This window comes from Elephas maximus, chromosome 7 (genome assembly GCF_024166365.1).
Source record: "Elephas maximus indicus isolate mEleMax1 chromosome 7, mEleMax1 primary haplotype, whole genome shotgun sequence".
Classification (NCBI taxonomy): domain Eukaryota; kingdom Metazoa; phylum Chordata; class Mammalia; order Proboscidea; family Elephantidae; genus Elephas; species Elephas maximus.
Window position 1 is genome coordinate 132,612,067 of NC_064825.1, and position 71,075 is coordinate 132,683,141.

Below are 71,075 nucleotides of genomic sequence, written 5' to 3' on the forward strand. Positions count from 1 at the left end.
CTTCACCCCATTAGGCTGTCACTTCGTGGGACGTGCACTGGTCTGTCTTGTTCCTGTTGTGTCTCCAGTGCCTTCAACAGGGCCCGGCACCCAGTAGGTGCTCAGTAAGTGTTTGCAGAGCAAACGGCTGACTGGCTGCTCAGAGCTGGCCCTCCTCTGTCTGCAGGCCCACCCCCCTTTTGCCTGGAACAGCAAAGGGAACCTGTAAGGCCCTCAGGACCCAGCTCCCAGCTCCACTGTGGGAACCCCTAAACTGTATATATATATATATATATATATATTTCAAACTGTATTTGAAAGGAATAGTTGGGTCAAGATGACCAATTTTCCTAATTCTGCTTCCTTTGAGGACTGCTCAGGTCGTCAGTAGGGGGTCAGGTGAGCTAGAAATAGGAGCCTCATTAGCTCAGGTCCTCAGCCCTTCTTCCGGCACTGCCCTGGGGAGCCCAGGTACCCAGAGCCTGGGGGGCGCAAGGAAGCCTTTTGAGGTTCTGGCTTCTGCCATTATCTGCCTTGGGCTCCACATCCTTGTTCGTTGCATAACCTAAGGCCCTTTCACTTCTGATCATCCTCAGCTTCTCCGTCTGTAAAATGGACGTAAGAGTAACTACCTTCAAGGGTGCTGTCAGCCTTAATGAGACAGTGCCGGCCTGTAGGACGTGGCTGAGCAAAGCTAGCTCTTCAGACAGCAAGCTCCTTGAGGGGTGGTGCGGACAGGGTGTTTGTGAAAGAAACCAGCCATGTTCTCATCCCGGGAGGCAGCTGCACCGTACACCATCAGCTGGTGAGCAGAAGGGTAGATGAAGTGAACGGAGGCCTGTGAGGTCTCGGAAATGAAGGCTGCCGCTCCCCCATCTGGAAACCCTTCCAATATTGACCCTTTTTAACTTACAGAAAAGAATCACAATATCATATCTTTACCAAATGTTCTCTTCCATGAAGGAGTAATGGGGTTTGTCAGCCCAACCAGCTCAGCCTTAAAGAACTTACTTTGCTAAATAGTAACAATAATAAATAATAGCATTATTAATAAAAATTGCTGCATAAAAATCCAAGCCCAAGTGCTCAGGCTGAATGTCAGGTGCTCAACCTAGGGCAAGGTACCTGGGCAGTGTGAACAGCTGTGCTGTTTTTTCAGTTCGGCTTCCTCTTCTTAGCCTCAGACAGCAGCAAGAACACCCTCATCACAGCGGCTTCCACAAAAGTCCAGGATAAGAGCAAAGCCGCTGGTAGAAAGATGTGTCTGCGCCGCTCGAAAGCTCCCAGAAGCCGCGACCCAGTTTTCTTCAGGACCCGCCACGAAAGAGGGCATTTCAGCCAACTTGTTTTATTTTTTAAACCATTTTATTGAGATATAATTCACATACCATACGAATTCACCCGTCTGAAGTTTGCAATTCAGTAATTTTCTGCGTATTCACAGATGTGTACAACCATCACCAAAGTCAATTTTACAACAAAAAGAAACCCTAGGCCCTTCGCTCTCTCCCCTCGCCCAGCCCAACCAGTAACGAGTCAGGCTGACCCTGACTCACGGCAGCCCCACGTACGTCAGCGTAGAACTGGGCCTTGTAGGGTTTTCGATGCCTGATTTTAGGGAAGTAGATTGCCAGGCCTTTCTTTTGAGGCATCTCTGGGTGGAGTCAAACTTCCAGCCTTTCGGTTAGCAGCCGAGCGCTTCACCATTTGTGCTACCCAGGGACTCCCTGCCCAGCCCTAAGCCAAGAAGCGACTGGCTGTCCCACCTCCTTGATGCCTTTAAGAATATCCTTGTTGTTGTTGTTATTGTTAGTTCATCGAGTCGATTCCAACTCATGGCAACTCCGTGTATGCAGAGTAGAACTGTCCCATAGGGTTTTCAAGCCTGGGACCTTTCAGAAGCAGGCTGCCAGGCCTGTCTTCCTGGGCACCGCTGGGTGAGTTCCAACTGCCAACCTTTAGGCTAGTAACTGTTTACGCCACCCAGGGATGCCCTGTTCAGCACAAAGCAACCAGTAATCTACTTTCTGTCTCTATAGATTTCCCTGTTCTGGACATTTCCTAGAGCCCTGGTGCACAGTGGTTAAACCGTTCGGCTGCTAACCAAAATGATCAGCAGTTTGAACCCACCAGCTGTTCCGTGAGAAAAAGATGAGGCAGTCTGCTTCCGTAAGGATTTACAGCCTTGGAAACCCTATGGGGCAGTTCTACTCTGTCCTCGGGGTCACTAGGAGTTGGAATCGACTTCTCGGCAGTGGCTTCAGTTTTGGACGTTTCATGTGAATGGAATCATATGGTATGTGGTCTTCTGTCAGGCTTCTTTCATTCAGCATAATATTTTCAAGATTCATCCAAGTTGTAGCAGGTATTCCGACCTCAGTCTTTTTTTAAGGCTGAATAATATGCCTCTGTATGTCCATTCCACATTTTGTTATCCATTCATCTGCCGATGGACACTGGCTGTCTCCACCTTTTGGCTATTGTGAATGGTGCTGCAGTGAACATTTGTGTCCTGGTACTTGTTTGAGTCCCTGGTTTCAAGGCTTTTGAGTCCATACCTAGAAGTGGAATTGCTGGGTCACATGGTAGTTCTGGAGCCCTGGTGGCAAAGTGGCTAAAAGCTCAGCTGCTAATCAAAAGGTTGGCAGTTTGAATCCACCAGCTGCCCTTTGGAAACCCTATAGGGCAATTCTATTCTGTCCTATAGGGTTGCTATGAGTCAGAATCGATTCCACGGCAACAGGTTTGGTTTGGTTTTTTTATGAGTCAGAATCGACTCAACGGCAACAGGTTTGTGTTTTTGGTTTACGGTAGTTCTATGTTCAATCATTTGAGGAACTGCCGGGCTGCTTTCTACTTTGGTGGCACCATCTTACATTCCCATCAACAACGTACAAGGGATGCTCTTTCCCTCTGTCCTTGCCGACACTTGTTACTCCTTGACTTTTTTGATTCTACCCCTGTGAACGAATGTGAAGTGCGTATACAGATACATATTTTTTAAGAATTTATTCTTAAAGACAGAAGTCCCTGGGTGGTACAAACGGTTAAACGCTTGACTACTAGCCTAAAGGTTGGCAATTTGAACTCACTCAGAGGCACCTCAGAAGATTGCCAGTGTCTGGCAATCTGCTTCCGAATGGTCACAGCCCTAAAAACCCTGTCAAGCAGCTCTCCTCTGCAGACATGAGTCAGAATCGGCTCGACGGCAACAACAGCAGTGTTCTCAAAGGCGTCCAGGAGACTGGAGAGCCAGTCACTTCTTGGCTCACGGAGGCATGTTGGGTAGACAAGAGCTTGCCCAGAGGCGGTGGTCCCCAGTGGAGCCATCTCCCCTTCTCTGCTTATACAGTGGTCATCTGGCTTGTTTCTCCTGTATCCTGAAGCTGACCCAACCAGGTCTGTATGACCTGGGGCAGGGACAGTTTTAATAAGCTGCAATAAATAAGGAGCCTTGGTGGCGCAGTGGTTAAGAGCTGTGGCCAGCTACTGCTGCTAACCAAAAGGTCGGCAGTTCAAATCTACCAAACGCTCCTTGAAAACCCTATGGGGCAGTTCTATTGTGTCCTATAGGGTCACTATGAGTCGAAATCGATTTGACAGCAATGGGTTTGAATCAATGGAGTGGTCCTCCATCCAGGTGCACACCTCTGCACATATGAGACGCTCAACCCTGGGAGAGCTGTAGAGAAACGTGCCCTCACCTCAGAGGCTGGCTTAGCAATACAAGCCCAGCCACACGGTCTTAGCAATGTGAGTGTGTGGCCAAGGCGGACTGGAACCCAGGGGCTGGGCATATGCTAGCCCACCTCACTGACTGCTTGCCTGTGGGCTGCTTGCTAAGCCTCTCAGCTTCTCCCTCCTTGCTGTGGTTGAGAGAATTAAAAAGAATTAGACACCTCAAGTGCGGGGCGTGCCATCCAGTGGCCGGGAATCCTCAGGGATTGATGAATTGATCCCAACACCTCGGACGACAAAAGCCTGTAATACCAACACTTATCACGCACTGCGGGAGGACAGGCCTGGTACTGTGTCGACTCTGCCTGCTGGTGGTCTTTCCCTCACTGCTCTCAATGCAGGGCCGTGCTTGTTGACACCATTTTACGGAAGAATTAACCGAAGCTCAGCCTTGAACAGCAGAATAGTGAAGGTCAACGCCAGGACTCAAATCCCGGACACCCATGCCCACCACTTGGCTGCTCCATTCTCTGCCTTCTGCCTCAGTCTCTTCTCCTGCAACACAGAGCTCCGGATCTGGACCTTGCCTGTCTGGGGATTCCAGTCGTGCTCCAGAGTGCAGATCAACTCCAGCCACTGACAGTGTGACCTCAGCATTTGGAAAATTATGAAACAGTTGAGTCTCCTTAATATTTCATATCTAAGACAGTCAGAGACAGAAGGGATCCCGAGCGCTGAATCGGAATCTCGTTTCAGAGAGGACCCTGGGAGGCCAGAGAGGGAAAGCGCTTCCCCCAAGGTTACCCCAGGGGCCCTGATCTCCTGGCCCTCTGCTTGGGAAGCCATCCCCCCGTTAACTGGAGGAGTGATTGTGGAGCACCCACTGCAGCGTTCTGGGCCTCCCTGCCTGGGTCAGACCATGGCTGACCTCACAGAGCTCCTATCCTGGGGAGTGGGGACCCGAAATCAGCAAAGGAGCAAGGGGCTGTGGCTGGGAGGTTGTGGGGAACACCCTAGAGGACATCCACAGGGCTCAGTGGAGAGTTCTCAGGTGGTGGCAACAGGGACACGGGAGCCAGACTACAGGAAGAGAAGGAGCCAGCCAAGGGGAGATGGTGGGGGGAGGAGGGCCCAGGCAGAGGGTACAGCAAGGGCAGAGGTCCCTGGGGAAGATAGGAAGATGCCTGGCACGTCCAGGGGAGGGCGCAGAGCAGCTGGCAGGCCTGTGGACCAAGGAAGGGTGTGCACGTCCTGGGAGGGGGGTTCCAGCCAGGCCCGCATTGGTCTTAGCACAGCTGAGGAATGGCGGAACCCCTCTGGCCCATGTCCTAGTCCAGCAGCCTCCTGCCCGCCCCTGCAGAAGGCAGGGGGAGCCCATGAGTCTGGTGGGCTGACCACTAGGAAGGCAATGGGTGGGGACACCATAGGTGTGATAGGGAGAGTGGCCCCTCCCTCCCTGTCTTTCCCCATTCCCTATCCCCACTCAGGGTCTCCCAGTGACACTGGCATTGAGGCCAGCTCCTTTCCTGGCACCTCCCAGGGGTCTGCTCGCTGCAGTGGGCTTGGGTTTCAGCCCGTCCCCACGTGAGAAGATAGGAAATAGCAGTGGGGGTTGGGAGCTAGCCCACCCCTGTCGATCCCAGCCCACCTCACCCTCAGACGAGTGGTCATGGAGTGGGGTGGGGGTGGAAGAAAAAGAAGACAGTTGCCTTCGAGTTGACTCCCATTCTACCCATGGCGACCCCATGTGTCAGGGTTTCAGGGCTATGTTGTTATCGGTACAGAGCCAGTTAGTTCACTAGTTATTGTCCAGTCAGCTCTGACACACGGTGACCCCATGTGTGTCACAGCAGGTCTGTGCTCCAGAGGTTCTCAATGGCTGTGGCCTTTCAACAGCAGCTGGTTCGGTTTTTGGTTTCTTGCATTTCTACTCCCCCTGTATTTCCCCACCAGCTGTGCCCACGATTTAATGCAACTCATCTTGGAAGTCTCTTATTTGTCACCCTGTCAGAATTCCAAGCCCTGGTGGCGAAATGGTTAAGAACTCGGCTGCTAACCAAAAGGTCAGCAGTTTGAATCCACCAGCCGCTCCTTGGAAACTCTATGGGGCGGCTCCACTCTGTCTGTCCTCTAGGAGTCAACTTGATGGCAACAAGTAAAATGGGTATTCATGTTAAACGTTCTTCTTCTGGATTATGTTATCAGTACATAACCAGTTAACCAGTTGCCAACAAGGCAACTCCAATTCATGGTGACCCTGTATGTGTCAGAGTAGAACTGGGCTCCACGGGGATTTCAATGGCTGATTTTTTGGAAGCAGATTGTCACGGTTTTCTTCCAAGGCATATCTGGGTGGACTCAAACCTCCAACCTTTCAGTTAGCAGCCGAGCACATTTACCGTTTGTACCACTCAGGGACTCCATTAGTGATACATTTGTTGTTAGGTGCCATTGAGTCAGTTCTGACTCTTAGTGACCCCCTACAACAGAAAGAAACACTGCTCAGTCCTGTGCCATCCTCACAATCATTGTTATGCTTGAGCCCTTTGATGCAGCCACTGTGTCAATCCATCTCACTGAGGGTCTTCCTCTTTTCCGCTGACCGTGTACTCTGCCAAGCATGATGTCCTTCTCCAGGGACTGATCCCTCCTGACAACATGTCCAAAGCATGTGAGACAAAGTCTCACCCTCCTTGCTTCTAAGGAGCATTCTGGCGTACTTCTTCTAAGACAGATTTGTTTGCTCTTCTGGCAGTCCATGGTGTATTCAGTAGTCTTCTCCAACACCATAATTCAAAGGCATCAATTCTTCTTTGATCTTCCTTATTCATTACCCGGCTTTCACATGCGTATAAGGCGATTGAAAACACCATGGCTTAAGTCAGGCTCACCTTAGTCTTCAAGGCGACTTCTTTGCTTTTCAACATTTTTAAGACATCTTTTGCAGCAGATTTGCTCAATGCAATTCATCTTTTGATTTCTTGTCTGCTGCTTCCATGGCTGTTGATTGTGGATCCAAGTAAAATGAAATCCTTGACAACTTCAATCTTTTCTCAGTTTATCATGACGTTGCTTTTTGGTCCAGTTGTCAGGATTTTTTTTTTTTCTGTTGAGATGTAATCCATACTGAAGGCTGTGGTCTTTATTCTTCATCAGTAAGTGCTTCCAGTCCTCTTCACTTACGGCAAGCAAGGTTATGTCATCTGCCATATCGCAGGTTGTTAATGAGTCTTCCTTCAATGCTCTAGCTTCTTGGACTATTTGCTCAGCATACAGATTTTACCAACTTCTGCAGTCTGAAATTGATCAAACATGCAATCAGGATGCATTGATAATGACTGGTGATTGGAATGTGAAAGCTGGAAACAAAATAGAAGGCTCGGTAGTTGGAAAATATGGCCTTGGTGGTAGAAATGAGCTGGAGATCACATGACAGAATTCTGCAAGACCAATGACTTCTTCATTGCAAATACCTTTTTTCAACAACGTAAACGGCGACTATCCACATGGTCCTCACCTGATGGAATACACAGGAATCAAACCCGCTACATCTACGGAAAGAGACGGTGGAAAAGCTCAGTATCATCAGTCGTTATTGATACACAGTTGATCAAAATACCATGACTGTAATATCAAATCATTGATAAGTAAAAATTAAACGCAAATAATATTCTATTCGAAATGAGACATTTGAGGATAGATAAGCTGTTTTTTATTTTTCCTAATTATTTCTCATGAACATTGCTTATGACTGCCTCACTTTGGTTCTTATTTTCCATGTCTAGTGATATAAAGGAAGCCCTGGTGGCATAGTGGTGAAGAGCTATGACTGCGAACCAAGAGGTCAGCAGTTCGAATCTAACAGCCACTCCTTGGAAACCCTATGTGCCAGCTCTACTCTGTCCTGTAGGGTCGATGTGAGTCGGAACCGACTCAACGGCCGTGAGTTAGTGATGTAACAGCTGAGAAGGCTTGCTGACATCAATAAGGGGATGAGGTGGAAGCTTTGTTACGGTGGTATCGTTCAAGAAGGTGACCATCAGCCAAGTGTGTGTTCAAACCCACACAGCGGGCCTTTCTATGAAGAACTGAAATATCCATTCATTATGCCAATTACTCGTTTCCTTGGGGAAACAAAACAAAACAAAACAGACACATTGCCGTTGAGCTGATTCCAACTCCTAGCGACCCCATGTGACAGAGTAGAACTGCTCCGTAGGGTTTTCTTGGCTGTAATCTTTATAGAAGCAGATTGCCAGGCCTTTGTTTCATGGCATTGCTGGGTGGGTTTGAACCATCAACCTTTAGGTTTGTAGATGAGCGCAAACCACTTACACCACCCAGGGTCACAGAGGGATGAGACATGGACAAACAGATACACAAGGAGAAAGAAAGGGCAGAGCCCAGCCTTGAGGGACAGGGACATGGATACCCAGATGAGGTATCTCTCTCACCTGAGAGAGCTTTGGAAGGACAAGGTCACTGAGCAAGAACTGCCCTGACCCGGCCCCCACCACAGTACAGCTGCCTGGAGGCACCCTTCACTCCACCCCAGGCAGGCCAAGCAGGCCAGATGACCCGTTCCGCAGGCCCCCTTCACCCACAGGGCTGCTTCCAGGCCCGGCAGAGGGACTGAGTGTCACCACCCGGCACTTCACCTTGTCCCTTTGTTGGGTGCCCCGAGGCCTTTGCCCCTGAGGACACTCCCCGGGAAGTGTGGGCAGGGCTCTGGCTCGGCCTTTCTTTTGTAAAGTGGGAGAAAAGTGGCTGTGAAACTGGAGGGAAAAGGGGCACCGCAGGCCCAGCGCGTTCTCAGGTGTGTTCTCAGGTGCTTTCTCTGTTTGAGGACAGCCCGCCTCTGGCAGCGGGCAGTCTGTTCATCTTATTCCCCAGGCAAGAGGCCACGGGGGCTCTGCAGAAGTTTTGGAGAGGTGGTCCTTCCCTTCTTGCCTGTTAGCCCCGTCTCCTTCAGACCTCCGCTCCACCCTGACCTCCTGGGGAAGCCTTTCCAGACCTCCTCAGCCTCAGTCCAATGCTCCCTGACTGCAAATCTCTAGCTGTGCCTTTGGAGGGAGAAAGGAGGTGCTCTTAAGAATTAAGCCACCAGTTGTCACTGAGTCCAACGCGTGGCGACCCCACGTCTGTTAGAGTAGAACTGCGCTCCGTAGGGTTTTCAGTGGCTGACTTTATGGAGGCAGATGGCCAGAACTTTCTCTGGAGGGACCTCTGGGTGGTCTCAAATCTCCAACCTTTTCAGTTATCAGCCGAGGGTGTTAACCGTTTGCACAACCCATGGGCTCCCTCTTAAGAATTACAATGGGACAAAAGGCACACGGACTTGTGGTCACCTCAGCTGATAGGGCTCTCACAAACCAAGCCCTCTGGTCAGTGTCTGGCTTGTGTGGGGAGCCAGTGCTCTGGGGAGGGCTCTGTGCGTGGCAGAGCACCGTTGGCATCACCTGGAGCCTCAGCTCACCTGGGAGCAGTGCTGCTTGCCCGGCTGAGGTTCTGCTCGCGAGCTGCAGTTGGCTCTGTGAGAGGAACCCCAGGACAGCCCCAAATCCGGGCACGATGGTGCCACGCAGGGCCTCACTGCTGCCAGGTACTCACCGACGGGAAGCCCGTGTTCTCAATCCCTCCTCGACAACCATGAGAGCTGTCGCCGCCGTTGTTTTTGTTGGGTGCCATCGAGTCAATTTCAACTCGTAGCCACCCCATATGACAGAGTAGAGCTGCCCCATAGGATATTCCAGGCTATAAATCTTTACAGGAGCAGATCACCAGTTCTTCCTCCAGCAGAGCCAATGAGTGGATTCAAGCTTCCAGCTTTTTGGTTAGCAAATGAGCGCTTAACCATTGTGCCACCAAATCAAACCCAAACTCATTGCCATTGAGTCAATTCTGACTCATAGCAATCCTATAGTACAGGGTAGAACTACCCCATAGGATTGTCAAGCAGCAGCTGGTGGATTTGAATTGCTGACCTTTTGTTTAGCAGCCGAGCTCTTAACTACTGCGCCACCAGGGCTCCATTGCACCACCAGGGCTCCTTAACCCTGAGAGACAGTGAGTATTAACCCTATTTTAGAAAGCAGGAAATCAAGGCCCTAAGGGGAGGCGACATCCCCACCATCTCAGGGCTACTGGGGTGTGTCTTGCATGTTGTTAGCGGCCTTCCAGGCGGCTCTGATTCATAACGACCCATGTACCACAGAATGAAATGTTGCGAGGTCCTGCACCATCTTTGTGATTGTTGGTTTGTTTGAGTCCATTGTTGTGGCCACCGTGTCAATCCATCTCATTGAGGGTCTCCCTCATTTTCACTGACCCTCTGCTTTACCAGTCATGATGTCCTTTTCTAGCAACTGGTCTTTCCTGATGACGTGTTCAAGGTAAGCAGGTCCAAGTCTCTCCATCCTTAGTTCTAGGGAGCATTCTGGTTGTATTCCTTCTAAGACTGATTTGTTCATTCTGGCTGTCCAGAGTGTACTCAATATTCTTTGCCAACACCACAGTTCAAATGCTTCAATCCTCCTGTCTTCCTTTTTCATTGTCTAGGTTTCACATGCATATGAGGCGATTGAAAAGACCATGGCGTGGGTCAGGTGTACCTTAATCATCAAAGTGCCTGTTACGGATTGAATTGTGTCCCCCAAAAATATCTGTCAAAGGGATTGGTCTGGACAATGGGTTGGAGAGTGATGCTGGTGAGGAGTGAGCTTCTTGGATCAGGTGTACACTTGAGACTATGTTGGTATCCCCTCCCTGGAGGGGAGATGAGAGGGTGGAGGGGGTTAGAAGCTGGCGAAATGGACACAAAAAGAGAGAGTGGAGGGAGGGAGCAAATGGGCTGTCTCATTAGGGGGAGAGCAATTGGGAGTATGTAGCAAGGCGTGTATAAGTTTTTGTGTGAGAAACTGACTTGATTTGTAAACTTTCACTTACAGCACAATAAAAAAAAAAAAATCTGTCATTTTAGCTGGGCCATGATTCCCAGTATTGTGTGTTTGTCCACCATTTTGTCATCTGATGTGATTTTCTTGTGTGTTGTAAATCCCGTCTGTATGGTGTTGATGAGGCAGGATTAGAGGCAGTTCTGTTAATGAGGCAGGACTCAGTCTACAAGGTTGGGTTGTGTCCTGAGCCAACTTTTAAGATGTAAAAGAGAGAAGCGAGCAAAGAAATAGGGGGACCTCATACCACCAAGAAACAAGAGCTAGGAGAATATCTCATACTTTGGACCCAGGATCCCTGTGCTGAGAATCTCCTAGTCCAGGGAAGGACTGATGACAAGGACTTTCCCCCAGAGCCAACAGAGAGAGAAAGCCTTCCCCTGGAGCTGACGAGCTGAATTTGGACTTCTAGCCTCCTAGGCTGTGAGAGAATAAATTTCTCTTTATTAAAGCCACCCACTGGTAGTATTTCTACTACAGCAGCACTAGATGACTAAGACAGTGTCTTACATGAGGAGATTCTAAAACCAGTGTGGGCAAAGCAAGATCTTACTGAATCAAAAGCACCCGGGGAAAAGTCCCCCCAAAAGGCAGAATGGAGATGCCGTGGCAGCCCTCCTTCACCCAGCTCCCCAGAGGCAGTTCTGATGAAGCGCTGGGCGGCTTTTAGGGGTATCGTGGGATGAAAACTCCTCTCTGCGCTCAAACACACCAAGCTCATTCGGGGGTAGGACAGCCAAACTACGAGTTGGAATCGACTCCACAGCGATGGTTTGGTTTTTGGTTTGTTTCACTGGCAGTAATAATAACGTCAATGATGGTGGTGTTGTGGGTAGTTGCCATCAAGTTGACTTCAATTCGTGTATAACAGAACGAAAGGTTGCCCGGTTCTATGCCATCTTCATAATCTCTTAACTCCTGTCCTGCTGCCTTTGGGGCTCACTGGAACAGGAGGGGCCCCACAGTCGCTAAATGATTCTTTTTCCCTCTTACCATCATTTCCACCCCCGTCTGTCAGTCTGTCCAGCTGTGGTGGCTTGCAGGTTGCTGTAATGCTGGAAGCTATGCCACTGGAATTTTAAATGCCAGCAGGGTCACCCCATGGTGGACAGATTTCCGCAGAGCTTCCAGACTAGGAAGAAAGGTCTGGTTCTCCTTCCGCCAATCAGCCAGTGAAAACCTTATGCACCACAATAGAATATTGTCCGAGACTTCAACTTGCTTACTTTGAACATGTCATCAAGAGGGACCGATCGCTGGAGAAGGACACCATGGTTGGTAATGAGACGGATTGACACAGTGGCTGCACTGATGGACTCAAACATACCAAGGATCATGAAGTTGGGGTAGGACCAGGCAAACTTCCGTTCTGTTATACACGAATCGAAGCGGACTTGACGGCAACTAACCACAACAACACCGTCGTTAATGTTATTATTACCGTGAATGAAACAAACCACAAAACCAAACCCATTGCAGTGGAGTCAGTCCCAACTCATAGCAGCCCTATGTTCTTGTCATCGTTGTTGGGTGCCATTGAGTTGATTCTGACTTATAGCAACCCTATAGGGCAGAGTAGAACTGCCCTATAGGGTTTCCAAGGAGCTGTTGGTAGATTCGAACTGCTGATCTTTTGTTAGCAGCCTGAGCTCTTAACCATAGTGCCACCAGGGCTCCTTGCTGCCAACAGAACAGTTAATCATGTGAGTTCAATGCATTAGGGCCTGACCCTACTTCCTGGGCTTATGCCTTAGTCTGCTCTGAGGCCCTCAGTCTTCTTACCTGTAAAATGGGGTCACAGTGGTGCGTGCTTTCTGGGGGATGGCGTCATGCAGCAATGCCTAAAGGATCAGGCCCTGCACTGGTGGCTGCTCCCCCAAGGTTGGTCTTGCCTCCCTGACAGCACACAGGAGTCCTTCCTGCTGCTTTGAGGAGGGCAGGGATGCTGGCCCACCAGCAGCCAGAAGTCGTTCCTGGGCTTTGGCCTTGGGGCGGTGTCTGCATCTGCTTGCTGTCTTCCATGCGGATGGCTGCCTCTAAACCCAAGACACAGCTCCTAAGCTGGGCCAGACCCAGCCTGCTATTCTGGGGTCTTCTTTTAACTATTTTGGCAAAGACCAAATGGCAGACTCCTCTAAAATAGACCCACCAAGCCCGGCCTTGCTCCCTGTGGGCCAGGTCACACCAGGCCCGGCCGCTCACTGCGTCGCAGTCCAGTTAAATACAGACCTGGCATCTGGACGTGGACGAGGGCTCGACCGAAATACCACGGCAAACGTGACACCGAAATAAGACCAGGCCGCCCTTCGAGGTGCCTTGGGCGTCTCGGTTTCACATATGCTTTAACTTTCTCTGTGAAATCGTGGGGGCCAGCTGCTGGGGGGGGCGGGGGGTGGCCACAAGGCCTGGTTTAATTAGAAGCAAAGACGGCTGGACCAGCAGTTTCCAGTGGGGAGAAACTCTCCTGCTGGGAACGGTTTGTGGGAAGCGCCTGTGACACTCAGGGACCCCTTGCCACAGCCCGATTCCTGAAGAATGGTGAGACCGATTTTCCCTTGATTTCCTAGATGAACGATGTGGTCACCTAATTTTTTTTCTTTTTTTTTTTTGTCCTTTAACATAATACCTGCCGTCTGTCAATGGGTCATACTGTCGTGGCTTGTGTGTGGCTCTGATGCTGGCAGCTGAGGCACTAGTATTTCAAATACCAGCAGGGTCACCCTTGGAGGACAGGTTTCAGCGGAGCTTCCAGACTAAGAGAGACTAGGAAGAAAGGCCTGGCAATCGGCTTCTGAAAATTAGCCAATGGCTCACGACAGAACATTGTCTGATATAGTGCCAGAACATGAGCCCCCTATGTTGAAAGGCATCAGAATACACAGCGGCCTCAACAATGGACTTGAGCATATCATCATCGATCATGAAGATGGGGCCAGACCAGGGACCGTTTTGTTCTGTTGTGCATGGGGTCACCATGAGCCGACTCAGTGACAACTACCAACAACTCTTCCCTGAGTCCTTCCAAAGCATACATCGTTTTCATGGGAGCACAGTTCTCTGTCTGCATCTGTGTTCAATCTATTTTTCGTTTCCATCAGTTTACTTCATGGTCCATTTTGTTTCCTGGAGGCTTTAGAAGCACTTCCGGCCCAGGCAGGCTTGGGGACACATCCAGCCACTGTTGCTGCCAGGGTGATGTGAGGGACCCCACCCCAAGCATTCAGTGGCCGAGGGTGTCGGTTGGCATGTCTGCTGAGGACTGGCCGAAGCTGTCCTGTGAACAGTAGAGAACCCTGTCTACAGGTGAGCCATTGTTGTGATGTGTTTAGAGGCAGCCACGTGGCCTCTGGGGCGGAAAGACCCTGTGGGGCTCTGCTAACCCTTGCTGGGTGACCATAGACAAGTCACTTACCCTCTCTGAGCCTTAGGAGCTTGTGGAGAAGGTTAAGGGAGAGTGTAATGAGGAAGGCGCAGAGCCCTGGGAAGGTTGGTTTCAGGTGTCCATCTCTGCCCACTTGGCAGTTGCTGGCTCTTGCTCACGGCCAGGCCCTCTGACAGTGAGGCCCTTTGGGTCTCAGGGGCTTGCTCTAGACCAGGGCGAAACAGACTTCTTTGCCTTCCTCGGGCATGCCCCGAGCCTCTTGTGCATACCTCTGCTTCCTAGAGCCCCCAGCCAGGCTCCTAGGCCCAGGCCATGGAGGGAGGAGCCGAGGCGGCTGTCCCATCAGGACGGATGGCCAGAGCAAGAGGATGTTTGGTTTCTCATGAGCCATTGTGGTCCCAGGGGAGGACAGTGGGCTTGGGGGATGTGGACACGCCAGAGGCAGTGACCGTGGTACTCCCAGGGGCCAGCCTCTGTCCATCTCCATCATCCGGGCTGGAATGTGACCTCAGAAAGGCCCGAGAGATGGAGGCCCTGATAGGGCCCTGCGAAGAGGGGCTGCTTCCACCCTTGTTCCCTGCACAAAGGGCATGGGTCACGGTGAGCCAGCCTGCCACAATGCAGGAGGCAATTTGATCTCCTCACTCCTCCTTTGCCCTTCATGGCTCCCCGGTGCCACAAGGAGGTCTGCTGGCCTCAGCTGGGCCTCCAGGCTGTGTCTCTGGCCGGGTCCTACACAGCTCCCTACCCCAATGTGACAATCTGGCCACACTCGCTCCCACTGGGAAGTCCACTCCCACCACTCAGTCCTCAGAGAGCTGCCCAGCCCCCAGGGTCCAGCACCGTCACCTTCATCAGCACCCTTACCCCAATGAGTAACCACTGCTGGCTCCGTGGCCCACTTCTTTCACGGTTCTCCGAGCTCATCAGTGCAGGGACCTGCCAGGCACAGCCAAGGCCTCAAGAAGGATTTATTCGCCGAATGAACAGATGAATAAATGAGTCATCACTTAGCAAATACAGCCCGTTGCCGTCGAGTTGATTCCGACTCCTAGCGACCCTACAGGACAGAGTAGAACTGCCCCATAGGGTTTCCAAGGCTGAAACCTTTATGGAAGCAGATTGCCATTATCTTTCTCCCTCAGAGCAGCTGGTGGGTTTCAACTGCCAACCTTTTGGTTAGCAGCTGAGTGCTTAAGCACTGCGCCACCAAAGCTCCTTTTAACAAATACACCCTACCATTTTCCCACACAACTAGACAGTCTTTGTAAACATCATGACTTCTGTCAAGAGGATGCACGTACCATGGTTTATTGAACCACGCTGCTCCGTTTCTACTGTTAGGCGGTTTCCAAGTTCTTTTCTATTATAAACAATGCTGCGATGAACAACTTTGGGCATAATTTTTTTTTTTCCTTACTGTATTTGGGACCTGATCTTCAGAAGTGGAATCCCTGGATCTAGGCTATTTTGGGCTCTAAATTCATGGTCCTTGGAAGCACCAGTTTATGTCAAAAGCATATATAAGACTGTTCGTTTCACTGCATCTTCCCCAGCAGTGGGTAAGTGGATTTCTTTTGGTTGTTGGTTTTTACTTTTGCTAGCCTTTACTAGGAAACCCTGGTGGCATAGTGGTTAAGCGCTACTGCTGCTAAGCAAAAGGTCGGCAGTTCAAATTCGCCAGGCCCTCCTTGGAAACTCTATGGGGCAGTTCTACCCTGTCCTATAGGGTCGCTGTGAGTTGGAATTGACTCGATGGCGGTGGGTTTGGTTTTTTTGGGTTTCGTTTAGTCTTTACTAATTTGACAGGCAAACAATGATACTTATTTTTTACTTTTAATAAGCTTTTTATTTTAGAACAGTTTTAGAGGTACAGAAAAGCCTCAGAGGTACTACAGAGGGTCTGTCATGGATTGAATTGTGTCCCCCCAAGATGTGTGTCAACCTGGCTAGGCCATTATTCCCAGCGTTGTGTGATTGTCCACCATTTTGTCATCTGATATGATTTTCCTATGTGTTGTAAATCCTACCTCTATGATGTCAATGAGGTGGGGTTAGCAGCAGTTACATTAATGAGGCAGAACTCAATCTACCAGATTAAAAAAAAAAAACCAGATTAGGCTGGGTCTTGAACCAATCTCTTTTGAGATGTAAAAGAGAGACATGAGCAGAGAGACCTGGGAACCTCACACCACCAAGAAACAACAGCCAGGAGAATAGCAAGTCCTTTGGACCTGGGGTCCGGGAACTGAGAAGCTCCTAGACCAACGCAAGATTGACGACAAGGACCTTCCCCCAGATCCCACAGAGGGAGAAAACTTCCCCTGGAGCAGGCACACTGAATTCGGACTTCTGGCCTCCTAGACTGTGAGAGAATAAACTTCTCTTTGTTAAAGCCACCCACTTGTGGGATTTCTGTTACAGCAGCGCTGGGTGACTAAGACAGTTCCCATACACCCTACACCCAATTTCCTCTGTTGTTAACATCTTACATTGTAAAAAAAGCAAAACAAAACAGTTGCCGTTGAGTTGATTCAGACTCACGAAGACCCCGTGCGCGTCAGAGAACCGTGCTCCGTGGGGTTGTCAATGGCTGATCTTTCTAAAACAGATTGGCAGGTCTTTCTTCTGAGGTGCCTCTGGGTAGATTCAAACAGCCAACCTTTTGGTTAGTAGTTGAGTGCTTGATCATTTGCACTACCCAAGGAGCTATCACACATTAGCAGGGGACATATATGCGATAGTGTTGTTGTTGTCAAGTGCCGTCGAGTTGGTTCTGGCTCATAGCCACCCTGTGTACAACAGAACCTAACACCGCCTGGTCCTGCGCCATCCTCACAATTGTTTCTATGCTTGAGCCCATTGTGGCAGCCGCTGCGTCAATCCATCTCATTGAGGGTCTTCCCCTTTTTCGCTGACTCTCTACTTTACCAAGCATGATGTCCTTCTCCAGGGACTGGACCCTCCTGACAACATGCCCAAAGTACATGAGATGGAGTCTCACCATCCTTGCTTCTAAGGAGCATTCTGGCTGTACTTCTTCCAAGGCAGATTTGTTCGTTCTTTTGGAAGTCCATGGTATATTTCCTTGTCGTTGCTGTTGGGTGCCGTCGAGTCAGTTCTGACTCATAGCGACCCCATGTGACAGAGTAGAGCTGACCCATGGTGTTTTCTAGGCTGCAATCTTTACGGGAGCAGATCGGCAGGTCTTTCTCTTGTGGAGCAGCTTGTAGGTTTGACCTGCCAACCTTTTGGTTAGCAGCTGAGCGCTTAACTGCTGTGCCACCCACCCACCTGCTGCCATCACATCGAATTCCAACTCACAGAGACCCTACAGGACAGAGTAGAACTGCCCCACAGGGCTTCCAAGACTGTAAATCTTCACGGAAGCAGACTGCCACATCTTTCTCCCGTGGAGTGGCTGGTACATTCGAATCATCAAACTTGCAGTTAGCAGCCGAGCGTTTTAACCACTACACTACCAGGGCACCTTGTTGCTTGCCACCAGGTTTCCTTAATAATTCTTAATAATTATGTTACCATAACATTCAATATGTAGTTGCAGGACTGAAGTTACAGGGTGCGTGTTCTTGTTAGGTGCTGTCGAGTTGATTTCTACTCATATCGACCCCGTGTGACAGAGTAGAACTGCCCCGTAGGGTTTCCAAGCCTGTAATATTTATGAGGGAGCCCTGGGGGTGCAGGGGTAAGAGCTACGCTGCTAACCAAAAGGTTGGCAGTTCCCATTCTTGGAAACCCTTTGGGGCAGTTCTACTCTGTCCCATAGGGCCACTATGAGTCAGAATCAACTCGACAGCAGTGGGTTTGGTTTGGTTTTGGAATCTTTATGTGAGCAGACTGCCAGGCCCTTCTTCCATGGCACTACTGGGTAGGTTCGAACTACCAACCTTTCTGTTAGCAGCCGAGCACTTTACCCATTGCACCACCAGGCCTCCATCATATTTCCTTAGCTTTCCCTTAATGTTCTTGTTCTGTCCCAGGATTCCATTCAGGACCCGCATCATATTTAGTCATCCATCTCCTCCAGTTCCTCTGGGCTCTGAGAGTTTCTCACCTTTCCTGGTTTTGATGACCTTGTCGGTTCTCATAAGTAAAACCTGCGAAAGCCAGAACCTGTGTAACGTGGAAACCTGCCAGAGAAAGAAAACTCAAATCTTTTCCACGAATAGAGAGCGACAGAAAAGTGGAAAGACTGCACCCTGTCAAAGGTGGAAAACTTCCAAGACTCAGAAAACCTGTAGCTCTCACGGGCTTCACGATAACAGATTTTCTCCGGTGCCTTCTGCCGCCACCAGGGCTGAGTACGTCTTCACCCGTCGTTTGCCGTGGGGCTTTTCTCCTTCGTACCCCTTCATCTCTTAGGGTCTTGATTCTCTGCTCAAAATCTCAGTGACTCTAGAGGTGGTAGTATGAGCCCACCCGTTTTATGGGAATCTGTTTTCCTTTTCGCTTGGGTCTGTGATGCTTCGAGGCACTTGTTGATGAGCTTTTGAGTAGATGAAGGCTGGAGGTGTAGGGCTGAGATTTATATTCCTCAGCTCAAGGGTTCCGGGGAGGGTCTGCCCCAAGGGATTGGACTCTGGGGGAATGGGGTGGAAGGCAGCCGCAGAAATGTCACAGGGAGCCACCCCCCCAACACTAAGGGTCTCTCTCCCAGGGTGGGCCAAGGGCAAGGTGTCTGGCCAAGCCCAGAGGGGCCTCAGCATCTGCCCTCTGACCCACGGCCCCAGACGAGACCCCCACTACACTCAGAACAAAATATAGGGGCTGCCCTGGCTGCCTCTCCCCCCTGCCTCCTGCCCCCTGCCCATGCTAGTGGCTGCTCTCAGGGTGAGGGTAGGGGCTGTGCCCAGACCTGGCCTTGCTCTTGCTGGGTCCCCTCTTTGCCCGGTGGTCACCAGTGTGTTGGTTGGATGTCACCTGACCAGAGAGGCCTGCATGGCTAATGCCACCTGCCCCCCACCAAACCACTCTCTAGCTCACGCTGAGGTTTGCTTTCTTAAGGGTCAAGTGCTCACTATCTGAAAGCAGCCACAGTCCATCCTCATTATCCGAAGATCCATATTTTCAAATTCACCTGTTGTGTTGTTGCTAGGTGCTGTCGAGTTGGTTCCAATTCCAACAGAACAAAACACTGCCTGGTCCTGCGACATCCTCACAATCCTTGTTATGCTTGAGCCCATTGTTGCAGCCACTGTGTCAATCCATCTCATCGAGGGTCTTCCTCTTTTTCGCTGACGCTGTACTCTGCCAAGCCTGATGTGCTCCAGGGACTGATCTCTCCTGATAACATGTCCAAATCATGCAAGACTAAATCTCGCCCTCCTTGCTTCCAAGGAGCACTCTGGCTGTACTTTTTCCAAGGCAGAATTCACCTAATCACTAAAATTTATTTGTAACCCCCAGATCAAGACTCACGGCCCTGGCTCGGGCATGCGGGGGGCGGGGGGGTGCGCATGCGCAGATGGAGACTGCGTTGCCCTCCTGGCGTGCACCTTCCCCACTGAGGTCCGAGCAGGCTGGAGGACAGGCGCGATGCCATATTCGCGGGACCCCCTCCCAGCCACCCCATCCAAAAAATATATATCACGGACGGGAATATTGAGAACCAACTGTGTTTGCTTCTCCGGCCTCCTGTGGTGCGCAGACCGCCAAGCACTGCTGTCTCCACCGGGTCGGGAGTGTGGATGGCACCGTGCCCCACCTGACCCGCCCTGGGCAGGAGGTTGGGGAGCAGACTTCCAGTGCCCAGGGCTGGGGCTGGCTGGGCAAAGTGTGTGGCTGAACCCTGTGCCAGCCCTAAGCCACGCTTGGGGTCTGCCAGCCCCCAGGCCCCACCCACTCTCCTGGGGTTGTGGTCTGAGGAAGGTGCTGGCCAGGCTGAGAGCCGTTTAAGTGGCCTAAGGTGGGGATGGCAGGGGAGGGCTCCAGCCCAAAGCCCTACCCCTGCCAGGGAGCGGCCGCTGACGACAGTAGCTCATTGTCACGTGGAAAAGCCTCCGGTGGAGCCCTTTGGGCGCTGTGGGGGGGTGGAGGGGCAGCAGGGGCTCTGACCTCCAGCAGGTGGCCTCTGGCTGGGCTGGCAATAAATCTAACTCCATTCTTGCAGCAGGGCGTTATCGGCATGCCACGCATTCTCCTCCCGTGTCCTTGGTGTTTGAAGAAGCCGCTAGGAAAGGGAAGAAGTGGACTTGATGTCCAGGGAGGCACACGGGTGGAGGAGGGGTGTGGCCATAGAGATCCTAAGTCTTGACTGGCATATAGCTGCCAGGGGCAAAGACTACATAACCCAGCCTTCCTTGCAACTCAGTGTGGTCATGTGACTGATGTATGGCCAATGGGAGGAAAGCAACAGTGTTGGGTGTGGTTTTTGGAAGATGTCCTTTAAGGGGGGTGGGGGGACGAGTGGATGTGATGACAGGAGCCAAAGTAGCCATTTTGTACCATGAGGTCAAAGCCACCTGACGAATATGGAGGAAAAAGATAGCAAGAATCTGAGCCTCTGACCATTGTGAAACCACCTTATTGCCCTGGACTGCTGACCACCAGGCCTCCTTCACATGAGAGAGATAAACTTTCTTGCTGAAAGTACATTTATCTTAAGTTTTCTGACCTTTACAGCTGAATCAAATCCTAACTCGCAGAGGGAACATGGATATTGTGAGCCCGAGACTGTTGACTTCCAAAAGCAAGGCTTTCCCATGCACCTAAAGGTGCAGTTGCAGGTGGGGTGGGCATTGGAAGGGTCTAACCTACTGCTGATGTGGCCAGGGGTGCAGCAGACAAGCCCCTGGTGAGCTTCAGGGGGCTGTGATCCGCTACCCCCACCGCAGTCTGTCTGCCTTCAGCACAGGGCCTCAGGTGGGCCTCCAGGCAATGATGTCTTCATGTCAGTGGCAGTCCCTCCCTGGAGTCCCAAACACCTGGGTGAAGGTAGCACTTCTTGCTCAGCTTCCCCACCTGCCCTTTCACCCACAGAGTACATGTGGGGGATAGGGGAGCTGTGTACTCCCAGGGCCATTGTGGGTCCACAGGACGGCAGGCGCAGTCCCCCCACAGATCCAATTTAAGCTCATCCTTTAGCATTGGGGAATTGGGGCTTTACCTCAAGCCTGTAAAATGAGATTGTAACAGCCAGCGCTGATGGGTCCATGGGAGAATTTGGTGGGACGATAGTGGAAAGCCCAGAGCAAAGAGCTTCCTGTGCTGCCTCATTGGCATGATTGACCCAGAGCGTGTCCCTTTATTGTAGTAGCTCCCAAACTGTAGCTGCCTCAGAGTCTCCTGGGGGGCTTGTTAAAACAGGTTGCTGGGGCCCTCCCCAGGGTTCGGACTGAGCAGGCCTGGGGTGCCCAGGAATGTGCATTGTTAACCAGCTCTCAAGGAGCCCTGGTGGCACAATGGTTAAGCACTGGCTGTTAACCAAAAGGTCAGCAGTTGGAGCCCACCATCCGCTCCAATGGGGAAAAGATCTGGCAATCTGCTCCCATAAAGACTACAGTCTAGGAAACCCTATGGGGTAGTTCTACTCTCTCACATGGGGTCGCTAGGAGTTGGAATTAACTGAATGGCACACAACAACCAATTCCCTGGCCAGGGGACACACTTTGAGAGCCATTGGTTTAAATCAAGGAACTTGCAACAAAATGCTCAAACAAGCCTCTCCTGAAGAACACCTGGGCCCAAGACCAGCAGAACTCTGTAGCCAGGACACTGGGTTTGAATTCCAGCTCCAACCCTTGGATACTGTGTGACCCTGGGGAAGTTGCCTGCCTTCTCTGAGCCTTGGTTCCCTACCTATCAAATGAGGAGAGTTAAAACACTCAACTCAGAGAGGTGAAGGGGATCAGGCAAAGTGGCAGAGTAGGCAAGAGTCCAATAAAAGTCCCTCCTCTTTCTACTCCTCCTCCTTCTCCCCACCTCCACCACCCCCACCACCATCATCATCGTCGTTGTTATGGGTTGAATTATGTCCCCCAGAATATGTGTTGAATTCCTGGCCCTTGTACTGTGGATGTGAACCTGCCTGGAAATACAGTTTTTCTTTTGTTATGTCAATGAGGTCATACCTGTGCAGAATGGGTCCTAAACTTAATCCCTTCTGAGTTCTGAAGACCAGGACAGACACAGAGACACACACACAAAGGGAAGACAGGTGCCTTGTGAGGCTGGCCTACAAGCCAAGGAGCCGAGGAGCTCCCAGGGCTACAAGAAGAAAGGAAACAACATGACCAAGAGCCTGCGTGGGACTCCCAGCCTCCTGACCTGTGAGAAAATACATTTCTGCTCTTTAAAGCCATCCACCTGTGGTGTTTGTGTTACAGCAGCACTAGGTGACTATGATAATCCTTGTCATTTCATCATCAGCATCATCATCTTTGTCACCATCATCATTGTCATCACCATCATCCCCGTCATCATCATCATTGTCACCATCGTCATCATTGTCATCATCATCCTCATCAGCATTGTCATCACCGTCATCATCTTCGTCATCATCACTGTCATCATCACCTCCATCATCGTTATCATTGTCACCATCATCATCATCATTGGCATCATCTTGATCACCATTGCTATCATCTTCATCCTCATCCCCATCATCATTATCATCCTCATTGTCACTGTCATCACCATCATGATCATCTTTGTCATCATTACACCATCATCACCATCATCATCATTGTCACCATCATCATTGCTATCATCATCATTCTCACCATCATCACCATTGTCACCATCATCATCATTGTTATCATCGTCACCATTGTCACCATCATCATTTGTCACCATCATCAGGTTTGTCATCATCACCATTGTCCTCATCACCATTGTCATCATCATCATTGTCACCATCACCATCATTGACATCAGCATCAGCATTGTCACCATCACCATCATTGTCATCATCATCACTGTTGTCACCATCATCATCATTGTCACCATCATCAGCATTGTCACCATCATCACCATTGTCACCATCACCATCATTGTCATCATCATCACCGTTGTCACCATCATCATCATTGTCACCATCATCAGCATTGTCACCATCACCATCATTGTCACCATCATCACCATTGTCACCATCATCATCATTGTCATCATCATCACCATTGTCACCATCACCATCATTGTCACCATCATCACCATTGTCACCATCATCATCATTGTCATCATCATCACCATTGTCACTATCACCATCATTGTCACCATCATCACCATTGTCACCATCATCATCATTGTCATCATCATCACCATTGTCACCATCACCATCATTGTCACCATCATCACCATTGTCACCATCACCATCATTGTCACCATCATCACCATTGTCACCATCATCAGCATTGTCACCATCACCATCATTGTCACCATCACCATCATTGTCACCATCATCATCATTGTCACCATCACCATCATTGTCACCATCATCATCATTGTCATCATCATCACCATTGTCTCCATCATCATCATTGTCACTATCACCATCATTGTCACCATCATCACCATTGTCACCATCACCATCATTGACATCAGCATCAGCATTGTCACCATCACCATCATTGTCACCATCATCACCATTGTCACCATCATCATCATTGTCATCATCATCACCATTGTCTCCATCACCATCATTGTCACCATCACCATTGTCACCATCACCATCATTGTCACCATCACCACCATTGTCACCATCATCATCATTGTCACCATCATCATCATTGTCACCATCACCACCATTGTCACCATCATCACCATTGTCACCATCATCACCATTGTCACCATCACCATCATTGTCACCATCACCATCATTGTCATCATCATCACCATTGTCTCCATCATCATCATTGTCACTATCACCATCATTGTCACATCATCATGATTGTCACCATCATCACCATTGTCACCATCATCATCATCTTGATCATCATTGTCATCATCTTCATCCTCATCCCTGTCATCCTCATCCTCATTGTCATCATCATCATTATCATCATCATCCTCATTTTGTACATTTACCAGCATTCTCTACCTGCTCAGCAAAGGCAGTGGCTCTGTTGCCCATATCCTGTTCAGTCAGCAAGTCTAAGCACCTGCTGCGTACCCTGCCTTGGCTGGCTTGGACGGTGACTCTGTTGGCAGGGTCGTGCCAGGACCCAGGCCACTGCCCCCTCCTTGGCCATGCCTGACCCTGGTGTGCAGCATGAGGGTGGGCCCTCTGCCCTCCCTGGGGCATCCAGGGCACCCCAGGATGGTCAAGTACTGCTCCTGGCCCTCCAGGATTGGTCAGTTGCTCCCAAATCCGAGGATTCCACTCCTTCCTGACTGCCGGATCCGGGGTAGCCCAGCAGCCACTGCGAGTATGCCAGGGGGCAGAGAGGCATGTTATCCACCAGGTCGATCACCTGGGCCAGACCATCTCCCCAGCTTGGCCCCACCTTGGCAACCCCGCCGAGTCCAGGACCACAGGTGTTGAAGTTGTTGCTGAGGGCACTGCCATCTTCTGGCAGGCTGCGGTACTGCAGGCCAAGCATCTTGCCAGGCCACCTCAGCCAACCCCGCCCCCACCTTCTGTCGCCCCAGTTGTCCCCAAGGAGTGAGGAAGGCCTGGCCAGTCCCACCCTCACCAGGATGTGCAGACGTGACTGTGCCATATTCTTTTCATAATTACCTTGTTGCTGTTGTTAGTTGCTGTTGAGTTGTTTCCAACTCATGGCGCCCCCACGTGTGCAGAGTAGAACTCCACAGGGTAACAGCTTTACTGAGATACAGTTCACACGCCCCACAATCCACCCACTGAAGTCAACAACTCAGTGGGTTTAGTATATTCACAGGAGTGCCCTGGTGACGCAGTGGTTATGAGTTACGGCTGTTAACCAAAAGGTCTGCAGTTCGAATCCACCAGCCGCTCCTTGGAAACCCTATGGGGCAGCTCTACTTTGTTCTATAGGATCACTATGAGTCAGAATCAACGGCAATGGGTTTTTTTGCTTTGGTGCAACAATTACCACAATCGATTTTAGAACATGTTTATCAACTCAGAAAAAAACCCCGTACACATTAGCAGTTATTCCCTGTACACCGCCAATCTCCTCAGCCCTGTTGTGTGCTGCTGAGTCAATCTGACTCATAGAGAGCCTATAGGACAGAGCAGTGCTGCCCCATAGGGTTTCCTAGGCTGTTTACAGGAACAGATTGCCACGTCTTTCTCCCACGGAGCCGCTGGTGGATTTGAACAGCTGACCTTTAGGTTAGCAGTCGAGTGCTTAACCATTGCACCATGAGGGCACCTCCCCCCAGCCCTAGGTAACCACTGATCTACTTTCTGTTTCTTTAAATTTCTATAAATTTTCCTGTTCTGTGCCCTTCTTTAAATGGGGCTGCACCACACGTCATCTTTTGTGCCTGTCTTCTTTCACTCAGCACAATGTTTTCAAGTTTCATCCGCATCGTAGCAGGTATCAGAGCTTCGTTTCTTTTTCTTGCTGCATGATGTCCCGTTGTGTGGATATGCCACATTTTCTGTGTTCATCCATCGATGGACATTTGTTTCCACTTTTTGGCGATTGTGAATAGTGCTGCTATGAACATCTGTGCACAGATTTCTGTGTGGTTGTTTCCATCGCGTATATACCTAGGAGTGGAATTGCTGGGCTGTTTGGCACGCCTGTCTGTAATCTCAGGAACTACCAGGCTGTTTTCCACAGCGGTTGCACTCCTATTCCCACTTCTTGATGTCCTGCCCCGCTTCCTTGGACACCATGTGGGGTACAGAATAAATGTTGGGGCCCAAGGGACCTGGTACCAGCCCTGACATGCCCCTCACTGACTGTGTGGCTTGGAGAAAATCACTAACTTCTCTGAGTCTCAGTTTTCCCATCTGCAAAACACAAATTGATGCCTTTGAATTACGGTGTTGGCGAAGAATATTGAATACACCAGTGACTGCCAGAAATACCCACAAATCTGCCTTGGAAGAAGTACAGCCAGAGTGCTCCTTGAAAGCGAGGATGGCGAGACTTAGTCTCGCATACTTTGGACGTGTTATCAGGACGGATCGGTCCCTGGAGAAGGCCACTATGCTTGGTAAATGAAAAGAGGTCATTATTTAGAACAAATCACCAAGGCTTGCTGAGCAATTGCAGGCCCAATCTCCCCTCCTGAGACAAGAGGCTTGTTTTCTCAATGAGGGAGTTCTTAGTGAAAGGTCAGGGAGAAATATCCTATAAAAAATCTATTCTGAATCATGAAATGGGTGGGGCAGTCTTCCCCAATCCATCCCCTCTTCCACAAGTGTCCAGCCAGCATCCTCCATGGACTTGGCACAGGTGAATGGGTTCCCTCCTTGGGGAGCTGGGCAGGTTTGCCCCTGCCTGGGCGGGTGTCCTGGGTCCCTTCCTGACCACTATATCATCTGGTCTGCATTACGTATCCTTCCTGGGAGTCAGGCTCCTCATGGGTCACGTGACGATAGTATCCTGCCTACAGGGTTGTTTGAGGACTCCAGGAGCCCTCACATGGCCTGTGTTCAGACAAAACACAAAGCTCTTGGAATGGCGAGTTAGCCCTCAACGAAGGGGACTTTTGGTTATTCTTACCACAACGGCCTCCTGATAGCGCCAGAGCTGGTGTGGAGACATCAGGCTGACATTCCAGAGACTGCCGAGCCTCAGTCTACCCGTAGGTAGATGTCATTATTGTGTCCATTTCACAGACGTTAGCGGACTTACCGGCCCCAGTCTGCGAAGGGAACCTGGAGATGGAAAGCCAGGGTGGCCCAAGTCCAAAGCCTGCAGCCCTGAACACCCTTGCCATGAAGCCTCCTCTGCTCCCCTTCCCTCTACCCCTGCTTCCAGACCTTCCATCTGGAACTATCCGTGCCTCAGGGCATCTCTGAAGCTTGGTGGGGGTGAGGAGTGCTTCAAGGCGTCTCTGAGGATGTTGTCGGTTGTCATCTTGGTGGCAGTTTGCGGTTGGCTGGGCAAGGCGTTGGCTCCTGAGAGCTGGGTCCTGATGGACTGTGCCCCCAGCCCAGCCTTCCCCAAATTTCTCAGGTCACTGCTCCCAGCCCACTGCTTCAGAGCCATGCCTCTCTCCCGCCACGAGTCTGCAAGCTCCTAGTGGGCGTGATAGGCCGTGCCTCCTCTGTAGCCTCCCTGCCCAGCACCGGGTCTAGTTTTTGGTTAATGCTGACGTATGCTGGATGGATGGTAGATGGGTAGGTAGGTGGATGGATGGATGGATGGATGGATGGATGGATGGATGGATGGATGGATGGATGGATGGATGGATGGATGGATGGATGGATGGATGGATGGATGGATGGATGGATGGATGGATGGATGGATGGATGGATGGATGGATGGATGGATGGATGGATGGATGGATGGATGGATGGATGGATGGATGGATGGATGGATGGATGGATGGATGGGTGGGTGGGTGGGTGGGTGGGTGGGTGGGTGGGTGGATGGGTGGGTGGGTGGCTGGGTGGCTGGGTGGATGGGTGGGTGGATGGGTGGGTGGATGGGTGGGTGGATGGGTGGATGGTGAATGGATGGATGAGTGGGTGGATGGATGGATTGTATAGGTGGATCAGTGAGTGGGTGGATGGATGGTGGATGGATGGATTGACGGATAGGTGGATGGATAGGTGAATAGATGGGTAGGTGGATGGATGGGTGGATGAATGGATGGGGAGGATTGAAAGATGTATATATGTATATAGGATTACAATGCATTTCCTGAACTGCACAAAAGGTTGATTCATCAGCAATAACAAATGAACTCTTGAAATTTCTATCTTGAAATCAGCTTGCCCAAGACTCTGGGTTTCCCAGCTTGCCATCAACATTCCCTTTGGCTTCATGAGACTTTCAGTTCCTTCCTCATTGTGGTGTAGTGAAATACTTAATATGGCCCTTCTAGCAATAGTCTTTGTAACTCCCACCAAATGACTTGGTGGGACTACGTAAATGAGGTGCTTGTGTCCCACCAAGGGAATTAGATAGCTTGCTAATAACGTAAATTAAGTGCATGGGGCCATGCAAATAAGGTGTATGGGACCCTAAGGAGGGGATTAGTCAGTTTTGCTATCCTGTTAGGCTTAAAATGAGCCATCCCAGAGGTGAGAAGTGAGGATCTCACCACCACCAAGAAATAAGAGCCTTTGGACCTAGGATCCCTGCGCTGAGAAACTCCGCAGTCCAGGAGACAGAGAGGGGGCATTGTAACAGGGAAGACAGACAGAGGCAGCAGAATCAGCACAGAGAGGGAGAGCAGAAACACTGGAGACGGTGAGAAGCAGCAGCAGAGAAATGGTGGTAGAAGAACCAGGAGACTGGCAAGAGATACCCCAGTGGTGTGCCAACCCACAGAGCCAGAGCTGAGCACATTTGGGCTGAGACTTCCTGGCCGAGTGGGGTGCCTCTGGGCACTTAGTGGTGGAGCTACTACAGCAGGGCAGAGGCTGAGGGCCAGGGAGAGACCTGCCCACAGGCACGGCTGAGAAGAGGCTGTCCTATTGGAAGAACTGCATCCTGAGCTTTCCTGAACCTGAATTGTAACCTGTTAATCCCCTAATAAACCCCATAACTGTGAGTATGGTCTGTGAGTTCTGTGTGGTCATTGCAACAACTTATCAAACCCAGCAGAGAAGTAGAGTGTTGTGAGAGGGATGGCTGGTGTCAGAATTGGTAAAAAGTTTGGAGAGAGGAGGTATGTCTGATCTCCACCTCATAGCAATCAGCCCTGGGCTGTTGATCTTGGTTCTCCTTCCCCCTTTTGAAACTAGAAGAGGTCAGACACCCCTGCCATGCCATTTTTACATTTACCGTTGAAGCCTGTGTCCCCAGCCCCTGAAATAGGAGTGCTGCAGAATGGAACCTGGGGAAGGCATGTGTTACCCCTGGTGGTCTCCCAGCCCCTATCTGGGAGGACCAGTATGGTCCTGTCCCCCATTCTCTCATGGCTTGTCATCTCAGCACATCCCGAGAACCTCTATAGGAGCCCCATTTGGCAGGTAGGGAGACCAAGGCACAGGCTGACCAGGGCCACGTGGCATCAAGCACATCATGATCTGCTTCAAAGCGACAGAAGTGTCCAAGGTGGCGTTTGAGCCAGGCAGTCTGAGTCCAACACTTATGTGGCCTTTCTCCTACCCAGAAGCCCCTCGCCCACGTCCAATCCCCAGGCAGCAGGTCAGCTCGGGGCTTTATTCAGCAGACCCTGGAATGTGGAGGTCATCCTCTGATGGGGGGTGCTAATTATAGACCTGCGTTTTCACCTTCCCAAGTCATTCAAACCTGGGGGAGATGGGAGGCCTCTAGCCCGCCAAGGGTTCAAAGGCCACTCCTGACAGCTGAGGCTCAGTCCCAGCACATTCCCCATGGCAGTGAGAGGGACCAACAGCCACAGGGGCTGAGGCTGAGGTGGGCAGCAGGAGTCCTGGTCTTTGGCTTCACATGGGCCAGGCTGCCTTGGCCTGTGTGGGTATTGGGAGTGGGTCAGACCCTACCATTCAGTCCCCTTGCCTCTGCCCCGGGTGGAAGCAGCTCACACCCTCTGAGGCCACCACCTGTCACTCCACATGCCTGTGGGCAGGCAGGCGACCTGGTGGACACCCAGGAGGCTCAGGCCCAAAGCTCCAGACCCTGGCAGCCAAAACCTGGCCCTACCCCCTCAGCCCCTCTACCTCCTCTTCACAATGAGCCCTGGCTGGGCAGATGTGGAGATGGGGACCTCAAGGTGTAGGTCTGCTGTCCCCAAAGCCACAGACTGACCTTCTCTGGACACTCCCTCTTGGCTCAGATGTATCTTCTCAGGGGCGCGGGGCTCCTGCTCCAGTCTCTGCCCACTCTAGGCCTCAGGCAGGGATGGTGAGCCCAGGGTGGGCCCAGGCCCAGCAGTGAAGGGACTGGGAGCACAGGGCCCCACTCCAGGCTGAGCCCACCCCTGACTTCCCCACTCCCACCCCATTGAATCGGGGACAGGACCATACTGGTCTTCCCAGAGAGGGGCTGGGAGACCACCAGGGGTAACACATGCCTTCCCCAGGTTCCATTTTGCAGCACTCCTATTTTAGGGGCAGGGGACACAGGCTTCAACAGTAAGTGTAAAAATGGCATGGCGGGGGTGTCTGACTCTGGGGATCTGCATGTTTTATGAAGGAAGGTGTCATGGGTTGAATTGCATCCCCCAGAAATACCTGTCAACTTAGCTCATCTATGATACTCAGTATTGTGTGATGGTCTACCATTTTATGTGATTTTCCTCTGTGTTGCAAATCCTGTCACTATGACGTAATGGGTTGGGTTAGTGGTAGTTGTATTATGACGTTTACAAGATTGGAGAGTGTCTAGGGCCAGTCTCTTTCGAGATATGGAGGGGAGAGTTGAGCAGGGAGACATGGGGACCTCTTACCACCAAGAAAGCAGTGCCAGGAGCAGAGTGCATCCCTTGGACCTGGGGTTCCTGCGCTGAGATGCTCCCAGACCAAGGGAAGACTGGTGCATCACAAGGACCTTCCTCCAGAGCCAACAGAGAGAAAAAGCCTTCCCCTGGAGCCAGCACCCTGAATTTGGACTTGTAGCCTACTAGACCGTGAGAGAATAAATTTCTCTTTGTTAAAGCCCTCCACTTGTGCTATTTCTGTTGCGGCACTAGATGACCAAGACAGAAGGAGACATCCCTGGGTGTGCTAACGATGCATGTGCCCAGCTGCTAAAATCAGCCAGTGAAAACCCTGTGGAGCACAGTTCTACTCTGACTGCGTGGGGTCTTCCTGAGTCGGGGTCGACACGGCATCTGGTTGACGGAGGGATGGTGCAGTCAATGCAGAGACGAATGGGGGCCTTGGAGCCTCCTGGGCGTCCCCTCACGCCAGGCCTCGGGGACTCAGTCTTGGCTGTGGTGAGCTGGGCAGCAGAGACGATAGAGGAGGGATCAAAGCCTGGGTGGATGAGGACATGCCCCGGGTGCAGGCCAGACTCGTGCTGGGGAGAGCTCCCCACTCCCGTTGTCCTGCAGACACGCAACGGCACCGAGATTCACCTTGCTGGGGGCCAGGGCTCTGACGGGGTGGGCCTGGCTCCCTGCACTGGGAGCTGGTGGAGAGCAGGCCCCCAGGGCCAGGCCAGGCGTCCTCAGGGTCGGGAGGTGGTGCAGCGTGCCAGCCGCCACACTGCCGGCCACAAACCTGACCTCCTTACAGGGGGTTCGGCCTCTTAGGCACCACTGCAGGCCCAGACCATGCCCCACAGGTCCACGGCCCCGCCAGGGGCTCTGTGTGTCTGGTTTGTCACGCCTCCTCTGAGCCTCATCGTCCCCTCTGTGAGATGGGAGGGTACTTGTGCACAGGGCAGGCAGGAGGACAAATCAGGCCACGTTCCCCACCATTCTCTAGGGACTGTCCTTGAGGCAGTACCAGCAGGTGCTGGGGTGGCCGCGACGCTGCTGCCCCCGGATGACTACACATCCTGGGAGCACCCACCTTACGGAGCCTCAGTTTCATTGGCAGAATGGGAGAACACCAGCGCTGCCCTGGTCACTCCTGATGACTGACGTCACCCACAGCGGAAGCTCAGTGTGAGCAGCTGCTCCTGGCTGTGGCCACCAACATCCACGTGTACAGGGACACTTTCTGAGAGTCCGACTTGCTGAGTGTGTTGGGCGCTGAGTCCTTATGCTCAGCAGTCTTTGCTAAGATTTTCAAGTACGTCCCACGCATGCCGGTGCTGGGCCCGTGCTGGGCCCTGCCTCGGAGAGGACTCCTTGATGCCACCAAGCAGGAGCACAGGCCCCAGCCGCACTCCTCACCCGAGTGCCAGGTAAGGTTTGGCTCTCACCTGGGCAAGCCCCAGGTGACCCCGCCCATGGCCATTGTTAGGGGAAGCAGAAGGACACCTGGCTCAAGGCCAGCATGGATGGGCTTGGAGGCTCACTTTCTTAGGCAAAAGCAGGAATGTCCAAGGCCCTTGTGTCGGGTGGCAGGGATGAAGTGGTCTCGGGGGTGAGGCAGGGGTGCCATACCTGACGTGAAACAGAGACACGGAACTGCCCTCAGAGAGCACACGGCTGCAGGATGGAGGTGCCATGTGGGCTCTAGAGCAAGATACACGTCTCTCTCTCCACACACACACTCATACACACAAACACACTTATGCATGCATACACACGAGTATATTCATGTGTGAGGATTACACACACTCTCAGGAATACACATTCACCCCATACATGCAAACACATACACACTCAGACACACCCAGGAATACACACTCCTGCAGACACAGGAACACATACACGTATGCACGCATGCACATGCACATGTAGGAATACACACACTCACACACACACGTGCATATTCAGAGACACCCAGGAATACACACTCATGCACGCACATGCACACACGTGCACACATCCACACATGCACACACACGTACACAAATGCACACACACACACATGCAGAAGCCTATTTTTTCCATCCACACAGACCACCTATTCATTTAAAAAAACGGTAACTTTCAAAACCAGGGGATTAAACGCTTTCTTTTACCCAGTTTCCCAGAATACAATCTGACATCTGAAAACAGTGGTGGGTGCAAGGTCGACACAGTTCTAAAGGAACAGACTTCTCCGTCATCACGAGAAATAGGGTCACGTGGAAACCACAAGCGTTTCCTCAGGCTGCATTGTAATCTATTAAATAACAAAGTGGAATAAAATACTTTAATGTTTCCGTTACGCAGACCCCCACTCTGCATGCTGCCGGGAAACCCCTCCGTCCGCTGGGACCTGGCATGTCAGGTGGTCCCCCGCAGGCAAGGGGGCTACTTGCCAACGTCCACCCACAGCAGCTTGCACTGGAAGCCGCCCTCCCCCTCCCCCGATCCCTTGACTCTGCTTTAACCCTTGTCTGTGAAGATCAGAAGGTCTGGGAACCTGTTGGTCCACCAAACCGAAGCCATCCCAGGAGCATGAAGCAGGGGACAGGGGTGTTGAGGGGCGGAGTTGGTCGAAGCCTGTCCTTTGGTCGGCCATGAGCTGAGATGGTGGGCGCCACAGGCACTGGCCAGTTCACAGTTGCCTGGGCTGGCCTTGGCCGTGACCTTGGAACCCAGCGTGAGGCCAGAAGGTGCAAGAGCATCACCCTTTGGTGCGTTCTCCGTGCCAGAGGGCTAAGCGTGGGCGCCCCGGCTCTGCTTTTTCTGCTGCCGCTGCTGCCGCTGCTGGGAACCCTTGCCCGGTGGCCTGGCCAGGCCACCCCAGAGCCCGGCACCACCCTGCAGCCGCCGCACCATCTCGTGGTCCTTGTGGTCCAGCACGCGGGGCAGGAACAAGGAGGACTTCTGTGTGCGGCGAGTCTTGAAGCCCCGGCGGGGCCGGCCCTTGCCGTTCACAGACACGTACCACAGTCTTTCGGCTGTGTTGGGCTGGCGCTGTGCCCCGGGCCCGCTGGGCACCGTCCGGTAGAGCCGGGAGGCATAGGTGTTGTAGCCCAGCTCGTGGATACGCTCCACAAACTCGCACTCGGCATTGTAGCTCTCCTGCGGGGAAGAGACACCGTGGTTAGTGGCTACACGAGGCCACCCTGGAGGGTGACAAGGGGGGAGGCCGGCTCCTCCCAACACCTCCCTCACTGCTCCCCTGCTCCTGCTGAGCCCAGCCGCTCACACCCACCCAACACCCTGCTTTCTCGCCCCCCACGGCTGCAGCGCACACACACATGCACACACACATGCACGCACATACATATGTGCACACACGCATACACACAAATGTACGTGCACACACACATGCACACACGTGTCCAGCAGGCCTTCCTTCATGGTGAACTTGGCCTCCAGGGCTCAGGTCAAGTGTCACTTCCTCTGTGTTGTAGAGTGGATCTGTCCCCCAAAAGCTGTGTTCAAGTCCTACCCCCACCATGCCTGTGAACGTGACCTCATTTGGAAATAAGGTCTTTGCAAATGGAGCTCGTTAAGACAATGTCACACTGGAGTAGTGTGGACCTTAAATCCAGCATGATTGGTGTCCTTCTAGGAAGAGATACAGAGAGACGCCTGGAAGAAGACGACATGAAGACAGACACACACAAAGGAGACGGCCGAGTGCAGACAGAGCCAGGGTAGAGGGATGCAGCTACGGGATGAATGCCGGCAGCCAGCAGCCGCCAGCACTAGAACAGGCAAGGAGGGTCCTCCCCTGGAGTCTCGGAGGGAGCTTGGCCCTGCCGACTCCATGATTTCAGCCCTGGTCCAATACAATGGGTGTCCTTATAAGAAGGAGACACAGACAGACACAGAGGGAAGACGGAGGCAGAGATTGGAGCACTACGGGCACAAGCCAAGGAACGCCTGGGGCCACCAGAAGCTGGAAAAGGTTAGGGAGGGTCCTCCCCTAGAGCCTGCAGAGGAATCGCAGTCCTGCCGACACCTTGATTTTGGAATCTGGCATCCAGAACTGAGAGAACGAAACCCAAAACCCACAGCCGTCAAGTCGAATTCCGACTCAGCGCAACCCTCTAGGACAGAGTAGAACTGCCCCACAGGATTTCCAAGGCTGTCATCTTTACGGGAAACTGACTGCCATGTCTTTCTCGCACAGAATGACTAGTGGTTTCGAACCGCCAACCTTTCAGTTAGCAGCCGAGTGCTTAACCGCTGCGTGACCAGGGCTCCTTAAAAAAATATGGAACGCTTCACGAAATTGTGTCATCCTTTTTTTGCCCTTAAGCCACTTGGTTTGTGGTCCTTTGTTACAGAAGGCTCAAGAGACAGGACGCCCTGGGACCTCCTGACCACTCAGGAACGGTGGCTCTCCCCCTCTTCTCTCTGGGCTCCTCAGCCTCCGGCCCCTCACCAAGGGCACTGACAGGGGTGTCCCCAGCATAGGGACAAATGTGATCGCAGAGCAGAGATGAGGCTGCCTGACCCAGCACAGCTGCACAACGCCAGCAGGGATTGGACATCTGGACAAATAAGAGGACGCCCCCTGCATCTCTTCTGAAGAAATCGCATAAAAGAAAAGGAAGACAGGGGACGGGAGAAGAGGAAGGGGAGGTGGCGTAGCGGGGTCCCATGGCCCAGGTTCTCCAGTTGAGCAATGAGTTCAGGTCCCAGCCCTGGCCTCTGAGTGTTGCTGTCCTCACCCCAAGGCTGGCACACAGTGATCCCACCAACAGGGGCCAAGGTCACAAACACACATGGAGCAGGACCAGGAGCCCGACACGAAGAAGTCTGAGTTCAACACAGACATGGCTATTCACAGGATGAACACTGGGTGGGGCGTCCCAATGCATGCCGGGGCGTGGAAGGAAATCACACTGCTAGTGGGAATCAGTGGGGACCCCACTAGACCAAGGATGGGGGGTGACAGGTGCGTCCCTGCCCTTTTGGAGCAGGGCCGGTGGAGGGAGAGAGGCAGAGTGAACTCTGCACTGAAGGTGCTGTCACCAGGGTCCCCGAAGCCTGGCTGGGCTGCTTCCCTTCAAGGTCCCCTTGTTTTGGTGTGGGGAGAGGTGGGCAAGGCTTATGCCAACCCAGTTGGGCCTTCAATCTCTGCTGGAAGTGGTAAGAATCCCAAGGGCCACCTGCCCAGGTGGTGCACCTCCTGGACAGCCAGGCTGGCCCTCCCAGCGCTGAGAACCCAGGTCGCGTCAGGCCACCACGAGGCATGGCCTCCTCCCAAGCAGACTGGGCAGGGCTGGAGGGCAGGGACAAGCAGCCAGGAGGGCCTCTCCTTCTCTTCAGGGATCATTCCTAGGGGAGTGTCCCCAGGTGAGCAGATGACAGATGCAGCTGCTGGCTGGAGGTGGACCAAAGGGCTGAAGGACATCCGTGAGCACCCACGGGCAGGCTGGGCCTAGATCCACGTGCTGAGCAGCATCTATCTGATCCAGAAGGAACTCTGGGTGCAAGATGTTTGCAGCAGCAAACCCCATTTTTTTCAGTCGCCACAGCTGCCCAGAGCAGGTAAGGGCAGAGCTGATGTGATCGGTGTGGCTTCTCCCCATCGCTCCTGCCTCTCTCCTGGTCTCCCTCCTTCAGCGGATGCTCTGCACTCCCTGGACCCCAGTGTGTGCACCCCTGCCCAGAGAGCGGGTGCCAGGCCCTGAGTCACGCAGAACGTGCTGCTGTTATGGCCCTGGGTGTGAGAGGGTGGGTTCAAGGCTTCCCCAGGCACGAGTGGGTGAGCTCAGGGCTCCCCTGGGCATGAGTGGGTGGGCTCAGGGCTGGTCAGGCATGAGTGAGTGGTCTCAGGGCTCCCCCTGGTATGAGTGAGTGGACTCAGGGCTCCCCCAGGCATGAGTGGGTGAGATCAGGGAAAGTCCCTCCCCACAGGCTCCATCTGGATCTGGACTGTGAGCAGTCCCCAGTCCCAGGTCCCTCCCAGGTGCCCCTGGACCAGAGGCCCATGATTCAGGGAAACCATAGGATAGGCTTTCTCTTTGCAGGGACACTTGTGGGGGAGATTGAGGGACACAGACCTCTGCTCTTCAAAGGGTAAGGGTCCAGGCCTTCCCGATGAGAGGCTTGCTGGGCAGGGGCAGGCACAGCACCTGCTTGCACCTTGTAGGGGCACCTGGGGCTGGACACCTGCAGCTGACACTCCCCTGCCCATGTTCCCAATGCCTGACCCACCCCCCACTGTACCAGGCCCTCTATTCACATAAACCCCTCCCTCCAGCCACACCCATTCCTGCCTCCATCAGCTTCCTGCTCCGGCTTCCCTGGCACTTGGGGAAAGCCAGCAGTGCCAGGTGGCTTGGCATGGGGACCAGGCTCTGGAGGGCAACCTGGAAAGGGTGGGGATGAAGTTGTGAGGAGAGGTGACGTTTGGAGGGATGGGGGGGCTCCTTCTAGGTGGGCATTTTGGAGATAGGAACATTTCAGGCAGTGGCAATACGGGCAAAGGCATGGAGCTGTGAGCAGCATGAATAGTTTGGAGAACACGAGAGGTTCTGGCTGCTGCAGCTGGGCCATGAGTTGCAGAATGATGGTGGGAGGTGGGAGCAGAAGGTGGCCTGGATCAGCTCCTGTATGGGCTAAGTGAAGGTACCTGGGTGATCATTTGTGGATGGCAGGGAGTTCCCAGAGATCAGAATGTGGTCGGATCTGCATTTTCAGAAGACCCCCTTGACAGGTACTAATCACAGTGTGGCATGTGATTAGTGGCTAAGAAATATTTGTTTGATGGATGAAGGAATAAATGTCTGATGGGTGGTGGATGTATGGTTGATGAATGGGGGGATGAGTGATGAATGGATGATGACGGATGGATGAATAGAAGAGTAGATGGATGGATGAGCGGATGGATGAATGATGGATGGATGACGGATGGATTGGCAGATGGATGGATGGATGGATGGGTGGGGGGTGGGGGGTGGGGGGTGGATGGATGGATGGATGGATGGATGGATGGATGGATGGATGGATGGATGGATGGATGGATGGATGGATGGATGGATGGATGGATGGATGGATGGATGGATGGATGGATGGATGGATGGATGGATGGATGGATGGGTGTGTAGATGGGTGGATGGGTGGATAGATGGATAGACGGATGGGTGAGTCCTCTCTCCCTAAGTGATAAGAGCCACTGTGGGTGGCCTGGGGCCATTTCAAGAATACAAAGTCAGTTCTCCTCTCCCCGCACTAGGTCATAAGGTCCCAGGGGCCTGGAGAGCCACACTGCCCCTCAAGAAAAACTCAGACCCAACCCTGGGCAAAGGGTATTTCTTTATAAACCACAACGGAGTTTAGAGGCTCCGGAAGAACATGCAAAAGAGGGTTGGCACTGGGAGAGTCCCTGCTTGCAGACAAAGCTTCTGACAAGAGGCCCCTGGGTTTAGAAAACAAACAGCACATTCCAACCACTGCATTTCCTGTAGCAAAACAGCTAAAACCTGTAAGACTTCAAGGAGGGTTTTCCTACGACTCTCTTCGAGCACACTGCATGATTTCAAAGAGGGAAGGGAGATTTGGGTCTGTGTCCCCCCCGCAAATGTGATTGAATAGAGAGCAGTGTCTGCAGGGAGGTGGTCCACCGTAGCGACGTCTAGGTTACGTGTGGATGGAAAACCTCTTATTGCCCAAGGAGGTATCAGCTGAATTGCATGTAATAACTAGTTTGAAGGTAGCAAATCTCCTAGTTATATGTATTTTACTCCATGTATTCCCCACTCCCAACCCCTGGAGGGGGACACAGCCAACGCCCATGGATTCACCAGACTCTTTTGTTGCTCGGAGGCCTAGACTGAGCTCCAGACCCAGATGTGAGGCTGCCGTAAGCCTGGGATGCGGGGCCCCATCAACTCTCTTTTGACTCCCACCCTTGGGAAGAACTGGCTGCCCTGCCCTCCTCTCACTACACCCAGCAGAGCCCTGGCTGACCAGGCGGAAGAGCCCAATCGACACCCCTGCTTCACCCCAAGGTTTGCTAGGGTCAGCTTGTGGAAATTTGGGGGCCATTCCTTTCCCTGCTCTCAGCATCCTGCAGGGAAGAGCAATGGGGATGACAACAAGGTATTGGGGGGACATTTCCTAACCTGGCAGCATTTGAGAGCATAGGACTTGTCACCCCCCAGTGTAACCCTCCCCACAGGCTGTGCTCCAAGTGGCTCAGCCTGGCAACTGCCTCTCACAAAAGCACTTGGGCATGAGTTACAGGGGCCAGGGCTCTGGTCCCAGCTCAGCCCTGCACAGCCCTGTTTTGGGCATGAGTTACAGGGGTCAGGGCTCTGGTCCCAGCTCGGCCCTGCACAGCCCTGCACAAAGCACCAGATGCCCATGTCCCCTCCGTCCTGTACCCTGCTGTGAGGCTATTCCATCAGGGTCCACCCGCACGAGGGACTGGACTCACCGAGGCATAGAGGCGTCCCCTCTTGTTCATGGCGAGGTACCGCCCAGAGAAGAGGCCCTTGATGGCTACAACGCCCACCTCCACGGCTGTGATCTCCAGGATACCTGGGAAGAGTCCAGAAGGCCCGTCACTTCCTCCCCTCCCACAGAGGCATAGAGGTGAGCACCTCTACCCCAACATCCCCTCTCTGCCCCAAGCGGTGCCCAGGTTTGGGCGGTGGTGAGGGCAACACACACAGTGGGAAGGGAGAAGGAGGTGGCTTTGGAAGTTCAGGGGAGGGGAGAGAATTCAAACTTGGGAGGGAAACAACATTAACATTTATAGGGGCCAAGTCTGTGCCCCGCACAGTGGCTTGGCGAGTCTGTGCCAGGCACAGTGCGGTGGCGAGCCTGGTGGTTCACTGGAGCCTCTTGACAACCCATGATGCAGTTTCATGATATGACAGACAAGGTGGCTGAGACCACTGTGATTAAGTGAAGTGCCCAAGACCACCAGAACAAGAGTCTGGGTTGGAATTCGGACCCAGGCTGCAGATACTGGGAGTCTCTCAAACGACCCTGAAGCACCTGGGGCCCCAGGTGGAGAGAGAAATCTGGTGCCCTTTGATAATAGAATCCACAGGTCACCACCCAAATGCATCTGGCGCTGGACTTGGGCAGGGAAGATCTTCCTGGGTAGGAGGATAGGGGGTGCAGTTGTGGGTCCAGAAGCAAGGTCAGACCCCAAGTTCACAAAAGTAAGGGCCTACCTTGAACTGGGCAGGGTTCGCCCATTCCCCACTGTATGTAAGAACATCTAAATTCCTCCGCCCCGTAACGTCTTTCCTTCTGGACACACAGGGCTTGCTCTCTGAGGCTTGCAACAAAGGCCCGGGCGGGGCCGTTGTCCCCCGAAAGCGATTCGGAAGAATTTGGGGGCTTCCGGCCGCGCCCTCTCCGGAGGACGCTTCTGCGGAGCTCGCGCCTGGAATCCAGCGTGCGGCGAACTCCAGGCTCAGGTGCGGGGCCGCGGGAGGCTTGGCCGGCGTGAGGAGTTGCAGGCTACCGGCCTCTCCGGTCCCGGGGCGCAGGCCTGGCGGACTCCGCGGCGCCGACCCCCGGCCCAGCGAAGCGCGCGTCTGGTTGCGAGGCACTGGCAGTAGCAGGCCCTCGCCCTCCCTCCACTTCCGGGCTGCCCGCCCTAGTTGCCCCATGGCGTTTGGGCTCCACGCCAGAGCCTCTAAGTGGAAGCCTGGATTTCGAGAGGCTGGAGGTGCCTCTGCGGGACGAGCGCGTTTCGGCTCGAGGGGACTCCCAAACGACAACTAGCTTCGCGCAGCTTGGGGGCGTCCCCGCCACACTCCCTCGCAGGGTTGCGGCTTTCCTGCGGTTTCTCGCCGCCGCCTTGAACCCACCGCGCAACTTCCTAAGCCCGGAGCGCCACACGTCGCAGCAGGGAACCCCGGCCGCCGCGGCCACACTCCCAAGCCCCCCATCCTGCCTCTGCCCTGCCGAGCTCGGCTCTCCTGCTCTCAGCGAGCAGGGCTACGTCGGGGCCCCTGGCAGGGCGCTCCGCGCCGCTAGCCTGCCTGGAGGGCGCATCTTGGCCTAGAGGCGGAGTCCCCGAGGCTGGAGGAGCCAAAGCCTGGAGCCTCGTGGGACTCACCGCACACATAGTTGGGCTGCGGTTCCTGGCTACCGGGCGGGGTGTCTCTGCGCCCCCAAGCCCAGGCGAACGTTCCTTCGTGCCTCTGTCGCTCATCCCGCGGTCCCCCACCCCGCGGCGGAGCCGCCCACCCTGCCCGTCGCTCGGTGGCCAAGGGCGGTGGCGGGAAGGGTTCTGATTCTGACCTGGGAAGATGCATGCCTGCCTGCCTGTCTACCTGTCGTCTTTCTGTCAGTGGCAGCCGCAGCCCCGGGAGCCCAGCTCTGCCTGGGCGCCTGTCATCCGTGCAGAGGCAGCGGCGCTGGCGGCCACCTGGGCGGCCTTGATCGGGGCAGATGAAGGGAACGGCCGGGCGCCCCGGGGGTCGTCAAAATAATAATAATAAAAAAAAATTAAAGAGGATGACAAATGTCTTGTCCAACACCTTTTCTCCGGCAAACTCTAAAGGCTTACACTTGTCAGAGACGCCAAAGCCGGGAAGAGTGGGACCGTGGGGCGCCTCCTGCGCGCCGCTCGGACTCGGCCAGCTTGCCAAGACCCGGAGCAGCCGCAGGACCCTCTGAACGTGACGCCCCTGTTCCCCTCTTGCCCCAGCGCGCTCTTGTGCCAGACATGGAGGGAGATGAGTCAACCTCAGGCCTTTCCCTCTGGTAGGGTCGAGGAGGCCTGCTCCCTAGGGCACCCCGGCTTGCCGTCCTCTCCCCGAGGCCCAGGCACCTCCGAGGCGCCGCTCCCACCCGCGGGACCCGCCGCGGGGCCGGGCTGGACACTCACTGTAGGCGCTGTCCTCCAGGCTGCCGTTGACGCGACCGCTCGGGTGTAGCTGCAGGTGGTACTTGGTGGCGCAGTAGAGCTTGCGGCGCCGGGGCGCCCCGCCGAGGTGCTCGTAGACGCCGCCGCGGCCGCCTGCATCACGCCGCAGCCGCGCTTCGGTGCCCGCAGCGGGCCAGCCGGGCTCCAAAAGGCTGAGCAGCAGGAGCCAGATCAGGGCCATGGCGGCATCGCGCGCGCCCGGCGAAGGCGGCGGCTGCAGGCGAGCGCGGCGCCCATGGAGGGCGGGCGGCGGGGCGGCGGGCCGTGGAGACGCCCCCGCGCCTGGCGGGGCGCACGAGGACTCGGAGGGAATGGGGGGCGGAGAGAGGGTGGGGAGGAGGGAGATAAAGAGAGAAGAAGGAAGGGAAGGAAAGATAGAAAGAGAGAGAGAGAGCGATCCAGGGATCCTTCAATTTCCACCCGGGAGTCGGTGAAGTCCCCGTGGCTGCGCAAGGCACTGAAAGAAAAGCCGGGCCCGCAACAAAAGGCCGCCGTGGTCCCTGGCGGCAGCGGGCGGGGCGGGAGGCGCGGGCGGGAGCCGGCGGGGCGCGGGGTCCAGGCGGCGTCGCCCGGCACACTCGCGCCCCCACGCAGCGCCGTCGAGCCCCGGCCCCAGCCTCCGGGCGCCCCGCGCTCCCGCGCGCCCTCACGGTTCTGAAAGATCCCCTCTCCGCCCCTCCTCCGCCCCCTCCCCCAGGCCAATTATGCCTCCGAAAATTATAGACCGAGGCCTCCAGGCGGCCGCCCCAGGTCCTGTCACCCCCTCCCGCCCCCCGTCAATCCCCCTGCACAATGGGGACGCCGCTGATGACTGATGTCCGCGAAAACAACTTGCGGGGAAGTCGAGCTGAGGAACGCCCATGAAAGGCGGCGCATAATGAGGGGGGCCGCAGAGAGCTGCGGAGGGGGGGCCGCGGGCGCGCGTGGGGACCCCGGTTGGTGTCCGCGCCGGGGCTGCCTGCAGGAGGCCCGAATGGCGAACCGGCCGGAGGGGCTTTATCGTTAAGCGCACCCCAACTGGGCAGAGCCATGGCAGGCGGTGTTTGTGCACGTCGGGTGGCCTGGGAGGGTCCTGTCCCTGCAACGGGCCAGAGTGAGAGGCTGAGGAGGTGGAGGAGGGTGAGAGAGCTAGAGGAAGGGGCACCGAGTCGGCCTGAGAGAGGGACAGAAAGGGGCACGAAGACAGCCTGAAAGAGCGAGGGCTGCGCAAGAGGAAGAGAGAGAGGGGGAGATGCCGAGAAAATGACAGGGACTCACAAAGAGACACGAAACAGAGACGGAGACCAAGAGAGCCTGGGAGCCACAGCGGTGCTCACGAAAAGCAACAAAGGAAGAGAGAGGAGAGAAACAGCAAAGGCCCAGGTGTCCCCGCCCCCCCTCGCGCCCAAGTGGCCAGAGCTGCAGTGTAGATGTCCTGGATGGCACTTGGAAGGGGGCTGCCGCAGAAACCCAGAGCCCCCTCAGCTACGGGCCCCTGTGAAGCAGGGCTCCAGATAGAGTCGGGAAAACCCAGGTCCCCATGTCCCCACTCCCATCCCTTGCTCCGTTGGCCTCTGTCCCCAGCAGCCCCTGACCTGCAGCAAGAAACAAGCTTGAGCAAGGGGGCCGTGCTGGCCATGGGCACCCTGGGAGGTTCTCCTCAGCCCTCCTTTCTGCGTTAGGATCTGGGATCCTAGCCCTGCCCAGGGAGGGGTGAGGGCTCAGGGAATCAGGGGGACCTCAGGGGACTCCCTTGTGCTCCCCTAGCACACACCATGGGGACATTTGTAACTACTGTGGCCTCATACAAATAGGGCACCATGCCCATTCCAGAGTGCCTGGGCCTGAGCAGTCTCTTGGGGACTGGCATCTCCCAGGTCCTCGGTCCCTGGGGAGGGGCTCATGGCCCAGGGCCTGAATTGCTGGCCCTCAGGCTCTTATTGGAAACACTGGTGGCGTAGTGGTTAAGTGCTATGGCTGATAACCAAAGGGTCAGCAGTTCGAATCCGCCAGGTGCTTCTTGGAAACTCTATGGGGTAGTTCTACTCTGTCCTATAGGGTCACTATGAGTTGGAATCGACTCGACGGCACTGGGTTTGGTTTTGGTTTTTTTAGGCCCTTATTGATGGAGCCATTTAAGGGGACAGAGGACAGCCCCAGGCAGCACCCTAGGACAAAGTCCAGTGTGGAGCTGGCCCTTTGGGGCTCCGCCCACGAACCTGGGCTGACATCTGCTGGCCACTTCTTCAGAGACGCAGAAGATATGCAATGTGGGCTGTATCCCCTGAACACATCAGCCCTGCTTCTAGGGGCCGGGTGCCCCCTGATTGTGTTCCAGGAAAGACAGAGAGAGCAGGAAATTCAGAGAGAGAAAGGGGGAAGGGGAGGGAGAGACAGAGAAGGTAAAATACAGAGAGACAGACCTGAAGGGGACAGGGCTTTGAACACCCCCAGAAGGCCAAGAGGAGCCAGAGAGACTGGGCCGAGGGGCTCTGGGGCTTACAACCTCGCTCCTGCCCCACGTCTGATACCCTGGTGACCAGGGGGCTACCTGGGAACCTGTCTCCAATCTCACTGTGGATCAGCCCCTCCCTGCCCCCAGGCCTACCTGCCCCCCCCAAGACCCAGAGTGGGGGCAGGGGTGGTTGCCCTGGAGCAAGGGTCCAAGAATGGCTTCCTTGAGAAGAAGGGTAAGAGGTTCTTCAGTTTTGTTCATTGTTCCTAGCTCTCCTAGACAGTGCCCAGCACCAAGTAGCCACTGCATTGAAAGAAGAAGGCAGGCAGGAAGGAAGGCAGGCAGGCAGGCAGGAAGGAAGATCGGCAGGAGAAGGAAGGCAGACAGGAAGGCAGGGAGGCAGGCAGGAAGGAAGGAAGGCAGGAAGGAAGGAAGGCAGGAAGGGAGGCAGGCAGGAAGGAAGGAAGGCAGGAAGGAAGGAAAGGAAGAAAGAAGGAAGGAAGGAAAGAAGGGAAAAAAGGGAAGAGGAAAAGGAGGAGAGGAAGAAGGGAAGAAGAGAAGGAACGAAGGGAGGGCTCGGTCACTTCCTTGCCACGTGAACTTGGCCATGTGGTATCAGCCTCTGAGGTTCGATTTGCCCATCTATAAAACGCCCCAATAATAGCGCAAGACACTAAATGGAATTAGGGCTGCCATGGTCCCAGCCACCATGGTAAGCACAGGCTATGCCCCAGAAATGGGGCTTTAGTAGAATTCTCCCCATCCGTGCGGGAGGCCCAGGTACGACTCCCAGCCACACGACCTCATGGGCAGCGACCACCTGTCTATCAGTGGAGGCTTGCGTGTTGCCATGATGCTGAACAGGTTTCAGTGGGTCTTCCAGACTAAGACAGCCTAGGAGGAAGAGCCTGAGCGTGCTCCACTTCCGGAAATCGGCCGGTGAAAACCCTCTGGATCACAACAGATCGATTGCATTGTGCATGGGGTCGCCACGAGGGTCAGGGCCGACTCAGGGCAGCTAACATCAATAACAAAATTTATTCTTTAACTGGGACACTTTTGAGACTGAGAGGAGGCACCGTGACCGATTCCGCCTGGACAACAGGCACACGGCCGAGGCCCCCTCTCTGCAGGCCAGCACTTCACCTGGTAGTGATCTTTTTATTGTGACTTTATCTAGCTAGTAGGTTAGTTAGCTAGTTAGCTGGTGTGATTTTAGTGAGGGCAGCAGAGCCCCCTGGGCCTTGTCTTTTCTTCTTCCTGGGCCCTGGTGGCAGCCTCCCGCCTTATCCTCCGATCCACCCTCCACCCCAGAGCCGAAGGAGTTGGGGGGAACCCAAAGCTGAACCCGTGGGGCCCCACACCCTATGGACGAAGGCCCTATTTGTAGCCCGGTGCTCCCACGCCTCCTCAGCCTCTCCTTCTGGCCTCTAGCTTCAATCAGCACCCCGACCCCTGGTCTCTTCTCAATTCTGATCTATCTGGGCCCGCTGAAAGCCCAGGAAACCCCGAGACGCTCAGGCCCACAGAGGGGGGCACCCAGCTCCTTGTCTTCCTGGGAGGGGAGCGGGGCTGGGCTGAGGCACCCACACATGGCTGTCCCCTCACCCTGCGATACGGAACCAGGTGAGGGGCGGGGGGAATGCAGTAATAGCGACCCTGTTAATTGCTTCCAAATGGTCACTGCAGCCATTTGACTAATTAGTCTCTTCCAGACCCCGGCTGGACACCCCCAGGCCCAGCCCAGCACCCTCACCATCCTGTCTCAGGACCTCTGCTTGAGGTCCCAGCCCCCAGCTCCCCTCCCTACCCCATCTGGTACCTGGGTGACCCCAGTGACCAGCCTTTCCTGAGTCCAGGCCCACACCTCCAGCCCCTCCCTGCAGAGGGAGTGGAGGAGGTGAGGGGGCAGAGGACATTCCTGTGATGCGGTCCCAGCATCCGGGGTGCGGGGGGTGGGGGGCGGTACTGTCAGATGTGGTGCTGGCTCCAGGCCCCAAATTCGCCCTAATTATGCACCCAAGAGCAGCGGCCGGCGTCCGTGGAGGCTCTCTGGTTGGGTGGGGGAGGCTTGACCCCCAGGGTGGTAGCTGGAGCCCCGGGTCCCCCAAGTCCCTAGGGGCAGCCCCACTTTCCAGATGCAGAATGGAGGCTCAGAGAGGTCAAGTGACTTGCCCGAGGTCACACAGTTGGAGGGTGAGACAAGATGGCTGGAGCCGGCATCTGTGTGCGTCTGCTTGGGGGCAGCAGCCCTTCGTCCCCCAAGCCGCTGAAGGGCCAGGGCCTGCCCAGGGTGTGAGGAAGATGAATTCCCTCTAAACCACTACCTCTACTCCTGCTTCTGGCCAAGTTTAGAAACCACGGCAGGTCCCGAGGCCCAGCTCAGAACAGCGCTCAGCTGGTTAGCGAAGCTTCTGGGATGCCCTGAATGGTCCAGCGGGGAAATCAAGGCCAGAGGGGGGCCCAGCCCAGGGTCACCCACCACATCAGGAGTCCAGCGGGGGCCCTTTCGGCCAGCCCCAGCCACGACTCAGCTTGTCCTCGGGAGAGGGTGGCGGCTCCTCTTCCTGCCCTGCCTGGGTGTCTGCTTTTGTATTTCCTTGGCTACACCCCTGCCCCGGACTTAGCGCGCCGTGTTCTGCTTTCTCCTCCGAGCACCACCCAATGTGGCAGATGAGAACACCATGCTGGGAGAAGGGCCAAGGCCACCCAGTTCCTAAGGGCAGAGCCAAATTTCCAGTCCCGATAGGACCCCACTGGTAGAATGGGGGCACGGCTCTCTCTTGGGGTGCTCCTGGATGGGACCCTGGTAGTGGCCTCCTGGGGGCCATGTGTCCCAGGAGCATGGGCTGGAGAGGGGTGGGGTCCCCTGGTGCTGTGGAGGCCACTCTGACTGTGTCCCAGGACAGTGAGGGCTGCTGGGCGACACTGAGAGGAGGGATGCCCCCTCCCCAACACACTAGCAGAGTCTAGAGCCAGGGTGGGGTTTTCTGCCAGGACCCCCACAAGTGTGCACGGGCTCCCAGTGGTGGGAGGTAGGAGAATGAACAGACCGAGGAGGCGTGTCTCACACTGGGGACTGGAGGAGCTGCTCAATCGAGTACTTTTTTTTTTTCAATTTATTTACTTTCAAAATTTTAAACAGCTTTATCGAGACATGATTCACATTCTATACCCTTTACCCGTTTGAAGTGTACCAGTCAAGGGTTTGCATATATTCCCAGACATGTGCAACCATCGTCACAGTGAGTATGGTCATCTTCTCTAAAAGGAACTTCACACCCCTACTAGTACCTAAGGAGCCCTGGTGGCACAATGGTTAAGCCCTCAGATGCTAACCAAAAGGTCAGCGGTTCGAAGTCACCAGCCACTCCATGGGAGAAAAGACCTGGCAGTCTGTTCCTGTAGAGATTTCAGCCTAGAAAACCCTGTGGGGCGTCCTACTCTGTCCTGTAGGGGTGCCATGAGTCGAAATCAACTCAGCAGCACACAACAATGACAACAGTACCCCCTACCCTTTTTCCCACCCCCTTAAGCTCCAACCCCGCCCCCCGCAAAAAAAAAAAACCCATTGCCATCCAGTCCAACTCATAGAGACCCTGTAGGACAGAGTAGGACTGCCTCCGGGGTTTCCAAGGTTGCAAATATTTAAGGAAGCTGACTCACGTCTTTCTCACACAGGGCAGCTGGTGAGTTCGTACTGCTGACCTTTGGGTTAGCAGCCGGGCGCGCAAGCACTGCGCCACCAGGGCCCCTTATCCCCTAAGCCCTAAAAAAAAAAAAAAAAAAAAAAAAGCCCTAGGCAGCCACTAACCTACTTTCTGTCTCATGGATTTGCCTGTTCTGAACATTTCATATCATACAATACGTGGTCTTCTGCGATCAGCTTCTTTGACCGGCACCATGTTTTCCAGGCTCATCCATGTTGTAGCAGGTATCAGAAGCTTCTTACGGCTGAGTAATACTCCCGTGTGTGGATGGACTACGTTTCGTTTCTTCTTTCATCCGTCTATGGGCATTTGGGCTGTCTGTACCTTCTGGCTTTTGTGAAGCCCCAAGCTGAGTCTCAAAGCAGGAGAAGGAATTTTTCTGGATAAGTGGACGAGGGGCTGACAGGCACTCCAGGCAGGGGGCGGATGCTGTTCTCTTCTCTCCCATGAGACTGAAGGCAGCCACCGGCCATCTCCTGGGGGTGATCCTGGGACCTGGTGTGTTGCTGGGGCACTCCGTGCCTCAGTTTCCCCATCTGTGGAGTGACAGGTAGTAACACCCGCTGCGCATGCTGGTGTGTCTGGTGAGCGAACCCTGGCACAGCGCTGGGGGGGGGGCCACCATGGCAGCATCCACGCAGTGGCCACGCCAGCAGAAGCGTCTCTGAAGCAAAGGGCACAATGGTGAGGCAATGAGTGCTAACTGTGACATCTGTCCCAGGCCTGCAGATGGCGGGGGGCTGAAGCAGGGGAAGGGGGGCAAATCATACCCCCACCTCCTTTCACCATGGGGTCCCCTGTGCCAGGCTGGGCTTGATCAAGAGCAGTGGAGCAAATCCATAGAGATTGCGTGGCTGGTCCCTTCACCAGGGACCCCCCACCCTTTTCCATCTCGTAGCTCCTGCGGCTCTGGCACAACCCAGCTCCGCTCTCCCAGGCAGAGATAGCCCCCATCCCCTGCCTCTCCAGGCCACCCCGGCCCCTCAGCCAGTCAGACGGATCCACTTCCTATTGCCTCCTGTACAACCTGCGCTCTGGGGCTGGCAGGTGGGTCCCCCTCAGTCCCGGGCCTGGAGGGCTGTGGCCAGGACATTTTAGGTGGGTGGGCAGAGGCAGGGTGACAAGCTGGAGCTCCAGGGGGTTGGCCAGTGGGGGGGAAGGGGCAAGTACTCTCAAGGCGCAGGGAAGTGGGGTGCCCCTGATCCCCATTCCCCAGAGACAGCATGCAGGTTCTCTGAGCCTTTCTGCTTTTTTTCGGAGCACTGCTACGAGACTCCGGCTCTGCCAGGGAAAGGGGCCTTGGCTGGGGGGGGGGGGGGGGGGCGCTTCACTGAGCCGCTGGCCACCATGGAAACAGAAGCACAAGAGTCTGCAGGGATGGGTAGGTGAGCTCCCTCACGTGGCCTCTCTCGGGGGAACCGTGGGAACTGGATTTTTCAGAACCACCTGGATTCCACTTTCTGCTCCATTCATTGCTCTGTGTAAGCAGCCTTACAGCTGCCAACCCCTGGTGCCAATACCACGTACAGAGGATGCAGGCGGGATGTCCACCCCTCGCCCCTCATTCCTGGGTCACACTCCCGCCCCTCCAAACGTCAGGGTTTAGCCTCCTCTGATGTGGCTCTAAAGAGGAAGGCAGAGGAGCTGAGCCAGCTCTCACAGTGCCAGCTGCATTACAGACTGAATTGTATTCCCAAAAAGGTACGCTGACTTCCTCACCCATGTACCTGTGAATGTGACCCTGTTTGGGGAAATGGGGTCTTTCTTCGCAGATGTTATGGGTTAAGCTAGTCCAGAGCAGGGTGAGAGCTAGACTTAATCCCTTCTGTTGTTGTTAGTTGCCGTCAAGTTGAACCTGACTCATGTCGACCCCATGTGTGCGGAGTAGAACTGCTCCATAGGGTTTTCAAGGCTGTGATCTTTTGGAAGCAGATCGCCAAGCCTGTCTTCCAAGGCGCTCCTGCTGGATTTGAACTGCTAATCCACTGGTTAGTAGTAGAGCATTTAACCGTTTTGCCACCCAGGGGCTCCAATGCATTCTGAGTAGGGCCTTATGAAAGGAGAGGACAGACGCGGAGACAGGAACCACAGAGGGCAGGGGCCTTTGGAGACATAGCTATAGGCAGTAAGTGCACAGCAAGGATGGGGGCAGCCGCCAGGAGCTAGGAGGGAGGCCTGGGATGGTCTCCCTTAGAGCCTCTAGAAGGAATCAACACCACTAGTGCCCTGAATTTGGGCTCCCGGCCTCCAGAACCGTGAGAGAATCAACTTCTGTTCTCTAAAGCCCCCACTTTGTGGTCTGTTGTTATGGCAGGCCCAGGAGACTAAGACACAGGACTCGGGAAGGTCCTAGGCAGTTGGCAAAGTGCTGCTTCACCCTGGTGGCCTGTGTGGCCTCAGGGGGACTATGACCCCGGCGACCAGCCATCCATCAGCCTGCAGGGTTATCGTTTCTCCGTGTCTTTTGAGGAAGTCTGGAAAAATACCCATCCTTCCTAAAGGATGTTTGAGAAGGTAGCTCGGTGGACCACATCACCAAGGCAACAGGTACTGTCTGGGGCCATGCTTCTTCTCGTTCTGAGTCAGTCCTGAGGCCGGCCCCTCCAACCCGCCCCCCACCCCAACAAATCAAAGTCAAGCCCCTAAGATGTGGTTTTCCCAAGCCTCCCTTGATTTTGTGACCACGAAGGAAGTTTCAAGGCCACCTGGGCTTGGATGGGGGTGCAACGTGCAGCCGGAAGCCCCCCGTCCACTCAAGGAGGTGAGGGGGCAAAGGCAGGAAGGAGCTGGCCAGCACACACTGCTAATGAGAAACGGCTCTCATTTCCCAGCTTCAAGAGGCCCTGGGGGGAGACTCCCCTCCCACTGACTGAGCAGAGAGCGGAGATAGAGTGGGTGCTGCTTCACCAGCCAAGGCTGCCCCCCACTGCCGAGAACACCGCCCACACTGATGGCTTCATCCACGGCGCATGAGTGCTCCCCATATCCGCCCAGTCCCCTGCCTCTCTCACCACCAGCTGCCAGGGTGGGTGTGTTAACCACAAGCCTGCAGTGGCCTTCCAGTCTGTGTGTTGTATTTTCATTTTATTATTGTCAAATACATGTAGTGCCAAATATGCCATTTTAAGCCTTTTGAGTGTACAATTCAGGGGTGTTAATTACATTCGCCGTATGGCGGAACCATCACCACCATCTATGTCCAAAACTTTGTCGTCACCCCAAACAGAGACTCTGAACCCCTTCAGCAAGAACGCCCCCTCCCTGCAGCTCCGGTCACTTGTAACCTACTTCCTGTCTCTCTGTGCGTGTCTAGCCTGCGTCTTGCACACAAGTGTGATCACACGCGTTTGTCTGTTTGCCTCTGACTGACTTCACTCAGCAGGATGTTTTCAAGGTTTATCTACATTGTATCAGAATTTCATTTCCTTTTTATGGCTGAAGAATACCCTGGAGGGACCACACTGTGTGTATCCACTCATCTGTAGATGGACAGGGGTTCTGTTTTCACCTCTAGCTCTTGTGAGCAGTGTCGCAGTGAACAAACGATGGTGTTCAGGTATGTTTGCACGCCTGCCTTCACGTCTTTAGGGTGTATACCTAGGAATGGCTTTGCTGGCTGCTATAATTCGACGCTTCGCTTTTTGAGGAAACTTCCATTCTTTAGGAGTCGCTGGGTGGTGCAAAGAGGAGCCCTAGTGACGCAGTGGTTAAAGCACTGGGTTACAGTGGTTCGAGCCCACCAGCCACTCTGTGGGAGAGAGATGCAGCAGCCTGTTTCTGTAAAGATATACAGCTTTGGAAGCCCTATGGGGCAGTTCTACTCTGTCCTATAGGGTCGGTATGAGTCGGAGTTGACTCCACAGCTATGGGTTTTTTTTGGTTTGAGTGGTGCAAAGGGGTAATGTGCTCAGCTGCTAACCAGTGGTGTGATGGAAAAGTCAGCCACGGAGAACCCTATGGAGCACAGTCCTCCTCTGACACACACACACACACACACACACACGGAGTTGCCATGAGTCAGTATGGACACAACAACTGTTTCAGCTCTTTAAACCTGCTCCTCCCAGTGTCTTCAGGCAGAAAGCCACGCTCCTTCGCTTGCGCTAGGGCGAGGCCTGGGTCCTGCCCATCTCTCCAGCTCCTCCTCCCCCACCATACAGCTTGATCAGCCCCTGCGAATGTTCCCTGGGACCACCAGCGCTTCCCCACTTCGGGTTCTCTGCCCTGGCTAGTCCCACTGCCTGAAACACCTGCTCCACACTCCTGCTCCAGGGCTTAGCCTTTCTAAATTCTACTTGTGCTTCGAGACTCAGCTCAGACGGTGTCTCCTTGGAGGGGGAATCCCTGAACACACCCCCATCCCCTCTGCACTCCCTAGCTGGGTCAGGGGTCCCGCCTCAGGGTCCCGTAGGTGGGAGCCCAGGCTCTGAGGCGCTAGCACGTAGTGGGTGGAGAGCGAGGCTGGATTTGCACCCGGAGGAGTTTGACACCATAGCTTATTCACTTTTCCGCTCCTCCACACATGCTTGGTGAAGTAGAGGGTCAGCGGAAAAGAGGAAGGCCCTCGGTGCGATGGACTGACACAGTGGCTGCAACAATGGGCTCAAACACAGCAACCATTGTGAGCGTGGCACAGCACCAGGCAGTGTTTGGTTCTCCTGTACATAGGGTCCTCTGAGTCAGAACTGACTTGATGGCACCTAACAACAACAAACACAAACTCATGGAATCACAAACCCAGCGTAACTGAGTGCCTGGTTGGAGATTTTAAAAAGTTAATTTATTTTTTAGTGGTAATATACACAAACAAACATACATCCGCTCACAAATTCTACATGAACAGTTCACCGATGTTGGTTACATACTTCACCTTGTGTCTCCATTTAATCTCTACCCATATTGTCTCATAACCATTACTTTAGACTCTCTGCCCCTTAAAGCTCTCCGCTGTGCTTTAGATTAAAGTTGTCTCTTTGAATTCATACAGATACTTCTTTATAAGAGCACAGTTCTCAAGGCAAACATTCTTTGTTAACTGAGCTAAACTGTTGATTTGTTCAAGGATGGCTTCGTGGGATAATTTTGGTTTAAGGCTTAAAGATTCTTTCCGGACAATAGATTGGGGAGTTGCCCCCAGCGTCAAAGGATACAGTAAGTCTGGTTTCCATATGAAAAATGAATTTGCAGATCTGTTCCACAATTTTCCTCCTTTTGATTAGAATCTGTCTCTTGGGTCCTTGGTCAAAACGTTCAGCGATGGTAGCCGGGCACCATCCAGTTCTCCTGAGAACAATTTTTAATGGACATTTTAGGACACATAAGAGCCCTACGGTTTGTAGCGCTCCCCACCTCAGGATTATAAGTGATGAACAAGTACCTACTAGAGCTGGGGGGCTCCTGGAGACGCTGGACCACTCCCTCGTTTCCATGACAAAGACAGAAGCTAGGGGACACAATTGGATCCAACAAGGGATCGGTGCGCGGAGTTTATTTTTTTAAGCTAAGCTGCTACTTGACTTAAAGAGAGGAGCTTGGGGCCCACGTAGACATGACCAGTGGCTGTTTGTCCAAGCCCTGCACAATGTAGCTAATTGGCCCCAACATTTTTCTCTCTTGAATTTTAAATCCTTTTAGCAACAGATTACCGGACAAAGGGCTGAATTCACGGCACAGTCGTTAGGCTGGTGGAAAACGCTGGCGCGGCGGTTCTGAGTACGGCTCCTTGTTGGGTTATTTAGAGGTGCGCCGAGTCTCTCCTGGGGACACACACAAATGTAAGGAATGTCCCAGAGCCACAAAGACTTTTCCATCCCTGGCAGGCCCCCCAGCCGGCACACAAAGAAGTCTTCCCCGCGCTCCGGGCCCACAATGTCCAGGCTCTTAGCCTGCTCTCTGGCTCTCTTGCTCCAGGTTAAAAGCGGGCACTGTAATCCAAATCAAATACACCTGACCTTTGCCCCATGTGCTGCCCTCATTCCCAGGGCTGGGGTCCTTTGGGGTGCTGGAATCTGAGGACTGGCTGGGTGGCGGCCACTCTGCCAGAGTGCCCTGCCTTGGGCCGGGACAATCCACCACGGCCCCTTTTGTCCCCACGGCTTTTGATCTCACCTGCCTGTCACTGGGAAAGAGCGGCCCTGTCCCCAGGCTGCCAGCAACTCAGCTGCCATCACCCCCCCACCCCAAGACATCCCTTCAGCAGCCTTTAACCCTTTCCCTGACCCAGAGGGCCCACTCCGTGCTGTCTGATGGGTTCTGGGGCTGGGGGAGCTGGCGTGGTTGGGGGTTTGGTCCAGTCAACCTGGACTGGAAGGGAATTCTGTCGAGAATCCTAGACCTCTCCCCACCGCCCCCTGCTGCGAAAGTGGGGCTCCCAAGAGAGTTTGGGGATCAAGTGTCCCTTAAGACAGAGCTCTGAGTGCAGGTTTGGGGAGGCATCTGCCTGGAGGCTGCTTTCTGCCTCCCTCCTGCATTGCTCCTTATCTGTAAAGCCGTGGTTTTCTCTGAGGCATCTCCTTCCCCACTGACGAGCTTTTAAACGCAGCCTTTCCTGTAGCTAGACAAAGCCAAATTTTGCCAACTTGGCACCACGGAGAAATGAGAAGTGCAGAGTCCCTCCTGCTGCTTAGTTTCTGTGCCCAGCTCAGTGGCCAGGGCGGGCAGCCTGGCCCAGGCATGTACCTGCCCTGCTCTTGCTGGCAGGCGTGGGCATCTCCCTCTGGCTGGTAGATAGCTGGGCACTCTCCCCAGTGCCAACACAGAAACCCATTTGTTTTTTAATAGCTTCATTGAGAGAACACCCACACACCATACAGTTCACCCACCGAGTGTACCATTCACTGGGTTTTAGTATATCTATGGAGCTGTACAACCATCACCACACGCGTGGGTAGAATACACTCACTGCCCCCAGAAGAAGCCCCTACCCACGTGCAGCCCCTCCCTGTTTCCGTCCGTGCCCCAGCCCGGCCAGTTGCAGTGAAGGCAATTCCAACTGCTGGCGACCCCACGTGTGTCGGAGGTAAACCGTGCTCAGTAAGGTTTTCAGTGGCCGATTCTTCGGAAGTACGTAGACAGGCCTTTCTTTTGAGGTGTTTCTGGGTGGCCTCAAACCTCTGACCCTTCAGTTAGAAGTCAAGCTCTTTAACCCTTTGGCCTTCCAGGGACTTCGCTGTCCCCGCAGCCCTAGGCAGCCACTAATCTACTTTCTGTCTCCATGGATTTGCCTGTTCTGGACAGCTCATACAGATGGAAGCATACAACATGTAGTCTTCCATGACTGCTCAAACCCAAAGAAAGAGCACCTCCCCTCTCTGTTCCCACCTCCTTTCTGCTTGCTGACCGCTGCACACAGTGGGTTGGCCTGGTGTGGAGACAAGGGTTTAGCCACTTTGGAGCACGACTCTGAAAACCAGTGGTCAGAGACCCTTAGGGAAGATCTCAAGGGGCTGCTGAGTTTGGCCCCAGCTGGCCGACTTCCTAAGGATCATCACCACCACCACCACCACCATCGCCATCGTCATCATCGCAGTCAGAGGCCCTGCCTGCCCGTACCAGAGTTGGGTTGGATGTGCATGATCTTACCTAATTCTTACCAGCTCAAGCCCCTCCAGCCGGACCACACCTGGTCCCACGTCATCTTCTTCCGAGAGCTGGGCTGTCTTTCCAAATAGCCTGAGCCAGGAAGCTGAGACTGCCGGGCCGCCTCTCCCTTGGCCAGCACTGGGTGGGCCCAACTCGCCTTGCCTCCAGGCCCATATTCCCCAGCCCCACCACTGCCCGAATATGGGCAACTGGGCAGGGGCGGAACCTTCTGGAAACCCATTGTCCATATCTGAAGGATGGGTGCAGTGATCACAGCGCCCCCATGAGGCGGTTGTTGGGGTTGCACAGAAATGGCCTCAGAGGAGACAGGTGGTAGGGAGGCCCCACGGATCCCTGGTTTCTGCCTCTTTGCACCTCTCCCCCCCATCTTTGGTTGCTGTGGCTGCCATGTCTCTGAGGGTAACTGGGGAGCTGTGTTAGTCTCATCGTCATCAATCTCAGACCCACCATGGAAAGCTACCCGCACTCCATCACGTCTACCTCCCTGGCCCTGACATAGCTCCCTTCTTTTGCTGAGATAGTGACTCTACAAAGGCCACCTTCCCCAAAGCGAAGCCAACAGAAGGTCAAAGTTCACTGGCCCCATGCCTTGTGAAGCCACTGACACCTTCCAATAGCAGAATGACAAGGGCCCGTGTGGACTGTTGGCCCCCACGGGGCACCCCCATCAGGCCTCACTGGGCTGTGGGCTATGGGGCAGGGCAGAGCCCCCTCTCCCCTAGGGCCCAGTGTGGATCTGGGGAAGGGAGGCCTGGGGGGCTCCGGGCTCTGTCCTGGATGGAGAGAGCCAGGGAGCTGAGCCCTGTCACTAGGATGGACCCGAGCAGGGTCAGCTGAGGGCATTTCTGAGGTCAGAAAGGGCAAGCGGAAAGCCCCGGGGGGACTTCTTCTGCAGGTCATTCTCAATTACCAAATGAGGTGGGAAATTCTATGTCACAGTGTATTTCTTTTCCTTTTAATACAAAGGTAATCCACGTTCATTGCAGAAGATTCAAATGGTGTCGAATATATACAGTTAAAATTGTACGTCCCCTCGTCGTTCAGTGATCCTACAGCCATTTATTAAGCACCTACAGTTTACAAAATGTCAGCAATTCAAACCCACCAGTGGCTCTGTGGGAGAAAAGACCTGATCTGCTCCAGTAAAGATTACAGCCTAGGAAACCCACTGGGGTAGTTCTACCCCGTCACACGGGGTTGCTATAGGTCTAAAGTCAACTCGCAGCCAGCAACACTGTGTCCGGGGCTGTTCTAGGTGCTTTGGAATGATAAATAGACTGTGCCGAATATTCTTGTACTCACGAGTTTGTGCACATGGAAAGTTTGGTGAGATAGATTCTTGGAATTGCAATTGCTCCATCAAAGGGGGTATGCCTTTTACCTTTTAAGAGGTTCTGCCACACTGCCCCCCAAAAGTCTGGACCCACCGACAGTCTCACCAACAGCATTAGAGGGTCCTGTCTCTCACGTCCTTCCCAGCGCGGGGCGTTGTCACTCTCAGTCCCAGTTTTCAGTATTCCAGAAGTGATCCCCGCCAGATGGAGTATGTGTTTGTTCTTTCCGTCTCTGTGTGTCTCTGTCTCTCTCTGTGTCTCTCTGTCTCTCTCTCACACACACACCCATACACGTTTTAGGTGGCTGGGTCAGTTTTGTGCCTGAGAGCCCTAACCGGGGGCTCTGCACGCTGCGCCTCATATTCCAGCCCTCACAGCTGAAACCGCCGAGGGCTCCGGCAGCCCAGCACCTTTGGCCCAGGAAGTGCCTCGCGGCCTTTGTGACAGTCAGGTGGATCAGGTGGAGGCCCAGGGGGAAGTTCCTTCAGCACACCTGCCGCATGGAGGGCAGTCTCCCCAACTGAAATGAGATCAGCTCTCACGCATTCACCTTCCTTCGATTTTTGCCTTCAAATTGCAAGCCATTGTGAGATGCGGGGGCGTGGGCTTCACCCCCAACAGGCAGTCCTTTCCTGGGATGTCACCCCCTTCCGGCCCCAGGATGGGAGAGGGCAGGGGCACCTCGGAAGCCAGAGGCTGTGTTGGCATATAGGGACCAGCTCCCTGGGGCACTGCCTGGACCCTGTGTGTGCACAGGATAACAACTCCCTGGAAAGGACTTGTGGTCTCAGCACAAACTTCAAGGGCCCTCAGAACATGGGGCCCCATTCTCTTCCCAAAGGAGGGCGCCAAGCTTCCCTTGGAGTCTTTCTATGGGAAACTTCCCCTGGGAGAACTTGGCGGGTGCCCCCTTCTCAAGGTGGCCTCCCAAATGTTCCACTGGAGGCTCACTGAAGTCTGAAAGACCAGACCCATGGGCCACAAATGCCCACCTGCGGGCCACTGACACCTACCTGGAGGCCACAGACACCTACCTGGAGGCCACAGACACCTACCTGGAGGCCATAGACACCTACCCGGAAAGCACTTACACCTACCTGGAGGCCACAGACATCTACCTGGAGGCCACAGATGCCTACCTGGAAAGCACTTACACCTACCTGGAGGCCATAGACACCTACCTGGAAAGCGCTTACACCTACCTGGAGGCCATAGACACCTACCTGGAGGCCACAGACGCCTACCTGGAAAGCACTTACACCTACCTGGAGGCCACTTACCTCTACCTCACTACACCCACCTGGAGACCCCACTTATGCTGACCTAAACCCCGCTTATGCCCACCTGGAGACTACTTATCCTTACCTGGAGGCCCCACTTACACTCATCTGGGAGCCACTTAGGTCCACCTGGAGGACACTACTCCCACCTGGAGAGCATTTACACTCAACTGAGGCCTCACTATATCTACCTAGAAACCACTTATTCCTACCTGGAGGCTACTTAGGCCCATCTGGAAGCTGATTACACTCACCTGGGAGCCACTTACAACTATCTGGAGACCCCACTTACCCCCACACGGAGACCCCACCTACCCTGACCTGGAGGCCCCATTTACACTAGGTTCTCCCCACCTGCTGTGAGCACTAGGAAAGGCTGCCTTCTTCATTCCTGGTGCTATGTCTCCAGTGGCTTCCAGACAATGCCTCCATGAACATTTTATTATCCCTTCACTCATCCACCCACTCATTCCTCCAAAGACTTACAGAGCCCCTGCTTCATGCCGGGCCCGGAGCTGAGGACACAGGGTGAATGAGACAGAGTCCCTTCCTCCCAGGAGCTCTCAGGCTGGGGGTGGCTGCTGGCCGGCACACAGCAGCAACCACAGCTGAATGTTCCAGCCCCTGTGGGCCGGGGCCTGCGGGGGCCACATCAAAGACCCACCTCCCTGGGCTGGCATGCCCTGAACCAGCATTCGGCCTCCCTCCAAATCTTTCAAGTGTCATCGTCCCCAAAGCTCTCCAACATTTGACCAGTGCCTCCTCTCACAGTCCTTGGCTTCGTACTGAGTCTGCAAAACAGCCAGGGGAGCTGAGTCCCTTTCACAGACAAGGACACCGAGGCACAAAGAGCTTAGCAGTCTGCTCAGGACACGTAGCGGGTAAGTGGCCGAGCTAGGCTTTACACCCCCAAACCCACTGACCGCACCATCTTCTAGCAACTGTCGATACAAGTGACAAAGCTAAGCATGCAAGATGCACGAGCTTCCCAGGGTGGCCGCGACAAATCACTGCAACCTGGGTAGCTTAAACCCACAGAAATGTGCTGCCTCAGTTCTGGAGGCCAGAAGTCCAAAATCAAGATGCCAGCAGGGCTGGTTCCTTCCACAGGCTCTAGGGCAGGACCTGTTTCAGGCCTCTCCCAGCTCCTGATGGCTCCTGGCAACCCTTGGTGTTCCTTGGCCTGTAGACACAGTGCTGCAATCTCGGCCTCCACCTTCACGTGGCTGTCTTCCCTGTGTTCTTCCTGTATGTCTGTGTCTCAGACGTCCCTCTCCTCTCTCTCACAAGGACATCATTCATTGGAATTAGTCCCCACCTACTCCATTCACTGGTATGGGGATTAAGACTTCAACAGACCTTTTTTGGGGGGGAGCAGAGGGAATTATCAACCCACTACTGCAGCCTTCTAAGCATTTTATAAAAATTAACTTACTGGATCCCCATAACCACCCTCGCAGGTTGTTGCTGTGGCTGGTTGCCATTGAGCTGGCTCCTACTCATGGCGACCTTGGGTATGACAGAACGAAACGTTGCCCAGTCCCACGCCATCTTCGTGCTGGTCAGTGTGTTTGAGCCCAGTGTTGTGGCTTGTGTTGATCCATCTCCTGGAGGGTTTTCCTCCTTTCTGCTGATTCTGTTTCATCAAACATGACGTCCTTTTCTAGCCATTAGTCTTTCGTTATGAGATGTCCAGAGTAGGTCAAAGGCACACCATTCTCGCTTCTAAGAAACATCCTGGCTGTATTTCTTCTAAGGCAGAAGACTTGATGCTTTCAAACTGTGGTGCTGGCAAAGAATATTGAACACACTCTGGGCTCCCAAAAGAATGAAGTGAACCCTAGCAGGTAGAGACTACGCATCGGCCCATTTCAGAGGTTAGAAAACTGAGGCACAGAGAGGCTGGGCAACTTGTGTGCACAGCTGCCCAGGAGCAGAGCCAGGAGTCACCCCCCACCCCAGGCCCCTCTTCCTGTCTCAAAACCACTTCGGGCACCACTTCAATAGTGGTTATATGTTGCATGGGAAATGCCCACGATAAAATGTTAACTGAACAAGCCGCATTCAGCGTTGGGCGTGCGTTTTGTTTGCAAACAGGAGAGAACAATGACATACACACACACTCACCTGTCCTGGGCCCCCGGCAGGGAGCAAGCAAGAGTGATTAGCGTAGAGGAATGGGGTGGAGAGTGACCTTTTTTTCCCTGTTTTCTCAAATGTCCACCCTATTGTCCTGACAACAAAAATAACTCATTTCCCCATGAGCGGCTTCTTTAAAGTGTCATTTCCAAATTCCTCTTGGATTCTCCAGGTTCGCTCAGGTGCTCAGGAGTGGGCGAGCCGAGGCCATTAGCCTGGGCTCAGGAGGGAACGAGAAGATGCGTGTTTGGTGTGGGCTCTGACGCTCAGCTGCGTCTCCTGAAAGAAGAATGGCATTTCTCCAGGCACGCAGGAACGTCCGGCGGGTAACCAGACCCCAGGTAAAGACATGCAGTGACCCTCCGTGTGACGGACGGACGGGCCAGCAATCATGGCAGCTCCCCGAACGTTGCAGCCAGCTGGGTAACTCTAGACGGACATTCCCGCCCCCCATCGTCGGAGGCCCAGAAAGCCCCACGGCTCCCCAGGTCCAGGGCCAGGGGGCAGCTGACCTGGCCCAGGTGAGCACCAGGACCCCAGGCCCCAGCGGCTTATGTGCGTTAAGTGGAGATGTGTCCTGAGAGCCTGCTTTGTCTAGTGGAGGGCTGGCAGCCACGCCTTGTGAAGGAGGTTGTTATGGATTGAATTATGTTCCCCAAAATATGTGTTGTATATTTACCCCTATACCTGCGGATGCAATCCCATTTGGGAATAGGGTTTTCTTTGTCGTGCTAATAAGGCCTTATCAGTGTAGGGTGTGTTTTAAGTCAATCACTTTTGAGATATAAAAGGAATAGGTTAGGCACAGAGGCAAATGAGCACAAACAGGGAAGACAGGTGCCAGGTGGAGATCGCTAAGAAGTGATGGGAAGAATCCTGGAGACAGGGATTTCCCCCGAGTGGACAGAGTGTCTTCCTCTAGGGCCAATGCCCTAAGCTGTGAGAGAATAAATTTCTGTTGGTTACAGCCTCCCACTTGTGACACTTCTGTTGTAGCAGCACTAGGTGACGGAGACAGAGGGTACGACACAGTTCCCACGGGCCGGAAGCCATGCAGATGTTGGGCAGATCCAGCCTACAAAGGAAGGTGCAGCCACGGGTGACGCTGTTTACAAAGGGCTTGAAGAATTTGGGGACACTGTGGTCATAGCTGCAAGTGCCCAGTGGGGGATGGAACACTGGAAGTGACTTTGCTCCCACGTAGGAGCGCCTACTGTTCCCCAAGTTTCCGAGTCGTAGTGACCCTGTAGGACAGAGTAGACATACCCCATAGGGCTTCCGAGGCTGTAAATCTTTACAAAAGGAGACTGCCACATCTTTCTCCTGCGGAGCGATTGGTGGGTTTGAACTGCCAACCTCTCAGCAGCCGAGCACTTAACTGCTGTGCCACTGGGACTTCTGGTGGAGCATCAAAAGCCAAACCAAACCCATTGCCGTGGAGTCAGTTCTGACTCATAGCGACCCTATAGGACAGAGTAGACCTGCCCCACAGAGTTTCCAAGGAATGCCTGGTGGATTCAAACCGCTGATCTTTTGGTTAGCAGCCGTAGCGTCACCCTGAATGCGCCTGGTCACCTCTGATCTCGGAAGCTAGGCAGGGTCGAGCCTGGCTAGTACTCGGATGGGAGCGCAGCACAGAGGTTCAGAATCCAGACTCCAGCACAGACCGAATTGCTCTAACCTCTCTATGCCTCAGTTTAACCCACTGCCATCAGGTCGATTCCGACTCGCACCGACCCTGTAGGACAGAGTAGATTGCACCGTAGGATTTCCAAGACCATAAATCTTTACGGAAGCAGACTGCCACATCTTTCTCCCAAGGAGTGGCTGGTGGGTTCAAACCACCGACATTTAGGTTCGCAGCGGAGTACTTTAACCACTGTGCCACCAGGGCTCCTCCTGCCTCAGTTTACTCATCTGTAAGGTGGGGATACTATAACCCTTACCCCTTAGGGCGTTTGTGATGACGAAACCTCTAGAGCCTTGACGGCCAAGTAATACTCATTTAAATAACGTAAGCAGCTATTTCACCCTTCGGAGAACCCCCGGTGGGGGGGCTTCTTCCCCCTCTTCCGCAGGTGAGGAGTTAGGAGCTCAGAAAGGGTGAGTAACTGACCCAGGGTCCTTCAGCCGTGGCTTTATATCTGTTTGGGCCATTCGCAGATTGACAGCTGTCTCCCTACAAGAATGATCATCCTGGGATCCCCGGTACCTGTGACATGCTGGGTTCTTCCAGTAGAGCTCCCAGAAATTTTTTTTTAGGGCAGTTTTAGGCTTAGAGACAAACTGGTGGAGAGCAGAGCTCCCACAGCCCCTTCCCCTGCACACAGCTTCCCCTACCATGAACGTCCAGCACTCCTGTGACAGGTTTGTCACAACTGACGAACGATGTTGCTGCTGTTAGTTGTCATCGAGTCAGCTTCGACTTCTGGCGGCCGTCTGTGTAATAAAACGAAATGCTGCCTGGTCCTGCACCATCTTCACAACTGTTGGCTTGCTTGAGTCCATTGCTGCAGACACTGTGTATTTTGAGTGACTTCCAACTTGTTGTCGTTGTCAGGTGCCATCAAGTCAACTTTGACTCATAGTGACTGTAGCTACCACAGAGTGGAGACCTGCCGGGCCCTGCGCCATCCTCACAACTGTTATCGTGCTTGAGCCCTGTTGTCGTAGCCACTGTGTCAACCCATCTCGTTGGCGGTACTGCTGCAACCGCTTTTGAGTTATCGTCAGCAAGAGTTTACTCGCGTGTGATAAAAACGATATTGTTCCGTGAAGTCTGCGTTCTGTCAGCTCACCTTTCTTTGGAATGGGCACAAATACAGATCTCTCCCAGCCGATTGGCCAGGTAGCTGTCTTCCAGATTTCTTGACATAGACAAGTGAGCACTTCCAGTGCTGCATCGGTTTGTTTAAACATCTCAGTTGGTATTCTGTCAATTCCTGGAACCTTGTCTTTTGTCGATGCCTTCAGTGCGGCTTGGACTTCTTCCTTTATTATCACCGGTTCCTGGTCATATGCCACCTCCTGAAATGGTTGAATGTCAACCAGTTATTTTTGGTACAGTGACTCTGTATGTTCTTTTCATCTCCTTTTGATGCTTCCTGCATCATTCAATATCTTGCCCATAAAAAAACCAAACCCAAAATCAAACCCACTGCCATCACGTCAATTCCAACTCATAGAGACCCTATAGGAGAGAGTAAAACTGCCCCGTAGGGTTTCCAAGGACTGGCCGGTGGATTTGAACTTCTGACCTTTTGTCAGTAGCCAAGCTCTTAGTCACTGCCACCAGAACTCCATTTTGCCCATACCCAAAAACCAAACCTATTGCCATCGAGTCAATTCCAACTCATAGGAAACCCATAGGGTTCCCAAGTCTGAAAATCCCTATTGAAGCAGACAGCCATGTCTTGTCTGAGGAGTGGCTGGTGGTTTCAAACTGTTGAGCTTTCAGTTAGCAGTTGATTGCTTTAACCACTGCACCACCAAGTTTCCTCCATCTTCAATATTGCAGCTCGAGGCTTGATTTTTTCTTCGGTTCTTTCAGCCTGAGAAATGCCAAGCATGTTCTTTCCTTTTGGTTTTCTATCTCCAGGTCTTTGCACATGTCATTATAATACTTTACTTTTTCTTCTCGAGCCGCCCTTTGAAATCTTCTGTTCAGCTCTTTTACTTCATCATTTCTTCCTTTTGCCTTAGCTATTCCATATTCAAGAGTGAGTTGAAGGGTTTCTTCTGACATCCATTTTGGTCTTTTCTTACTTTCCTGTCTCTTTTATGACCTCTTGCTTTCTTCATGTATGATGTCCTTGATGTCATCCCACAACCTGTCTGGTCTTCAGTCACTAGTGTTCAATGCATTAAGTCTATCTTTGTGACCGTCTCTAAATTCAGGTGGGATATACTCAAGGTAGTACCTTGGCTGTCCTGGACCTGTTTTAATTTTCTACTGTGACTTGCCCAGAGTCTCATCGGTGGGCAGTTGGTGTGGGATTCAAAGCTGGTCCACACTCTGGGGCCGCACTGTGTGGCCTCACTTCTGTGCTTGCACCCCACCCCCAGGCTCATCCCCCCACCCTCAGGCTTGCCCTCTAGTCTCTCTTCCCACCCCTAGTCTCACCCCCCACTCCAGGGCTTACCCCTACCCTCATGCTTGTGGCCTACTCCTGGGCTTACTCCCGGGCTTACTCCCTTCCCCCATGGTTGCCCCAACCCCCAGGCTTCCCCCATCCTCTGTTCTCACACCCCACATCTGGGCTGCCGCCCCCCCCCAGCAGCCCTCCCCCAGCCACTGTGCTGGCCATTTGTTCACAGTGTCCTAGGCCTGCCAGGCAGGATCAGCGAAGTCCAGGCACCTCACCCCGCCCCCACCCCGAGGAGCATTCTGGATTTCACTCCCTCATTTGTCTGGTCTTTAAAGAGATACTGTGGTCTTTAACAAGCATTTACCTTCAAAGCTGGGAAGAGAAAGGCTTCCAGGGCACACTGTGAGCGGCCGGGAGAATAGAATTTAAGGTCCTTTCACGACGACTAGATGGAACCCAGCGGCCCTTCCAAAGGGCTAGCCAAGGCAAGGTCCATTGTGAGGGGCTGGAGGAGCAGACTGGGCCTCAGAGGTTGGCAGGCAGTGGCCAACAGAGCTGCTCCAGGTCCCCTTGCCAGGACCCAGCTTGCCTCGGGCAGACCCCAAAGCCCAGTCAAACCATGTCCATCACCCCAACTCAGACCCCCTGGCTTTGGTTTGGAGCCGCTGGTGTCTGGAGTCCTGCTGGGGTCCCTGGTGGTAGTAACAATAGCTGAGTCTTTGCATGAGTGTCCTGGGGTGGCTGTGACAACGTGCTACAAACTGGGTGGCTTAAAAACTATAGAAATGTAGTCCCCCACAATTCTCGAGGCTGAGAGTCTGAGATCAAGGTGTTAGCAGGGCTGGTTCCTTCTGAGGCTCTAGGGGAGACTCTGCCTTGCCTCTCTGCCAGCCTCTGCTGGTTGCTGGCCACCGGTGTTCTAGGCTTGTGGCTGCATCACTCCCACCTCTGCCTTCGTCCTCACATGGCTGGCGCTCCCCGGTCTCGTCTCCTGTAAGGACATCGGTCGTTGGATTCAGGGTCTAATCCGGTATGACCTCATATGAACTTGATCACATCTGCAGAGACCCTGGTTTCAAATAAGACCAACTTCACAGGTACCAGGAGTTAAAACTTGAACTTATCTTTTGAGGGGACACGAATCAACCCACAGGACTCTTTAAAGGTGCCCATGGTGGCCACATGCATCATGGTAGTGAATCTCACCTCCACAAAATCCCTCCAAAGGAGGGGCACTGTGATTGCCATCATTGTTCCCATTGTACAGATGGAGGAACTGAGTCCCGGAGTCCTGCTTTCAGTCCCCAGCTCCTCCAGCATATGAGAAGGGCTTATGATCCCTGCTGAACAGACGGGGACCATGAGACCCTGAGGACATCAGTAACCTACCAGACCTTTACCCCCCAGCTGTGCGGCTCCCTGGCCCAGGCTCCACACACCACACACTGCCTCCCCTCAGGAGTAAATCTCTCAGCGTTGACAGATTTTAAATTGGGCAAACTCGGAAGGGTCTGGCCCCTGAGCCTGCCTGAGATGTGAACTCATGAGGCTGAACACCACGGACAGGGAGCCAAAAGTGCCATCTAGTCCCAGCTCAGGCATGGCCTGTCAGGAGCCTTCCTACAAGACACTTCGCCTCCCTGGGCCTCAGTTTACACAAATGAGAAAGGAGGAGGAGCACAGATCTGTGCTGGCCAATACGGTAGCCACTAACTGTGTCTGGCGACTGAGCACTTGAAAAGTAACTAGTGCGACTGAGAAACTGAATTTTTTATTTTACTTAATTTAAATTTCCCATGCGCGCCTGTCAGTTTGTCGTACTGTGGGGCTTGCATGTTACTGTAATGCTGGAAGCTATTCCACCAGTATTCAAATACCAGCAGGATCACCCATGGTGGGCTGGTTTCCACAGACCTTCCAGACTAAGACAGACTAGGAAGAAGGACCCGGCAGTCTACTTCTGAAAAGAATTAGCCAGTGAAAACCTTACGAATAGCAGCGGAACATTGTCTGATAGAGCGCCGGAAGGTGAGCCCCGAAGGTTGGAAGGCGCTCGCTCGAAAGACCACTGGGGAGGAGCTGCCTCCTCAAAGGAGAGTCTACAACAATGGGCTCAAGCATAACGATTGTGAGGATGGCGAAGGACTGGGCAGCGTTTCTTTCTGTTGTACGTAGAGTCGCTATGAGTCAGAAGCGACTTGACAGCACCTAACAACAACACAATTTAAATTTACGTACAGAAACTCAATTTAGTTATTGGAAAAATTGTACATTTGTTTGGGACAACCTGGGTATGTGAATTCACGTTTTCAGCCATTCCTTTTGCTGCCGAGTTGATTCCGACTCATGGCGACCCCGTGCGTTACAGAGGAGAACTGCTCCACGGGGCTTTCTTGACTGTAATCCTTACAGATAGGGGCTGTGGTGATGCAGTGGTTAAACGCTTGGCTGCTAACTGAGGGGCTGGCAGTCTGAACTCACCAGCGACTCTCCGGGAGAAAGATGTGACAATCTGCTTCCGTAAAGATTTACAGCCTTGGAAGCCCCATGGGGCAGTTTTACTCTGTCCTGTGAGACTGCATGGCAAAAGGTTTGTTTTTTTAAATTTTTTGGTTTAATGTTTATGGAAGCAGTTTGCCAGGCCTTTCTTTCATGGTGCAGCTGGGTGGGTTCAAATCGCCAACCTTTAGGTTACTAGTCAAGAGCAAATTGTTTACACCACCCAGGGACCTTTTTCAACCATGTCATTGTTGTTGTTATTGTCAGGTGCCATCAAGTCAGTTCCAACTCATGGTGACCCTATGTACAACAGAACAAAACACTGCCTGGTCCTGCGCCATCCTTACAACCATTGTTATGCTTGAGCCCATTGTTGCAGCCACTGTGTCAGTCCACCTCGTTGAGGGTCTTCCCCTTTCTCGCTGACCCTCTACTCTACCAAGCATGATGTCCTTCTCCAGGGACTGATCCCTCCTGACAACATGTCCAAAGTGTGTAGACCCAGTCTCGCCATCCTTGCTTCTAAGGAGCACTGCGGTTGCACTTCTTCTAAGACATATTTGTTCGTCCTTTTGGCAGTCCATGGGATATTCAATAGTCTTCGCCAACACCACAATGCAAAGGCGTCAATTTTTCAGCCATAGATTTTATAAAATCTAAACACGAATCTAGCATGTACGAAGAAAATTTAGCATCCAAATTGAGAGATGCTGCCAGTATAAAATTGTTGTTGTTAGTTGCCATTGAGTCAATTTTGACTCATGGTGACTGTCTTAAGATGGGTTCTCTAGGGAAGAAAAACCAGTAAAGTGTATAAATGTATTAAAAAAATAGAGAGAGATTTATATCAAGGAAACAGCTCACACGATTGTAGAGGCTGGAATGTCCCGAGTCCTTGGATCAGGATAGAGGCCTTTCCCCATTCACAGAGCTGCAGTAGGCTGGTGAACCCAAGATCAGCAGGTCAGAGAGCAGGGCCCCTGCTCACAGGCTGTGAAGGTCAAAGAATCCCAAGATCCACAGGCAAGACGGCAAGGTTTCTCCTGACTCACGTGGCTGCAGGGGCTGGCGAACCCAAGATAGGTAGGTCGGGGAGCAGGACTCTTGCTTACAGACTGTGAAGATCAATGAATCCCAAGATCGACGGTAAGCTGCTAGCTCAAATCCCAAGAACCTGAGGTCAGACAGGAGACAGCTGCTGGATCCAGAAAAAGCCAACAACTTTTGCAAGGCGAGCAGGAAGGAAGTAGGTGGTGGAAGGCAGAGAAATGAAGGCTGAGGGGGCAGTGATCTGCCACAGGCCCCACCCCCACCAATACCACTCAGCAGGCTCCATCGTTAGGGTGATCACATATCAAATTTCAGTAGAGAAGTGATGACAGCATTATACAACTGCCAAAACACTGAGAATCATGGCCCAACCAAGTTGACACACAACCTGAACCATCACAGCGACCCATGTGTACAGGGTAGAACTGTGCTCCACAGGGTTGTCAAGACTGTGAGCTTTCAGAAGCAGATCGCCAGGCCTGTCTTCTGAGGTGCCTCTGGGTGGGTTTGAATTGCCAACGGGTCTGCTAGTAGTTGAGCACTTAACCATTTGCATTGCCCAGACCCTCCTAAGTATAAGATACACACCAAACTCCGATGACACAGTACACAAAAAAGAAGGCAAAATAGGCCACTAGTACTTTTATATTGATGTTGTTGTTAGGTGCCACAGAGCCGGTTCCGACTCACAGCGACCCCGTGTACAGTAGAATGAAGCACTGCCCAGTCCTGCGCCCTCCTCACAGTCGTCGCTGTGCCTGAGCCCCTTGTTGCAGCCACTGTGTCAATCTGGCTCGCTGAGGGTCTTCCTTTTTTTCCCTGACCCTCTGCTTTACCCAGCATGATGTCCTTCTCCAGGGACTGGTCCCTCCTGATAACGTGTCCAAAGTATGTGAGACGTAGTCTCACCATCCTTGTTTTTAAGGAGTATTCTGGCTGTACATCTTCCAAGACAGATTTGTTTGTTCTTCTGGCAGCCCATGGTATATTCAATATTCTTCGCCAACACCATAATTCAAAGGGATCAATTCTTCTTCTGTCTTCCTTATTCATTGTCCAGCTTTCAAATCCATATGAGGCAACTGAAAACACCATGGCTTGGGTCAGGCAGACCTTAGTCTTCCAAGTGACATCTTTATATTGATAACATACTGAAATTATAATTTGGGTGTTTTGGGTTAAATAAAAGATATTATTAAAATTAATTCCACCTGTTTCATTTTACTTCATTTAAAGTGGCTTCTAGAAAATTTAGGCTGAGCAAATGTAGCGGATGAGGAGGGTGGTCACCAGAAGCAGGACTCTGCGTGCTTCACCAAGCCCGTTTGGGAAGGAAGCTCGGATTGGCATCCCAGGCGACGTGTCTGCAGAGCTCTCCTGAGCTCACCTGTGTGACTCGTACACGCTGAATGTGGGGCTTGTTGGGGTCCTTCCCAAAGAACCCACACCTGAGGGCCTTCACCTTGCTGGAGTCACATGCCAACTCAGTTACCTCTGCTGGGGAACAAAGCACCCCCAAACTTAGTGGCTCAAAACAACACCACTTTATGACGCCCTATGGTTAAAGCACTCAGCTGCTAACAGAAAGGTTGGTAGTTGGAACCAGGGAGGAAGATGTGGCTGTCTGCTTCTGTAAGGATGACAGCTTGGGAAACTCTATGGAGCAGTTCTACTCTGTCCTATAGGGTCGCTATGAGTGGGAATTGGCTTGATGGCAACAGGTTATACTTCTGTGGGCTGGAAGTCTGGGTGGAGCTGCTGCTAGTCTTGTCTGGGCCTACTCATGCGGCTGCAGTCATGTGACGGCTTGACCGGGGCTGGAGAGTCCAATGGCCTCACACCCATGTCAGGGGGGTTGGTGCCGGCTCTTGGCTCGGGCCTTCGGTTCTGCTAGATGTGGCTTGTTACCCTCCAATATGTTAGCCCGGGCTTCTCCATGATATGCTGGTCTCAGGGCAGCGTTTCAAGACGGCAAAAACAGAAGCTGCAAGACCTCTGAAGCTCTCGCCCCAGAAGTGGCCCGTGGTCACTTCTAGCACATTCTACTGGTCAAAGCAAGTCATGAGACCTACCCAGATTCAGAGGAAGGGGCAGTAGACGCCATCTGTTGGCGGGAGGGGCTTCCAAGTCACATGGCACTGACTGTGGCTGAGAGGCAGCAGCAACTACAGCCACGTCTTTTTTGTTTGTTTTTTTTTAAGAATAACTGTTATTTATTTATAATTTGTTTATGTGATTGAGATCCTAGTACACACACTGACTTGCTGTAATTTGCTTTTTTTTTTAATTGTGGTAAACAGCTAAGTAACAAAACATTTGCCCTTTCTACATTTTTTACATGTACAATTCAGCAACGACAAGTATCTTCATCACGTTGTGTAACCGTCACCATTATTAGTTCCAAATTTTTCCATCACCTGCAACAGAGCCTCGGTGTCCCCTAAACAAAGAGCCCCCCTTCCACCTGCCCCTGGTAACCACTAACACATTTAGGTCCCTATGTTGTCCCTGGCTGTCGATGAGTTGGGCCCAACTCATGGAGAGCTGACACACAACAGAAGGAAACGTTGCCTAGTCCTGTGCCATCTTCATGGTGGCTGGTGTGTCTGAGTTCATCGTTTCCGCCACTGTGTCAATCCATCTCGTTGAGGGTTCCCCTCATTTTTCGCTGACCCTCCACTTATAGCAAACATCAGACATCAATGGTGTCACTAGAGGGATGTGGACCATACCAGGTGACACTCTCAGAGGGGGTGACACCAAAATGACTGTCTATAAAAATTTTGTGCAACATTTCAGCAGAAATGTATTATTTTTTATTAAAATACCCCTGTAGTTAGTTAGTTATAATAACAATTTTATTTTTTTTCCCGTAAGCCCAGCTTATATGGATCAGATATACCCACAAGGCTAAAGCTCTGTGCTAACTTACTTTTTTAACCTTCTAACGCGCTCCAGTCAGAGCTGTCATTATTACCCAGTTACAATGATGCTTCAAATCACGTGGTTTTGTCTGCAGGCACTACAGGCACGTGCTGCAGTGTTCATTGCTGCCAGTGTTTTTATTAAAAACAAAAAAAAACCCAAGCCTATTGCCATCGAGTCGATTCTGACTCATAGCAACCCTACAGGACAGAGGGGAACCGTCCCACAGGGTTTCCAAGGAGTGGCTGGTAGATTTGAACTGCTGATCGTTTGGTTAGCAGGTGAGCTCTTAACCGCTGCACCACCAGGTCTCTGGTGTTTCTATAGTCTCTGATTTTGTCAAATTTTCTGGTGTTTTAGCTACAATATTGTGGTAGTTAGTATTTGTGAACCTCTATCAATAACTTTTTTGAGAATGAAGTAGTAATTAAAGGAAAAGAAGGAGAAAATTTTTTTAAAAGCCTTCTGCTCAGTTACTAATAATGTAATTCAGTGTAAAAAGATTGTACAAAACAATTTTGTTGTTAGTATTCATATAATCTAAGAAATATTACATTTAAGCAATTTACAACTATATGTATCACGTACTCTATGATTAAAGTTGATAATAAACTTATATGCGTAACAATTACTGGTTCTATAACTCTTTGATAACTAAATAGAGAAACCAACAGTT

The 71,075-nt window shown here is 53.1% G+C and overlaps 1 protein-coding gene across 1 annotated transcript; it reads right to left on the reverse strand.

Annotated features, from left to right (window-relative positions):
- Positions 1 to 33,192: 33,192 nt before the first annotated feature.
- On the reverse strand, positions 33,193 to 41,519 carry FGF3 (fibroblast growth factor 3). Its single transcript, XM_049891873.1, has 3 exons — positions 41,300 to 41,519; positions 38,882 to 38,985; positions 33,193 to 33,561 (listed from the first exon to the last, which is right to left on the reverse strand). Exons 1-3 carry the CDS (start codon positions 41,517 to 41,519, stop codon positions 33,193 to 33,195), a joined length of 693 nt encoding a protein of 230 aa, XP_049747830.1.
- Between the last annotated feature and the right edge of the window lie 29,556 nt (positions 41,520 to 71,075).

What these genes read in the sequence shown, in the direction of transcription:
- FGF3 (XM_049891873.1), bottom strand. Translation starts at nt 41,519, where the DNA reads ATGGCCCTGATCTGGCTCCTGCTGCTCAGCCTTTTGGAGCCCGGCTGG. An exon ending in CCTGGAGGACAGCGCCTACA is followed by an intron (nt 38,986 to 41,299) that starts GTGAGTGTCCAG and finishes GACTCTTCCCAG; the next exon opens with GTATCCTGGAGATCACAGCC. An exon ending in GGGGACGCCTCTATGCCTCG is followed by an intron (nt 33,562 to 38,881) that starts GTGAGTCCAGTC and finishes TCTTCCCCGCAG; the next exon opens with GAGAGCTACAATGCCGAGTG.